This window comes from Zingiber officinale, chromosome 8A, assembly GCF_018446385.1.
Source record: "Zingiber officinale cultivar Zhangliang chromosome 8A, Zo_v1.1, whole genome shotgun sequence".
NCBI lineage: Eukaryota > Viridiplantae > Streptophyta > Magnoliopsida > Zingiberales > Zingiberaceae > Zingiber > Zingiber officinale.
In genome coordinates, this window is record NC_056000.1 from 65,336,009 (window position 1) to 65,408,097 (window position 72,089).

The following is a 72,089-nucleotide window of genomic DNA, read 5'->3' on the forward strand; positions in this document are numbered from 1 at the left end:
AATATGTACAATATATTTATCCTTTAATATACTAAAATTTTAATTTTTAATTGCAGAACAAATATACATGAGAGGATGGGCACGAGGTAGAATTTACAGTAACTTGGAATATTTATTGTGCCAAGTTGTACAAAGACCTATTATACTATGTGAGAAAGGATGACACACGGCCAGCTTATGTATCCGATGAGATCTGGAGTGCATGGACGACCACTTGGTTTGCAGAAAGATGGCAGACAAAGGCTCTAAAAGCTCAAGCGAATAGGAATACAGAGCCAGGTGACCCAAGTACCGGATCTGCTCAGCATATATCAGGATCTTGACCCATTATTGAGCACACTATGGATCTGGTGATTTTAATTTAAAGTTATATAAATCAATTTTTTATTTATTAATAAACTTGTATAATTTTAGTCAAACTTATTTGTGCATGCAGGAGCGTTCTTTAGAAAGACAACCCACTTGCCTGGAGATCTTTCTCAAGACTCACCAGAGAAAGGATGACACATATGTTGATCTTTGATCCAAGAACATTGGGGTTTGAATTATTAACTTACAATTTATATTTAATCTTTAATAATGATTAATTAGCTTTAATAATTATGTATAAGATATAAATTGTATATTTTTCTACACAGGAGGAAATGACAAGTAGGGTTGCTCAGGCATCTCAGCTACCGGTAGAGGGAGGGGAGTCACAGGATCTATCCACCCAGCAAATAAACGAAATTTATTATGATGTTGTGGGTGGAAGGATAAAGAAGTCCTCCCTCTACGGCCTTGGCTCCTAGGCCAAGGTGGTATTTGATCGCTTGAGGACTCCTAGGGGTCGTGCGATTTCTTCTTCTTCTTCTTCTTCTTCTTCTTCTGAGGTGGAGTCATTAAGAAAAGAAAACCAAGAATTGAAGACTCAAATGATTGCAATGGATCAGAGGTGGGATAAGAAGTGAGCTGCTCAGGAGCAGACATTGGCCCAGATGCAAGCAATCTTTGCTAGATAGGACCCATCACAGCAGCCCCATTCACAGCAGCCACAGTCAAAAGAGACCCGAGACCCATCAGACCTTGCTGATGATTAGATTTTTTTTAGGTATATTCAACTATAACTTTGTTTTATTAGAATTTATTAGAAATTAATTAAGTCAAATGTATTTATTCTATTGGGATATTATTAGATGTTTATCTTAAAGTGTTTTATATTTTTCAGGAGTTCATATTGATACATTCACCATCACCACTATTATTAGTTATCCAAAATATAATTCAGGTATTTTTTGTGCATATAAAATTAGTTATATATTACAATGTTTGAGTTATATTACATTTGCATCAATTTATTCTAATCATTATCTCTTGTATTTGACTTTTACAGGATTATATTTGGATATATGTATATGTGATGTATCATGGTAAGTATTTTTGATATTTTGTATTTGCCGTTCACTTATATACTTTTAAATACTTATGATTGTGAGCATTTGACACTTGGATATTATTGTATTTTGGAGATTTTACATTTGTCGTTAACTTATGTCTATGTATTATATTGTATGTTGTATTTTGGAGATTGTGGATTGATTTATATTGTGATCTTGTTGTTGTATGTTATGATTTATATTGTGTGGATTGTTATATGTATGAATTGTGTTTGTAATGTCATCACTTGTGATGACTTGTATTTATATTAAAATTGTATATGGGAAATGAGTAAAACAAGAGTAGGTTTTTAATTTTTTTTTTTATTTTTTACCTACGGAATTATGGTTTCCGTCGGTAAAATATTGGCAGCACAGTAATTTTTTGCGATATATTCCCGACGGAAATATATTGGATCAAGATGCGCTAGAGGGGGGGGGGGTGAATAGCGCTCGTGGCTTTCACGCGTTTCGGATTCGAAAAACTCGACGAGTATGCAGCGGAATAGAAAGAAATAACAAACACACACAAATACACCAAGGGTTTACTTGGTTCGGAGCCTAGGGAGACTCTTACTCCAAGGCCCGCGATCGTTGATCGCTTTTCGGTGGGCAACAACTATAAAATCGATAAGAGTACAATAAGTGTTTACAGTTAAATGTACTGAAAAGAAAACTTATACCGGCAACTAGAGATGAAGAAAACGAAGCTTCGGGTTGTCGGGTACTTGCAACAACACTTCTGGGACGTCTTGTTAGCAGCACACGAGAGAAGGTCACTTTAGAATTGATAATCAAACCTGCTGCTCGAAACCACCATTTATACACTGCTTGAGGTGCCTCAAACACCATCCAAGGCGCCTCCAACATGCTGAGTCAGGCGCGTGGATCAGAACTGAACTGGTCGAACTCATCCTCTTGAAGGCGTCTCCACTCCCTAGTCCAAGGCGCCTCCAACTCCCTTTGAGGCGCCTCTAGCTCCTCTTTGCAGCCAACTTCTGCTTTGCACCTGAGGCACCTCCAAGCTCCATAGAGACGCCTCGGACACTGTCATCCGAGGCTAGACTTGCTCCTTTGTCCATGCAAGACATGTCAATCCACAAAACACACACATACCTTGCAAGACAAAGTTAGCGCACATAAAATATAGTAAAAAACAAAGTGTTCGACAGTCTTCGGACTGTTCGGTTCTGGCTTCGGATTTCTAACCGGAAACCCTAGGTTGAACTGACGCCTACTGTTCCCTCTTCCGGAGAACGCGTCCTCACCTACTCCACTCAGGAGAGTTTATCTTTTGCCAGTTCGGTCCTCCAGACCGACTGGACTTTTGCTCAGCGTCCGATTCTTCCGGTCTTCATGCTGGACATCCGGTCCACGACCCGTCCAGACTTCTACCCGGTTCGCGACACCAGGATTTCAACCTAGGATTGCCGCCCCCTAGGATTTTCGCCCGAAGCTCCGATCCGCTAAGACTTTCCTCCTAGGGTTACCACCCCTTAGGATTTTCCACCTGCCTGACCGCAGTTAAGATTTTTGCCTAAGAAGCCTTAGGACTTTCCTGCAAACTCATTCGCACATATTAGATAACAAATAATCTTAACTTTGAATCTCTTTGCCATTATCAAAATTAGAGTTCGATCGTCGGATGCTTTCTGCACCAACAGAATCTAGATTCTATCGGGAATTCCTGACGGAAATACTAATTTTCCGTCGAAAATTTACCGACGGTATGAAGTTTCCGTCGAGAAATTACCTACTAGAATTTATTCAATCGTAAATTTTCGTTACCTACCGTTTACTTTTTTACGGATGGGAGAAGTTTTCAGTCGTTAAATATACCGACGAAAAATGGAATTCTGTCGGAACTTACCGATTGAATTGTATTTCCATCGGTAAGTTGAATCACCGACCAAATGACTCCCGATACCGTAAATTCCATTGATATTCTATCAGTAATGTCATATACCGATGGAATATTTAGTCGTTATTAATTATTATTTTTGTAGTGATTGAATCAACATCTAATAATAATATAAAAATATTATCGAAAGTCATAATAGATATAGATAAAGATAAATTGGAAGAAGAAAATAAAAAGATAATAAATTAAATAACACATAAGGTAAGACATCAAAATCCAAAAGCCAATGTCATGCCAAACGGCAATTTACCAAAAAGCGCAGGTATAGATTTAAATTTACCAAAAGGCGTACGCTACTTTGGTATTTACCAAAGAACACACTTTTTAAAGTGCATTTCCTATTTTACCCTCCTGACAATTTGACTTTTTCTACCGTTTTCTTTTCTTCACTATATTTCTCTCTCTTCTCTTTTTTTATCAGTAGAACATATGGATAACATTATTCGATTTTTTCATAACATTTTAATACATTTGAAGAAGCAAAAATAAACAACGAATAGCATATTTGAACTCCTTGCAATTTCAGAAATCCACTGGAACTAAAATGAGTGCAATCAGAGCTCTTTAGGTCGATCAGTGGGTTTCGGTCAAAACCCACTGATGGACCTAGAGAGTTCCGATTGCACCCATTTCAATTTTTATGGATTTCTAAAATTGCAAGGAGTTCAAATATGATATCCATTATTTATTTCGACTTCTTATAGATGTTAGCATGCAAAATTAAAGAATCGGCAAAAACGCTCACATTGGGCCTGATATGGAATCATATCAGGCCCACGCTAGGCCTGATATGAGTCCATATCAGGCCCAACGTGAGATTTTTTCTCCGGTTCTTTGATTTTGCATGTTAACAGCTATGAAAATCTGAAATAAATAATAGACACCATATTTGAACTCCTTGAGACATCAGAAATCCATATGAACTGAAATGAGTTCAATCGGAGCTCTCTAGGTCCATCAGTGAGTTTTGGTCAAAACTCACTTATGGACCTAAAGAGCTCCGATTGAACTCATTTTAGTTCCTATGAATTTCTGATGTTGCAAGGAGTTTAAATTTGGTGTCTCTTATTTATTTCAATTTTTCATAACTGTTAACATGCAAAATCAAAGAATCGACAAAAAACTACACGTTGGGCTTGAATGGACTCATATCAGGCCCAACGTGGGCCTGATATGATTCCATATCAGGTCCAACGTGGGCCTGATATGATTCCATATCAGGCCTAACTTTCATGTTGCAAAAATTTAATCTTTTTATTGTTGTAGATTTCAGTTTCTAGTATGTTGCCTTTCGCACAGGAAAATATTGGTATGTAAGATTCATATGTTTCATTCTGAATGAATTAGTAAGTTCTTGTTAAAGATTAACTAAATTGGTTACATCCTAAACTTTAAAAATGCACTTTGTTGGCCATTCTAAATAGTAATACCTTCAATTTTGGTAACAAAAAAAGAGAGGGAAAATAAAGCAGAGCTTTGAAAATTTGTGAAAGGCGGTTACTTGAATGATGTAAGGATCTGACTAACATACAAGTTTAAACTAATTTACTATCCTCTTGTTTTGTTGGATTAAGCACAGCTAAAATCTCGAATGATTAAATTGCACCTGAACGATTAATCATCTAGTCATAACCAAAGTTAGCTATCTGTTTTGCAGCTGTCACAGTCAGAGAAAGTACCACAACGACAACCTTTTCTCATAATCAATCTTTTTATTATTTTTCATATACACAAAGCATGTATAATCTCTAAACTCAATTTGTAAAAGGTACATTGAGTATTACCGGGTCACATATAAACCACGACTATTAGAAAAAGCTGTTGAATTTTTGCAACATGGAAGTTGGGCCTGATATGGAATCATATTAGGTCCACGTTGGGCCTAATATGATTCCATATCAGGCCCAACATGAGCGTTTTTACCGATTCTTTGATTTTACATGTTAACATCTATAAAAAGTTGAAATAAATAATGGACATCATATTTGAATTCCTTGTAATTTTAAAAATCCATAGAAACTAAAATGAGCGCAATCGGGACTCTCTAGGTCTATCTGTGAGTTTTGACTGAAATCCACTGATCGGCCTAAGAGCTCCGATTACACTCATTTTAGTTTTAGTGGATTTTTTAAATTGCAGGGAGTTTAAATATGCTATTCGTTGTTTATTTTTGCTTCTTCAAATGTATTAAAATGTTATGAAAAAATTGATTAATATTATCCATATGTTCTGCTGATAAAAAAAGAGAAGAGGGAGAAATATAGTGAAAAAAAGAAAATGATAGAAAAAGTTAAATTGTCAGGATGGTAGAATAAAAAATACATTTTAAAAAGTACATTCTTTAATAAATATTAAAATAGTGTACGTCTTTTAATCAATTTAAATCTTTACTCACGCCTTAGGTAAATTGCCGCATGCCAAAAGAAGCAACTGAAAACTAATAAACTTCCTACCCTTTCATCTAATTTCTTTTTTTAAGAACTCATATTCTGTGGTTTTTCTTTAACACTTGGAACTTTTTTTAGTACTACATGGTCAAAGCAGCCCACAACTATATTCTTACCGTCGATCTCATATTCGTGACATGACTGCGATGTTGCTCCAAAATGACAGTATTTATCATTTATTATTTTATTTTTTAAAAAAATTGAAAATTTAAGAATGTAGATTTCTTTTTTAAAAAAAAGTCGTATTGTCTATCTATCCACTTAATCACAAAATTTATTTATTCCTCCGATATTAAAATTTTTTATTTCGTTTTTTAAAAATTATATTATTTTAATTATTTTTGTAATTTTAATTCAGTTATCAAATAATATTTGAGATTTAAATTGTCAGAAGTTGCTATGGAATGGATTTTCAATGGATATAGAATGTTCCACATATTACCTCAATACCTATTTGCATGCTTGTTGTTATTAAGATAAAATCCTCATATTATTTTCAGACGACATTAATTTTATGTGTTTGATAATAATTTTTATAATATATAATTTGATTATTAAATAAATTATATCTCGTGATAAATTTAAATTAATAAAATTAATGAGTAAAGATGTGCCACTTCCATAAAATAAAATAAATAAACTAATAAATTTCATGAGTAAAGATTCTTGTGAGATGCGATGAGTAGCGATGCGATGACAATGACCACCTGCTGGGAATTCGGTAACGTGTGATCCTTGGAGCTGTAGTGTGACGATAGGTATTTAAGTTGTCATCCAGATATTCACAGTTTGAATTCTAATTATGATGTATTTATAAGAATTTTTACTTCAAATGGATAGCATAATAAAAGGAAGTTAGACTTCTTGACTGGTCGCCGCGTGTGCTTCCCGATTTATCCTAGTGGTCGGTGAAAAACTTCAGTGGAACTGAGTCAGTTATCCATAGAAATAGTCAATGAAGCTAATTGAAATTATCATATGACAATATTAACGTGTGGCAAAAAGTGTAACCCTCTATTTGGATGGGGTGAGCGAATTATTCATTAACGGAAGGAGAAGGGAGGGGGAAGGGAGGGGAGGTAAAGTATTTATATTCTTCTTGTTTGGGAAGAAGAGAATGTTCATTAATGTCACATATGTTATCATGTTTGGGAGGAAAGTAAGGATAATGAAGGTTAAATATATAAAGTTACAAAATTATCTTCATTTTTGTTAAAAATTTATGTGTTCAAAAACATAGTGCATATTGCGTATATTTATTAGCTAACACTTATGCATTCAAATATTTATAGTTCATTTGTTAAAGTTGGTGTCGACATAGAAATGAACGTCGAAGTCGGTGTCGACATCAAAGTCAAAGTCGACATCGGAATCGAAGTCGGCCATCAAAGTTAGTATTGGTATCAAAATCAGCATCAACATCGACGGAATACGAGCGTCGGACGATGCGAGTTGAGCGGTGTGAATATTTTTCGTCGCGATATAAATTTTTTTTTTAAATAATAATTTTTAAAATTAATATAATAAAATAAAAATATAATTAAAATATAATTTTTTAAAATTCCCTTATCCACCCTTACAGTTGAAACCGCTAGATTCAAGAAAAATATAATAATTTTTCTTTCCTTCCATTCCTGGCATGATTCAAGAACTGTCACTTCATTCTTTACTTGTTTCCTTCCATAGAATTTGAGGGGCTGCTTGTTTAGGATAAGAGAATGGGATAAATAATAGGAATAATTATATATATATTAATGAAATAAGAATGATTCGACATCCAAAAGTTTTTGACATCCAAAAGTTTTTCCCAAACTAAGAAAACAAGCAGCCCCTGAGCTCGTATTCGCTAATATTAACACGGTATATACGTCAGAGATTGAATCTGGTATTCGTACCTTACACTGGAGTTTATCGTGCACCACGGCATTAGCCCCAATGAGACGATGCCAGATGATTTTGTCCTCTAATGGATACACTGGAGTCTATCGTGCACCTCAGTAAAAGGCTGGATTATTTATACACGTTCCCTACCCTTCCCTCCGCCGCACCGCCCAGTTCCCCTCCCTTCCAGTAGCTCTTCTTTTTTCTTCCAGAAGGCGATCTCCTGAATCCCGTCCGCAATCATTTGAGGTAATTCGGCTGCACATTCTTCTTCTTCTTCTCCAACCAACAACTGCAGATTTGGATTTTCAGTAGTTTGAAGATTCGTTGCTCTTTTTTCTTATCTTTTTGAATTTGTTTCTTCCGCCTGGCTCCGATGCTTGGGAGTTGATCTAGGATTTGTTTTTTTTTTTCTTTTAAATCAGAGATGTGTGATGGATCTCTTGGTCGAAATGGGTAGTTCCGTGGAGACGATCGAGGAGTTTGACAAATAATCGGTTTTTCGTCGTTTCCCCTTCCGCTTGTGTGATTACCTTCTCTCTTTTACCCACCCTGTTTTGTTCTGCTTTCACAGAAGTTTGATCTGCGTTTGTGACGGAAATGATTTTAATTAAACAATACGGAAACTTGTTTCTTAAGTGGACCATGCTTCTTAGCTCGTTGCTGTTCCTATTGGGGTAATTAACTCTTTTAATAGACCAGATGTATATATATGTATGCAGCAGCATAAGACAGACAAGTTCAAACCGGGCTGAATCGCCACACACGAGCTTCTTTAGCTCAGCGAGGCCAGTATTGTTTCTCCTGATGCATTTTTTCACGTTTTGGAATTTGGACGGAATAATTTCAATATATTCATGTGCTTTTTCACTTGCCACAATCTCCTCAATTGCAAAACAATTTCATTCCTAACTTAATGAAGGTTCATGTAGCCATCTGATTCAAAACCAATATGATTCTTCAATAGCTGATCAGCAAATTGAACAATCCAGTCATCAATATAATGTTTACTGAAGATGCCTTGTGATCCTCACATTTGATGCTCCCAGTTCCATGGATACAAGTATCATCCCTATTTGACGTCCTCCCACATGATATGGTTCTTGACTCTTCAAACAAAGGCTCAAATTTAGGTTAAACTTCTACAATATAGAGCTCCATAAACCCCTGTGATTCTGCAGATTCTTCTGTCCATCTCAGTTCCTCAGTTGTAGTGATTGTCCACAAGTCCCCTTCTTTAATTTATTCTTATACTTGATCAGAACAGCCTTTAAGCCTGGAAATTTGTTGCCAACAATCTTATGTCTTCTCCAAAAAACTAAATTCACATTATCTATAGGTTCTTCCTAGACAACATCATGTTTTTCCTTTACAAACAAAACCATGTCTTCAGACTTGTAGCTCGTTTTCTTCTCCTGACTTGGCATTGTTTTTTGAATTTTTTTTTCTTTTTTTTAATGAATTAATATTTAACTAGATATATATCTTAATTTGGTTTAATCTCAACGCTGACATTTTTTTAAAAACTTTCCTCGGATTTTATTTCTTACTCTCCAGCTCTATACATTGCACGATGGGCTCCGATTCTGCAGTGTCCGTCCTTGTGATCTCGTCGTCCGACGCCGAGACCGATTCTACCAGCTCCTCGATCAACTTCAATTTCAAAAGAGAGATTGAGCAAAACCTAAATCTGAAGGCCATAGCGGAGAACTGCTTTGTCCTCATCCCGGACTCAAAGGCCAAAGTCGACGCCGTCGTCCCGAATATCGATCGCCTTCTCTCCACCGTCGACGTCACCCGTCACTTCATTATCCATAATTTCGATCTCAAGGAGTTAGATAATGATTGCCTCAAGATCAAGATTATCCCTGACGACCTCGACTCCGTCCTATTGAACAAGACTACGGAACTGATCCAAGGAGAGCAGGACCGGATCTCGGACTGGAAGCCGTCGTTTGAGCGGCGGCGCAAATCCTACACCTTCACTATCATGATCGTCGTCATCATCATGCTGGCTGTCTCCTCCGGATTTGCACTCGCCATGAAGTGGCTGGCCGCCGTCGTGATCATCAAATTGGCAATGGCGATCAAAGCGACGGAGACGTACTTGAATGTGATGTTGAGCGAGGAGGAGAAGATGTTGGAGGAAGAGGAAAAGGTTGTAAAGATGATGCGGGGCGGGAAGGGGCTGATGGTGAATAAATTCAATAACATCAAGCAGAAGGCGAAAACGCTGAAGGAAAAATTTGTGACTGAGTATTCGAAGTTGGAGGGACATACACAGCGCATGGAGAAATCGGAGATGATGGAGACGATTAACGAGATAGAATGCGACTTGACGGCCTTGAAGTGCATAATCGACGGTTACCGCAACGAGGTGCAGAAGTTCATTGACGAATTTACAGAGATGGTGTATTAAGAAGATGAGTAAAATATTAAGGACGAAGAAGATCCCATTGATCTATCAACTATGATTTGACTGCTTATAATGAAGATCGTATCTTTACAATGTCCTCATTCTATCGTTAACTTCTAGAGGAAGTACTGATCTTGATATGCCCATATTAATATGATTATTGATGCACTGATAAGGAAAAGTCCACTTATCACGAGTCAATTGATATAGTATCGATCAAAATTAAGATTAAGATTATTCTGGTCAATAAAAGAGTAGTCAAGTGGACATCATCCGGTCGGTCGGGACATCATAAATCGATCGACAGGAAAACGAGCCGGTCGACAAGAAAACGAGCCGGTCGGCAAGAAAACGAGCCATTCGAACCGCCCGTCTGACGCAAGGAATAACATTACATAAGAGAAGACAAGAAAGCAAACAAGAATACGTCGTTTATCATTAAATATGAAGAAGTCAAGATAAAGAAAAATACTATATTTATCATCAATGCACGAAAGTCAAGATAAAGAAGTCTTCCTCTGACAATTAATATCATTAAATAAGGACAGATGAACGATCAGAGAGAAAGGAATAAAAGGGTACGCTAGGTATGAGGAAGGCAAGATTTCTCATTTTTACTGATTACTCATTCTCTCTTTCTGATTTTGACTTGAGTGTCGGAGGGCCAACGCCAAGGACCCCTTTCCCGGTTTGATTTTGTTTTGTAGAATTGAAGTCTTCATCTCGTCAGTGGTCACCCCATCCCCGGCTTTCCAACTTCCTTCATTTAGATAGGATCATTTTGGCGCCGTCTGTAGGAACGTAACCTGCATCCGAATAAGAAGATGGAAGACATTGGTGTTAGAGGGTATACTAAAAGCCTATCTTTTTGTAAACATTTATTTTGAAATAAAAGAATCACATTGGTCAAATGTCTACATTTACATGCTAAGTGTAGTTGTTCAATTAATTTATATTGTAGATAACATGATGTGTGGTATCACACACAGAAGATCATGTTATTAGTTCCTTATAAATTATAAACAGTAGCTCACGACTAAGATGGATAGGAACAAACCATTGAAATAGTCGTAGTGTAATTTGGTATTTGTTTATCTTAACTATAAAATTACACTAGTACACTCTGAGTGTATTGAGCAGGACCATTTAAGGTAAGTTCTTTTTATACAGACTGCATAAAAGAACAAGACCTTTGTTATTATGGAAGTGTGTGCTCTTAATCCCGATATAATAACAAGTACGTGTACTTAGTATTTATTTCTTTAACTTATCAATGGGTGAGATTTAGCTCGTTAAATCAAGAGACCCGATAAGTTGGGAAATGATATTATTTATAGTATGTGTTGTTGATTATAGAAGAAAACTGTGTCTTAGGAATCTAGGTTGATAATGTCCCCAAGAGGAGCTCATAAGGATTGTCATGTAAACCCTGCAGGTGGACTTAGCCCGACATGATAATAAGGTTGAGTGGTACTACTCTTGGAGTTAGATATTAATTAAGTGAGTTGTCAGTAACTCATTTAATTAGTAGACATTCGATATCTTAAATACAGGGAGATTAACACACTCATGATAAGAAGGAGCCCATATAGTAATATGTGATTGGTGCGGTATTTCAATAATAACTCTTTAGTGGTATGAGTTATTATTGATGAACTCAAGTTGGGTGTTCGGGGCAAACACGAGAAGCTCAAGTTCATCGGGAGACCAAAACAAATTCCTCCTCTTGGTCCCTGTCGTAGTCTCTTATTTATAAAGTATTATATCCACTCATACCCACTTTCTTACCCATCCTAAGGTGGTCGGCCAAGCCAAGCTTAGGGCCCAAGCAAGGGGTCAGCCAAGATCAAGCCTTGATGGAGCAAGTAGGTGGCCGACCTTAACTTGGAGCCCAAGTTGGTGGCCGGCCACAATAAAATAAAAAGGATTTTTATTTTTAAAATCTTTCATTATGTGGAAGCCATAATTTAAAAGAGAGTTTAAAAATTAAATATTCCTTTTATAGTTTCTACAAAAGATTAAGAGAAAGGTTTGATATCTTTCCTTATTTGTAGTTAAAAGGAAGATTTTAATTTTTGATAAAACTTTCCTTTTTGTAATCATCCACATATTTTAAAAGAGAGATTTTAATTTATAAAACTTTCCTTTTACAATCAACCATGAAGGGAATTTTAAAAGAGAAATTTTTATTTTAAAAATTTTCGGAAACAAATTAGGAAGTTTTAATTTTGTGTTTAAAACTTTCCTTAATTGGAGGACTTGTAGGTGGCCGACCATTAAGGGATTAAAAGGAAATTTTTAATTAAATTTTCTTTCTTAAACATTGGCAAGAAATATAAGGAAGTTTTATTTATAAAACTTTCCTTATTTGCCAAGACCAAGGAATATAAAAGAGAGGGTAGAGGTGCCTCACCTCATAACATATCATCTAGTATTCCTCTCTTCTCTTCCTTGGTGGTAGTCGACCCTCTCTTCCTCCTTTTCTCCTATTCTTCTTCCTTGTGTGGCCGACGACATCTTCATCTCTAGGAGCTTGGTGGTGGTCGGATCTTGTTAAAGGAAGAATGAGACATAGGAGGCTTTGTTTCTTAGCATCCCTTGGAGCTTGGTTGGTGGCCGGAAGTTCTTCATCTCTTGAAGATTGGTGGTGGCCAAAACTTGCTTGGAGAAGAAGGAAGCTTGGGTGAATTCTCATCTCGGTAGATCATCGGCCACATGACGTCCGAGATAAGAAGAGGAATACGACAGAAGATCGTGAGGTCTATAAGCTATAAAAGGTATAACTAATGATTAGTTTCCTCATCATAACTAGTTCATCCTTTTGTTTAGTTCTTGAAATACCAAACACAAGAGGCTAATGAATCTAGGCTATTGAATTTATGATTTCGATTTTGTGTTTCTTTTGTTTTTTGAATTTGTGATTCGATTATTCTTTTTGGTTAAACTTAGGGTTACTATAAGGAAATTAAATATTGAATTTCGTTGAAAGGCTTTGTCTAGGAAGTGGTGGATGCTCCCATACCCAAGAAGGCCTAGTACCTCACCATGTTTAACCTGGAAGCCGATCTCTGAAATTAATATTTAATTGAATTTGTAATATGGGTGGATTTGGATCAATAATGTTAAGCATCGTTTGTGATCCAAGTCTAAACCTCTAAGAACATATAAGTTGAATTTGGAATCAATAATGTTAAGTTCTGTTTGCGATTTCAAATTTAATTTCTAAAGAACACAATAAGTTGTTAGGAATGGTTCAGGACTTGTACAAAATTTTTGTACAGGGGAACTGGTACGATATTCCCAATAGCAACCAACAGTTGGATGACTCACAACGGTAACACTGACGTAAGAAGATCTTGATGCACTAATACAAGCTCGAGTAACGAAGATATTGGAGCAACAACAACAGGCGTTGGCCGATTGGCCAATACATGAGTCGCTGCCTCTGCAGTAGGTCGACGGGCTGAAAGAGGAGATCGAGCGGATCAACTTTCTGCTCTGGAGCCTAATAGGAGACCGATCGACTCCTATGGGGATGCCCGTAATACACCAATCCCCTTCAACCGAGCACTATTGTGGGCTCCCCCAGAAGAAAGGGGTCAAGTGGATGAGGCGCCCGTACGGGACGCACGAAAGGGAAAAACGCCGAGGGAAGACAACTCGCCCAAGCGGATCAATCAACAATTTCGGAGGGGATCCTAAATGACCCTCTGCTGAAGCATTATACCCCGCTGACGATTGGAGAGTACAATGGAACAACCGATCCTGACCACCATTTGGCCAAGTTTGACAACGCGACCACCCTTCACCAATACATGGACGAGATGAAATGCCGAGTCTTCCTTACTACTCTCTCGGGATCGGCGCAACGGTAGTTCAAACGGTTGCCGAACATCTCGATCTACAACTTCAAAGACTTCCGAGTGACATTCTTACACCACTTTGCTAGTAATCGCCGCCGCCAGAAGATGAGCGTGAACTTGTTATTGTTGAAACAAGGGTTCCTAAGGGCCTATATCTAGCACTTTAATCAAGTGGTGATGAACATTTCAGCAGTCTCCTCAGATGTGCTGGTGAACACCTTCACCTAAGGGTTCACCGAGGGAGAGTTCTTCCGATCGCTCATCCGGCAGCTGCCGAAGCACTTTGGTCATCTCCAAAAGAAGGTCAATGAATACATTAATGTGGAAGAAGCCCAGTTAGCAAGGAAGAAGGAGACGACCGCCGAGCCTGCAGGAGCATCTGAGCGATGTTAATTGAGCAGTCATCAACCACCTAAAGGGCCATGGTCGGGAGCCTCTTCATACCAAGAGACTAAGTCACATGTCGTACAGCAGGTGGTGGCTACTCGTCCAAGAGGCAAGAGGGGGGCACCGATGTTTTCCACTTACCACCACTCAACAACGCACAACACCAGGGACTGCTATGACCTGACAGCTAGTAGGTCAGTTCCACGCGAATATCGCCGCCATTCGTGACTTCCGGATTGGTGTCACCGAAGGCGATCTGCAAAACGAAGGAGGAGAGGATGACTAAGCCACGCCACCACCAACTACAAAGGGACCGAATCCCTGCCTGAGCCTCTTCTTAACGGACCAGACCTTCCACAAGGGAAGAAGAGAACCGGAACAATGCCCGAGGGGAGATAGGAATGATCGTTGGAGGGCCGACCAACGGAGATTTTAACATAGCAAGGAAGTTGCATGCTCAATGCGGCTCAAGATCCATGCTATTGGTTGCAGTAAGGAAAAAGCTGAGGGACTCGAAATTAGCTTCAGCTCTAAGAATTTGGAGGGAGTGGAGGTCCCCTATGATGATGCATTAATCATCAGAGCGATAATTGCCAATTATACAGTCCATAGAACTTTTATTGATACAGGGAGCTCGGTGAATATCGTATACAGGAAGGCCTTCGATCAATTACAAATTGACTAGAGTGAACTGCTGCCAATGTCGACTCCACTCTACAATTTCACAGGCAACGAAGTGTTGCCGATCGGCCAGATCAAGTTGGCCATCTCACTCGAAGAAGAACCCCTAAGGCGGACAAGGACTACAAATTTCATAGTGGTAGATACGCCCTTGGCCTACAACGTCATTTTGAGCCAATCGATACTCAATGAGTTACGAGCGGTGGTGTCCACCTATTGCCAAAATATCAAATTTCTGATGGACGGGAGGGTAGAAGAAGTCAAAGGAGATCAGTTGACCGCTTGACGTTGTTATATCGAGATGGTCAGAACGGAAGCATGAGCTGTTTGGAAGGTACCTCGTCTAGAGATGAACGTCATCACTAAAAAACCCTCCACGTTGGTTTACTAAGAAAAAGAAGAAGTTCAGATTCATCCTAATCGCCCGAAAGTAATTACCTTCATTGATGACGATCTAGAGGACGAGAAAAAGATAGAACTGGTAGCTTGTCTCAGACATAATCATGATGTGCTCGCTTGGACGACACACGAGCTTTCCGGTATTTCGTCGAGTGTGGCTCAACATGAGCTATATGTCCGACCGGACGCTCGGCTAGTAAAACAAAAGAAAAAGGACTTCAGCGTGGAGCAGAACTTGGTCATCCGAGCGGAGATAGAGAAATTGATACAGGCTGGTCACATATGGGAGGTACAATTTCCGAGCTTGCTTGCTAACATTGTGCTGGTCTGCAAGCTGGACAACAAATGGAGGGTTTGCATAGATTTCCGCGACCTGAATAAAGCATGTTTGAAGGATTTCTATCCACTGCCCTAGATAGACCAGATGGTGGACTTTACAGCATACTACGAGCTGATCTGCATGCTCGACACATATCAAGGTTATCACCAAGTGCCGCTCGCTCGAGAAGATGAAGAAAAGGTCAGCTTTATCATGGCCAATGGAACATTCCACTGCAACATAATGCCGTTAGGACTAAAGAACGTCGGCGCCACCTACTAGAGGCTCATGAACAAGGTGTTCCAGCGACAGATCAGCTGAAATATAGAGGTATATGTCGACCATATATTAATAAAATCTTTAAGAGCTGTTGATCTTTGCAGAGACATCAAGGAGACCTGCCAAACTCTGAGGGCTTATGGAATAAAGCTGAATCTGAATAAGTGCATGTTTGGTGCCAAGAGCCGTCGATTCCTAGGATACATCATCACCGAGCGGGGGATTGAGGCGAATCCTAGTAAGGTCAAGGCTCTGCAAGATATGCCTGTTGGAACTCCAAGGTTGTTTTGGTGTGATCAACAAGTTAAGTTAGGTCCTGTGTGCTTTTAACTTTGTGTCTAAGTGTGTAGGAGCTTAGGAGCACAGGTAGTCGTGCGGAAGACGCAGCTAGCGAGAAGGACGGCACGCGGTGCGTCTGAGGGACAAGGCGCTGCAGAAGAGTACACCAGCGGATGAGAAGGAAGCGTGCGGTGGTTCCGAGGGACGAGAAGCTGGAGCGGAAGACTGCTCGAGGAGCAAGAGATGCAGCTAGCGAGAAGGTCGGCATGAGGTGCGACCGAGGGACGAAGACTGCGAATGAGTACGCTGGCGGACGAGAAGGAACCACGCGGTGATTCCGAGGGACGAGAAGTCTGCGCGGAAGCCTGCTCGAGAAGACTGGAAGTTGGGTTCGGGTGAACCCTATTCCGGATGACAGAGATCACCCAAGCGAGCGAAAGACTCGGTCTAAAGCGAACGGAGCCGAAGCAAAAGACCTGGGCTAGATAAAGTCAATAGGGTTGACTTTCCCTCCTGAGCACCCAGAGCTGTTCGGGGCGCCCGAAATAGTCCGGGGCGCCCGGAGCTGTCTAGGGCGCCCGGAGTTGACTTTTTGATCGGATCGAATTTTGACTCGATCTGAATGTTGGGCGATAAAGTTTATCCCCCCCAGAACGCTTGAAACCCTCAGGGCGCTCCGACCAAGGCTATAAATATAGCTTTGGTCCAGAAGCTTTTCAACAACTCAAGCAATTCATTCTTTCTACACTTGTACGCTTTCTCTGTAGTTAAGCTTCTGTTTTCTGCGCTTCATCGTTGTAAGAGGCTTCTCCGCCTGAAGGAGTTCTTAGTACGATCATTTTTCTTGGATTAACAACCTCCCCGGTTGTAACCAAGTCAAATCTTGTGAGTCTCGTCTTTTTGTTTGTTTTGTTAATTATTTATGCAAATGTTAATTTAAGAGTTCGAGAAGGGTTTGATTTTTATTTTCAGGCTATTCAACCCCCCTTCTAGCCAGCCGCTGTGATCCAACAAGTGGTATCAGAGCCAAGGCGCTTCAGGAGGACTAACCGCCAATCGAAGCAAAGATAATGGTCGGACCAAGCATCTACCCGCCGAAATTCGAAAGGGATTTCGCTACCTGGAAAAAGCGAATGCAGATATTCTTTACAGCTGATTTTGAATTAATTTTAATAATGGAATTTGGCTTTGTAGCTCCAGAGGGCAAAGAAAATATCATTGGATGAAAAAGGAACTGGCCGACTACGTGGCGAATGACAATGCAGAATACCATCTACTAAGCGTTCTTCCGCCACAAGAAGTCAACCGGATCGGGAACTACGACTCGGCAAAGGAACTTTGGGAAAAGTTCCTTGAGCTGCACGAAGGAATGTCCGAAGCCAAGCTCGCTAGACGGAATCTACTTCGCAATCAGCTCACCAGCCTGCAACTTGGGGAAGACGAGACAGTTGCACATCTGCACTCGAGAATCAAAGAGATCATCACCGAACTGCCGAATCTCGGAGAAAAGGTAAGTAACCGAGATTCGCTAAGGAACGCTTTAAATTCTCTTCCGAGAAATTCAAAATGGGCATCACTAGTAGATGCCTTTTACATTTCGAAAGATTTAGAAAAAAATTACACTAGAAGAATTTTTCTCGACATTTGAAGTGCACGAATCAAGATGTGTAGGTACGAAGGAGCCCAAGAACAACGTCGCCCTCAAAGCATCGAGAGACGAACCTGAGTCGGAATCTTCTCTCGACGATGAGGAAATGGTAATGATGGTAAGATGATTTAAAAAATTTTGTAAATCTAGAACTGCTAACCATCCGCAGGGAAGAAAGAAAAGGACCATCCACTGCTACCACTGCAACGAAGAAGGGCACGTCAAGGACAACTACCCCAAGTTAAGGAACAAGGACAAGGATAAAGGTAAGAAGCCTGTCCAAAAGCGCAAGGTCCTAAAAGCGACGTGGGACGATACATCGTCCGAATCGGAAGTCGAGGCATTCTCCGGACTCGCATTAATGGCGAGTCATCAAGACAACGACTGCGATTCAAGCTCTTCCGAAATGAGTATCGAGAGCATCGAAGAAGGGGGAGCTACGTCGGAAGAAAGCAACAGTTCAGGGGGAGACACAGACAACGAGATCGACAAGGTAAGTGAGGTACGATCTCTTCCTCCCGATAAACTTTTTAAGTTTGTTAAGTTGCTAACTAAAGACTGCTGTAAGTTAGAAAAAAAAAATTAAGAACTTAAAAATAATATTAGCTAAATCTTGCCCTTTAGAAGAATTAGATAAAGTTAAATTAGAAAATGAGAAATTGAAATCAGAAAATAAAAATATGAAAATTCAAGTAGATAACTTGAAAAATCGTGCATGCCTATCTAATACAAATTTTAGAAAGTTTAATAATTTAAATTGGTATTATAGATATCACCGGGGACAAATTAAGAATATTTCAAGAAAATATGTCCCTAATAAATTTTTGATTAATCCAGTAGGCTGGAACCTATATTGGGTTCCTAAATCTTGCTTAGCCTAAATTTTAATCGAAATTAGCGCTTTCAGCGAGAAAATTAAACAGTAAATTTCTTTATGAGACTTTGTCTAAGGAAGTGGTTGTTGCTCCAATAACCAAGAAGGCCTAGTGTCTCGCCATGACTTGGAAGCCAAAATACTGAAATTAAATGTTTAATTAACTTTCTGGTAAAGCATTAAAATTAGAATTTAATAATGCTTTAAAATGTCTATTAAACATTTAAAAAAAAGGAAAAAAATTTTAAAAATTTTTTTACTTAGAAATTATTTTTTATGTAAAACTTTTACTTAGAAAAATTCTAAATTGCCTAAGTTAAAATTTCTAAATTAGAAATTTCTACTTAAAGCCTTACTTAGAAATTTTTTATACTTAAAGTTTTTCCATAGAAAATTTTCTTACCTAAAGTTTTACTTAGAAATTTTTGTTGCAAAATTTCCTAAGTCAGAATTTCTTAAAATTTTTTTAGAGTGTTTTCCTTAAGAAAATTTTCTTACCTAAAGTTTTTTAAACTTAGAATATTTTTTGTTGAAAATTATTGCAAATTCTTAAACTTAGAATTCTTTTTAAGAAAGTTAGAAAAATTTTATAAAACCCTTAGATTTTTTTCGGAACCCCAATTTTTTATGTGATCAAAGAGGGAAAAGAAAAAGTATAAGTCTAGGGGGAGGTAGACCCAAAAATTTTAATTTTCTATATTTTTGCACTTTATTACAAAATTAGTTAGTTTAATTTTTATGTCTATTTTTACCCTAGCTTAACTTGGATTTCTCACATTAAAAAGGGGGATATTGTTGAAACCTCAAGGTTGTTTTCGTGTGATCAACAAGTTAAGTTAGGTCCTGTGTGCTTTTAACCTTGTGTCTAAATGTGCAGGAGCTTAGGAGCACACGCAGTCGAGCAAAAGACGCGGCTAGCGAGAAGGATGGCACGCGGTGCGCCTGAGGGATGAGGCGCTGCGAAGAGTACATTGGCGGACGAGAAGGAAGCGTGCGGTGGTTCCGAGGGATGAGAAGCCGGAGCGAAAGATTGCTAGAGGAGCAAGAGATGCAGCTAGCGAGAAGGTCGGCACGGGGTGCGACCGAGGGACGAAGACTGCGAATGAGTACGCTGGTGGACAAGAAGGAAGCACGCGGCGATTCCGAGGGACGAGAAGCCGGAGCGGAAGCCTGCTCGAGAAGACCGGAAGTTGTTCGGGTGAGCCCTATTCCAGATGATAGAGATCACCCAAGCGAGCGGAAGACTCGGTTTAAAGCGAACAGAGCCGGAGCAGAAGACCCGGTCTAGAAAAAGTCAACAGGATTGACTTTTCCCTTCGGGGCGCCCGGAGCTGTCCGAGGCGCCCGAAGCTGTCTTTTTGACCGGATCGAGTTTTGACTCGATCTGAACATTGGGGTATAAAGTTTATCCCCTCCAGGGCGCCCCGACCAAGGCTATAAATATAGCCTTGGTCCATAAGCTTTTCAACAACTCAAGCAATTCATTATTTCTGCACTTGTATGCTTTCTCTGTAGTTAAGCTTCTGATTTCTGCGCTTCATCGTTGTAAGAGGCTTCTCCACCTGAAGGAGTTCTTAGTATTGGTTGCTACTCGGAAAACCCAATGGCTCCACTGTACAAAAATTTTGTACATGATCTGAACCTTTTCTAGCTACCATGTGTTCTTTTAAGTTAAACTTGTATCTCCTGCGGAACTTAACACGTTTGATTCCAAGTTTAACATATATGTTCTTTTAGGTTTAGATTTGGATCTCCTGCGGAACTTAACACGTTTGATCCAACTCACCTAGGTTATAAATTCAATTAAATATTAGTTTCCAAAATTGGCTTCCAGTGCTGTATGGCGAGGCACTTGGCCTTCTTGGATATGGGAGCAACCACCACCGACTAGACAAAGCCTTTTAAGGAAAGTTAATATTTAATTGCCTTATATAACTCTAGGTTAACCAAAAGGAACAATCAAATCACAAGGAAAAAAGAAAAAGAACACAACATCGAAATTAAATTCAAAAAACAAGAATCGAATGCCTCTTGTATTTGGTATTTATACAAAGAAAAATTAACTAGTATGATGCGAAAATTAAATACTAGTTATACTTCTTCCTTGTATCCTAAAAACCTCGAGATCTTCTGCCGTATCCCTCGCCTCCTCTTAGACGTCGTGTGGGCGACGATCCTCCAAGACGAACACCACCCGGAAAGCTTCTCCTCCTTCTCTAGAATTCGGCCACCACCACCACAAAGGAGCTGTTGTCTCCGGGTAGCTTCTGGAGTATGCAAACTGATCGTCGAGGCTAGTATTCGACACTATCTCCGTAAACGATATTGCTCCGCTACGGTGCTTAACTGATTGTTGCAATTCGTTCCCAAGATACAACTACGACGAACGTCTCGGAATCGCAGCACTCCGACTTCCGAGACCAGCGAACCTTTTAGTAGACTTCTTGGACTCTTGAATGCACAAGATGAGATGAATGCTTGAGGAAGAGAAGAGAAGATTGAGTGAGTATTCCATCATCTGGAGGGTTCTATTTATACTGAACGAAGAGGTTGAGTGTCCTTTGGGTGAGTGGATGTGTTCCTTGGGCTGGATCGATCTAGATCATCTATTCTGAAGGGTTGTAACCCTTCACCAAGCCCACTTCAATCTCATCCATCAGATCTGAGGAGTTGCGACCCTCAGATCCCGCCTATTGTCATCAGCCATTGGATCTGGATCCATTGATTCGATGCTTCAGATCAAGCCTCATCCCAGGCCGTCAGATCGTTACTCTTTGCAATCCAACGCTCTAGATCGCATCACAAGCGATCCATCATATCTATTTGATCAAAGTTGATCAACGGTAGCCATCCATTCCCTAAGTCAACTGTCCAGTCATCTCCCTTTGCCCACGAGGATGCCGCATAGGCACTGCCACGTCAGGTAAGAGCCTGACACGTCACCCGAGTGCCACGCAGGCACTGCAATGTCACCTGGAGCATAAATTTAAGCTCCTCAATGCTCCTCGCAACGATGCGTACGTGCGAAGTGCAAAGTGCGCCTACAAAGCGCCCATTGCGCACGTGCGCACGTGGCGGGTGGTGGGCTCACAGGTGCGAGCACCTGCTCGCCCTGGGCTAAGGGGTCACCTGTCCTTTTATTTTTTTGTGTTAACTCCATTAACACATCTTCATTAATAAGTAGAGAATACATATCGAGAATTTTCGATGTGGGACTATTCTCCTATGCACTTTATTAATGAATAACAAATGTTATTTTGGGTTGACTTTAAACATTAATTTCTCATTCACCCTTAATCGGTTTTGAGCAAATTAATAGTCTAAATCTATCTACGCGAATCGTAGATTTCAATTTTGAAGTCAATTACGACTTTCAACAATTGATGGCTTCCTTCCTCTAAATCGTTTTGGTCCATTTAAGGCCCCAATATCCAACAATCCCCCACATGAATGGAAATTAATGCAATGCGTGTATGCATGCTGACATTTTACAAGACTCCAATCGATAAGTCACTGCATCGGGAGAGGTAGCTTGTGGCTTTGAACCTTCCGTAGTGAAATGCTATCGAGTATACTAGGCTGCGCAGTGAACGTGATGTCTTGAACTGCTCAGTTGTTGGTGTATACTTAGACAATAACACCCACACAGAGATCTATCTCACCTACTTTAGGTTCTCATGGTTGGTTCCGTTTCGGCCATGGATACCATCTTGGATTCATGAGTGTTTCATTGAAGCGACCTGTTTTCACACTCACATAGGTGACACTTCTATCAAGAGTATCCTACCATACTCCACCTTATCAGGTATAGAAGTCACTAAAAGCATAAGCTTAACCTCACTACATGAGGTAGGACAGCACAAATTCATCCTAGGATTGAGATAGAGATAAACTATCTAATGTGCTGGACCACAACTTCTGTAACTTCGTTGTCCCATTGAACCAAGATCTTGGGATCTCCAGTCAACAAGGTTGGGTTACCGCTACAGTCGTTTTTAGTTGTAGATTTTTAATCTCATTCCTCTTGATGAGCAGTATACTTGATCTCGACTCAACCCCTTCGTTAGAGGATCTGCCAAATTATCTTTGGACTTAACATAGTCGATTGCAATCACTCCATTCGAGATCAACTGCCTAATGGTATTATGTCTACGACGTATATGTCGTGACTTCTCATTATACATATTACTCTGTGCCCTTCCAATCGCCGATTGACTATCACAATGGATTAGCATGCACAGGTTTCACCCAACTAGGAATATCTTCCAAGAAATTCCACAGCCATTCAACTTCCTCACCGCTTTGTCTAGTGCTATAAACTCGGATTCCATAGTTGACCGAGCAATGCAAGTCGCTTAGTGGATTTCCAAGATATCGCTCCCCACCGATCATGAATACATATCCACTAGTGGATTTGGAGTCTTTGTATCCGATATCCAATTAGCATCACAATATCCTTCCAATACAGCGGGATATTTTCCATAATGTAATCCATAGTTCATAGTATATTTCAAATATCTGAGAACTCGCATCAATGCTTTCCAATGGGTGTCGTTTGGATTACTCGTAAAACGACTCAGTTTGTTGACCGTACAGGCAATATCCGGACGTGTGCAGTTTGTGAGATACATCAAACTGCCTATTATCCGAGAATATTCCAACTGCGATATGGTCTCACCATGGTTTTTCGCTAAGTGTTGACTTAGATCCATAGGTGTTTTCACTGTAGAGAGATCGTACGCATTGAATTTTTTCAATACAGATTCTACATAATGGGATTGTGTTAAAACTATCCCTTCTGATGTCCTGAGAATTTTAATTCCTAATATAACATCTGCTTGACCCATATCTTTCATATCAAAATTTCTGGTCAACATTTTCTTTGTAGTCATGATTACATCATGATTACTGCCCATTATTAGCATGTCGTCTACGTATAGACAGACAATTACATAGCCTTCAGGTGTGTTTTTGACATAAATGTATTTGTCACATTCATTTATTCTGAATTCGTTTGACAACATTACTTTGTCAAATTTTTCGTGCCATTGTTTAGGTGCTTGCTTAAGTCCGTACAACGACTTAACAAGTCGACACACCTTTTTCTCATTTCCAGGAGCCATGAACCCTTCGGGTTGCTCCATATAAATTTCTTCTTCTAACTCACCATTTAAGAATGCAGTCTTAACATCCATTTGATGTATTTCAAGGTCATACAGTGCTGCAATGGCTATTAGCACTCGTATGGACGTAATCCTTGTCACCGGTGAGTATGTATCGAAGTAATTAAGGCCTTCCTCTTGCTTGTACCCCTTGGCTACAAGTCTGGCCTTATACTTGTCAATTGATCCATCAGCTTTATACTTACGTTTTAGTATCCACTTACAACCTAATGGTTTATTACCAGAAGGAAGGTCTACTAATTCCCAAGTATGATTATTCATGATAGACTCAATTTCACTATTGACAGCTTCTTTCCACATTGGAGCATCGGGTCTAGAGAGAGCTTCACTTAATGTTCTTGGTTCCATTTCTGACATGAAAGTCATGAAATCTGGCCCGAACGATTTCTCAACTCTAGCCCGTTTGCTACGACGTGGCTCTTCACTTTGATCGTCAATAGTCCTTTTATAACAGCTAAGTTCGGTAACGTCATTTTTGTTTGAACTTCCGTTGTTATCACTTTCAACGTTTCCCTTTTTATTTGGGAATACGTTTTCAAAGAATATCGCATTTCGAGATTCTATGGTTGTTCCCACATGTATATCAGGAATATCTGATTTGTGAACTAGGAAACGATATGCACTACTATTATGGGCATATCCGACAAATATCGCATCGAACGTTTTAGGTCCGATCTTTACTTGCTTTGGTTTAGGTACTTCGACTTTTGCCAAGCACCCCCACACTTTCAGGTATTTGTACGATGGCTCGCGGCCTTTGCATAGTTCATATGGAGTTTTATCATTTTTCTTATGAGGGATTCTGTTGAGAATGTGATTTGCCGATAATATTGCTTCCCCCCACAAGTTTTGAGGTAAGCCTGAATTTATCAACAAGGCATTCATCATTTCTTTTAGTGTCCGATTTTTACGTTCGGCAACACCGTTTGATTGAAGTGAGTAAGGTGCCGTTGTTTGATGGATAATGCCATATTCTGTACAAAATTCATCAAACGGTGCACCATATTATCCACCTCTATCGCTTCGAATTATTTTAATTCGTTTGTCAAGTTGGTTTTCAACTTCTGTTTTATAGGTTCTGAACGCCTCTAGGGCTTCGTCTTTACTTCTTAAAAGAAAGACATAACAGAACTTTGTGCAGTCATCGATAAAACTAATAAAATATTTTTTACCTCCTCTAGTTTGCACAAATTTCAAGTCACATAGATCACTATGTATTAACTCTAGAGGAGTTGTCGTCCTTTCCACCGAATGAAAAGGTAGTTTCGTCATTTTCGCTTCCACGCACACTTCACATTTGAGTGTTCCGTCAACATTGACGTTTGGTAATAAATTTAATTTGACGAGACGTTTGAGAGTATTATTATTCACATGTCCGAGTCGATCATGCTATAAATTAAAACACTCAACAACATAACTGGAAGCATTTATTTTATTACCATCAAAATTTCGGAGTACAGGCATTACAACCATTTTGAATAGACCCTTTTCTAGGTACCCCCTTTCCTACGAAGACACCATTCTTCGTAAGTACAAAGTTGTCTGACTGGAACACTAGCCTAAATCCGGCCTTGACCAATGCCGCTCCAGAAACTAGGTTCTTACTGATGTCGGGAACATGGAGTACATCAATGAGTGTTAGCTCCTTTCCGGACGTCATCTTCAGAACAACTTTTCCGAGTCCAATAATTGGCGACGTCGTGGAATTACCCATATAGAGCTTCCTGCCATTTATCGGAGTATACTTGGAGAACATCGCTTTATCGGAACAGATATGACGAGTTGCTCCAGTATCAATGAACCACTGCTTCGGGTTGGTATCCACCAAGTTGGCTTCAAATACAACCGCAGTGAGATCCAAGTCCTCAAGAGAGGTTGCGACATGATTCGCAACATCCTTTGGCCCTTGGTTGGCTTCTTTGGGCGTCTGCAGTCCTTGGATAGGTGTCCTGCCTTTCCACAGTTGTAGCAGGAGCCTTTGAACTTCTTTGCTTGAGCCTTCCTTTTGAACGCTTCGGCTTTTGGCGTTCGGCTCGACCAGGTTGGACATTTCGTCTATAGTCCGCTTGGTTCCTCTGGAGTCGGATAACTTTCGATTATCCTCTTCTATTCGTAGCCTCAGGATCAGGTCTTGCAGCCCTATTTCCTTTTGCTTGTGCTTTAGGTAATTCTTGAAATCCTTCCATGACGGAGGGAGCTTCTCAATTACCGCAGCAACTGCGAATGTCTCGTTCAGCTTCATGCCTTCGGCGTCCAGATCATGCAGTATTAATTGCATATCTTGGACTTGAGATGAGACGCTTTTTGAGTCCACCATCTTGAAATCCAGAAATCGACCGACGATGAATTTCTTCAATCCAGCATTTTCGGTCTTGTATTTCTTCTCAAGGGATTCCCACAAAGATTTTGCCGTCTCCAGAGAACAATATACGTTATATAACGTGTTGTCCAAGGCGTTGAGTATATAATTGCGGCACAGAAAATCTCCATGAGGCCACGCATCGCTAGCAGCCTTACTTCCTTCCGTAGCGGCTGGCGTGTCTTCGTGCAAAAACCGTACAAGGTTTAGCATTGTTAGATAAAATAACATCTTCTGTTGCCATCTTTTGAAGTCGGTTCCGGTGAATTTCTCCGGCTTTTCTCCGTGCGGAATGGTTGTCGGAATGGCGGTCGGAACGGCCGTCGGAATGTCGTTGGTAGCCATATCAGTTTGCAGGAAATATCGTTTACGACTGTTGTCTCCGGGTAGCTTCTGGAGTATGCAAACTGATCGTCGAGGCTAGTATTCGACACTATCTCCGTAAACGATATTGCTCCGCTACGGTGCTTAACGGATTGTTGCAATTCGTTCCCAAGATACAACGATGACGAACGTCTCAGAATCGTAGCACTCCGACTTCCGAGACCAGCGAACCTTTTAGTAGACTTCTTGGACTCTTGAATGCACAAGATGAGATGAATGCTTGAGGAAGAGAAGAGAAGATTGAGTGAGTATTCCATCATCTGGAGGGTTCTATTTATACTGAACGAAGAGGTTGAGTGTCCTTTGAGTGAGTGGATGTGTTCCTTGGGCTGGATCGATCTAGATCATCTATTCTGAAGGGTTGTAACCCTTCACCAAGCCCACTTCAATCTCATCCATCAGATCTGAGGAGTTGCGACCCTCAGATCCCGCCTATTGTCATCAGCCATCGGATCTGGATCCATTGATTCGATGCTTCAGATCAAGCCTCATCCCAGGCCGTCAGATCGTTACTCTTTGCGATCCAACGCTCTAGATCGCATCACAAGCGATCCATCATATCTATTTGATCAACGTTGATCAACGGTAGCCATCCATTCCCTAAGTCAACTGTCCAGTCATCTCCCTTTGCCCACGAGGATGCCGCATAGGCACTGCCATGTCAGGTAAGAGCCTGACACGTCACCCGAGTGCCACGCAGGCACTGCAATGTCACCTGGAGCATAAATTTAAGCTCCTCAATGTGTACGTGCGAAGTGCAAAGTGCGCCTACAAAGCGCCCATTGCGCACGTGGCGGGTGGCGGGCTCACAGGTGCAAGCACCTGCTCGCCCTGGGCTAAGGTGTCACCTGTCCTTTTAATTTTTTGTGTTAACTCCATTAACACATCTTCATTAATAAGTAGAGAATACACATCGAGAATTTTCGATGTGGGACTATTCTCCTATGCACTTTATTAATGAATAACAAATGTTATTTTGGGTTGACTTTAAACATTAATTTCTCATTCACCCTTAATCGGTTTTGAGCAAATTAATAGTCTAAATCTATCTACGCGAATCGTAGATTTCAATTTTGAAGTCAATTACGACTTTCAACAATTGATGGCTTCCTTCCTCTAAATCGTTTTGGTCCATTTAAGGCCCCAATATCCAACAGGAGTAAAAGAGAGCAAAGGGAAGAGAGGGAGAGGGGCCGGCCACTTGATGCTCTCCAACAACACAATATCAATTGTTATATTATTCAAGGCCTCCCCTTCCCCCCTTTTTATATTAGTTTCCCAACGGAAAATTATGGAAAGAGTTTTATAAAAAATTAGACTCATTCCTATTTCCTTTTAATTTTTTCTTTTTCTTTCCTTTTAATTAATCAATCCTAGATTGATTTATTAATTAAACAACTATTTGTTGATGTTTAATTATTTGACCGGCCCCTTGCTTGGGCACCAAGCAAGATGGCCGACCACTTATTAAAAGGGAAAGAAAGAAATTTTTTTTATAACATTTAAAAGAAGAAAACTTCTAATAAAATTTTACAAACTCTTTTTTTTTCTAATGTGGATATTAAAAGGAAAGTTTTAAAATTTAAAACAAAGTTTTAAAATTTTAAAAAATCTCTAATAATATTTCCTTTTTAAAAGAAAGTTTTATAAATTTTACAACTCTCTTTTAAAACCTTGTGGCCTAATTTAAATTAGGAAAATTTTATAAATTTTTAAAATCTCTCTTTTGACAAATTGTAAATATCTGAGGAAATTTAAAAATTCAAAAACGACCTTCCTAATTTAAATATTGTGACTGGCCCCCTTGCCCAAGGCAAGGGTCGGCTACTTCTAGAGAATATGTGGCCGGCCATTGCTTGGTCACCAAGCAATGAACCGACCCCTTCTTGGACACCAAGATAGGCTTTTATTTGGATGGACTTGAGGCTTTATTGAGGCTACAACAGGGACCTAGAGGAGAAATTGGTTTTGGCCTTCCGATGAGCTTAAGTATCCCGTGCTCACACCGAACACACAACTCAAGTTCATCAATAATAACTCATTCTACTAGAGAGTTATTACCGCACTACCGCACCAATGCCAAATTATATTATGGGCTCCTTCTTATCATGAGTGTGTTAGTCTCCCTGTGTTTAAGATTACGAATGTCCACTAATTAAGTGAGTTACTGACAACTCATTTAATTAATATCCAGCTCCAAGAGTAGTACCACTCAACTTTATTGTCATATTGGACTAGGTCCACCTGCAGGGTTTAACATGGCAATCCTTATGAGCTCCTCTTGGGGACATTCTCAACCTAGATAACTAAGACACAGATTTCTTCTATAATCAACAACACATACTATAAGTAATATCATTTCCCAACTTATCGGGCATATTGATTTATCGAGCTAAACCTCACCCTTTGATAAGTCAAAGAAATAAATATTAAATATACATGCTTGTTATTATATTAGGATTAAGAGTACACACTTCCATAATAACTAAGGTCTAGTTCTTTTATTAAGTCAGTACAAAAAGAACTTACTTAAATGATCCTACTCAATACACTTAAAGTGTATCAGTGTAATTTATTAGTCAAGATAAACTAATACTTAATTACACTACGTCTATTCTGATGGTTTGTTCCTCTCCATCTTAGTCATGAGCAACTGTTTATAATTTATAGAGAACCGACAACATGATCTTCTAAGTGTGACTCCACACTCCATGTTATCTACTATATAAATTAATTGAACAATTACATTTAACAAATAAATGTAAACATTTGACCAATGTGATTCTTTATTTCAAAATAAATGTGTACAAAAGCTAAACTTTTAAGTATACACTCCAACACTTAGTACGATCATTTTCCTTGGATTAACAACCTCCCCAGTTGTAACCAAGTTAAATCTTATGAGCCTCATATTTTTGTTTGTTTAGTTAATTATTTATGCAAGTGTTAGTTCAAGAGTTCGAGAAGGGTTTGATTTTTATTTTCAGGCTATTCAACCCCCCTTCTAGCCGACCGCCGCGATCCAACAATGCCACTGCCACGCAACTTGAAGGATGCCCAACGGTTGATCGGGCATATTACCGCTCTGTCTAGATTCATATCTAAATCATTTGATCGGATCCTATCATTCTTCAAGGCACTGTGTCCGACGATAAAATTCTAGTGAGTGCGACCGAGCATTTGAAGAGCTCAAAGATTATCTCAACTCCTTGCCTATATTGGCTAAGCCGAGCGCAGGAGAGCCGCTCTGGATCTATCTGTCATCCACCGAGAATGCGATCGACTCGACATTAGTTAAGAAAAATGGGCAAGAGCAACAGCCTGTGTATTTTTTGAGTCATATATTGAAAGATGCCAAATCTCGCTACATTGGTCTGGAAAAGTTAGCTTACACTTTGGTACTAGCCGCTCGGAGACTCCACCCATACTTCCTCTCTCATCCTATCGTCGTGATAACCAACAATACCTTGGGAAGAGTCCTCCTCAACCCAGAAGCATCCGGTCGGTTGATCAAGTGGACAACTGAACTAAGTGAGTTCGACATCCAATACCAGCCTTGAACGGCGATAAAAGCACAGGCCTTGGCTAACTTTATCACAGAAATCCAGAATGACAAGCCAGAAGCAACTTGGAGAATATATGTTGATGACTCTTCCACCAGACAAGGTAGCGGGATTGGCATCCAGCTCATTTCTCCAAGGGAAGACCGAATGTAACTTTCCGTTCGGTTGAATTCAATGGCGGATCTAGGAATTCAATCATGGAGGGGCGACCGCGATTTGAGCGTGGCGATTTTTTTTTGAATAGTTAATAACTTCTATGTAATTAAAAAATATTTTTTAAATAACTTGCATACAAGAGAAAAAGGTACAATATTATGAAAAGAAACTCGTACAATAATATTAAAATATTAAAGCAATCTACTCATGAATACGTGACAATTGCATTCTTCGAGACTCCATGTTCTGAAAACGCTGTAAAATTGGCTCATTGTCGACAGTATTAAAAACATCTTTCTCAATATAGACTACCAAACTATCATTCGTCCATTCATCTCCAATCCTGTTTCGCAAATTTGTTTTGACAATATTCATTGTTGAAAACACTCTTTTAACGGTTGTAGTAGCAACTGGAAGAAGTAAGGCTAGCTCAATCATCCGATAAACTAAAGGAAATACACGGTTCTTCATTGTTTCAATCATTTTCTTTGCAAGAGCTCCCAAATCTGAAATGCCTTCAAATCGTTCATCTGATCTGACGTCATCAATATATGTTTCAAGCTCTTGTTCAACCAACATACGCTCATTCCAAGAAAAATCATCCTCATAAAAATGAGCTAGACGCACTAACTTCTGTACATCAAATCTAGAGAACGAGTTCCTAGGATCAAGGCATGACATATAAATCAACAAATCTGTAGTTGTTTCAGAGAAACGACTATCCATCTCCTGTAGAATAATATCGATAACCTACAATTTAAAAATCAAACAACAAAAGTAAAAATTAATAAATATGTTACTGTTTAAAAGAATTTAATTGACGGTAAACAAAAAAAGAATTATGAAGTTACCTCACAAAAGATTTCAACATGGAAGTAGTGATAAAAATTAACATTTTTTCCATCTCTCTTCAAACGACTACGGTTGTTGATGTTATCTGTCATATTAATTATTTCAATGGAATGAGTGTTACAAAACTTCTTCACATCCTCAAGTAAAATATCCCATCCAGAATCTCTCAACTTTTGCAATTTGCATTTCACATTATTGATTAAATGCATCGCATTCACAATATTTTGATCTTTCTCTTGTAGAACGGTTGACAAATGATTTGTGATTGCCAATATATGTTTCATCAATAGTAGAATAAACATAAATTCATACCTCTCCATTCTTTCAACCAAAGTTCTACTTAAACCCTTAGAAGAACGATCACCATCATCAATCAAATTTTGAAGAACCTCTATAACAGATGACCACATTTGTTCAATATGACATAAAGTAGAATGATGAGACCTCCATCGTGTATCTCTAGGTCTAGCTAGACTAGTTTCTTGGTTTAGTCCTCTACCAGAACTAATCTCTCCTCTTTCAAGAAGTTTAACTTTTCTGTCATGTTCAAGTTGTCGAAGTTTGTCGGCCCTTTTGCAAGATGATGCAGATGTGTTCACAATTGAACCAACAATCCACATGAAATTACAAACATATTGATTTGCTTGAGCAACAACTACAACCACTAGCTGGAGTTGATGAGCAAAACAATGAACATACAATGCATACGGATTTTCTTTCATTATCAGTGACTTTAAGCCATTAAATTCTCCAAACATATTTGAAGCACCATCATATCCTTCACCCCTCAATCTCGCCACTGACAAACCATACTTAGCAAATAAAGAGTCGATTGCCTCCTTCAAACAAGCAGCTGTAGTTGTTGCAATATGAACTACAGTCATAAATCGTTCAATCACCTCTCTATGTTTATTCACATATCTAATAAACTGTCATTTGCTCTTTCACTGAACAGTCACGAGCCTCATCAAGTAGTAAAGTGAACCACCTATCTCCAAGATAAGTTAGAATAGCATTTGTGATCTTAACTACACAAGCATTCACCAATTGCTTTTGAATTTTTGGGACAATCATTTGATTATTTCCAGGTGCATTCATTCCAACAATTGTCGCAACTTCTGGACACTCTGAGCTATACCATTTGAGAAATTCTAAAAAATTGCCTCTATTGGATGATGTCGAAGACTCATCATGTCCCCGAAAAGGCAATCCTTGTAACAACAAAAATTGAATTACTTTTAAAATGGAATTCAAGCGTTTGCGATAAGCAACTTCAAGCTCATGTTTCCCCGATGAAAATGAATACTCCACACTTTGTCTTTGATTCTTGAAACCCTCAAACTGTATTCTTGGCTCATTGTGCGCACTACCAACTCCACCTACATGCTCATTGAATTTTTCAATTGCTTTTTTCCAATTTATGAAACCAGATCTCATAAATACATCATCTCCTCCAAACCCTATATTACTAGGTCTAAAAAGATAACACCAGAAACAAAAGGCTGCATCCTTTGAAACACTATACTCCAACCAATCACGGTCTTTAAACCAAACCTCTCTGAAACATCTATTGTCTTTACCCATTTTTTTTCTTGGAAAATTATGGCCTCGAGGTTGACAAGGGCCCATAACAACATATTCTTTTCGAATACGATCTCTAGCACCAACAGCATACTCTTCAATCAATTTTCGTAAACCAGGATCAGCAACAATTTCTACTTCACTACTCAGATTTTCAATAATTTCAAATAAAATTTGTGGAGGACGAGGAGGTGGTGGTGGTTGTGGTGCAGGAGTAGACTCTTCATCCGGAACACTAGACGATTCAATTGAACTCTTAGGCCTCTTTGCAAAATATTTCAATATTTTCTACAAATTATAATGTATGGGAAAAAATTATCAACATAAAGTAATGTGAACAATTTAACAATAACACAATTAAATTATTTAACATCATTCATCAACACAATTCTTTTAAAAAAATAAAATTAATTTAGCATAAATTATCAATATTCACAAATTACAATTAACTAACAGCTAATAAAAAAAACTAATTACATATTCAGAGTTTATAAAAAACTAAATTACAAATTATCCAACCATTAAATATACAAAATCTAAATTTTTAATTATCCAACAATCAAATATAAAAAACAACTAAACATTTAAACAATTAAAATTTTAAATTATTACTTGTATCATACATTGTAATCAAGAAATAATCAAACAATTATTAAAGAAATAAAATAAAATAAAATAAAATAAAATCTACTTACTTGAAGGTCGAAGGCTGAAGGCCGAAGGCAGAACCTTTGCTGCTTTGATCGGCACTCAGAAGAGAGGGAAAAACAGCCTTTGGGCGCAGGACTTTACGGCTTTGCCACTTTGGTCGGCGCTCGGGAGAGAGAGAGAAGAAACAAAGGGCAAGATGCCAATATCACAAGGGTAAAGCCGTAAAGGTTTTGTGAGCGGCGCCGCGGCGGAAACAAAAAAATCGAGTAGAGATAAATAAAAATATAAAAAATAAAGCTTTATATAATTATATATGGAATGAAAACGTGTCAAAAAAAATCAAGAGATAAATAAAAATATAAAAAACTAAATCTTGATATAATTATATATGGAATGAAAACGCAATGTGAATACGTATATATGGAATGAAAACGCAATGTGAACACGTATATATGGAATGAAAACACAATGTGAACACGCGGTTGTACAAAGGGGACACCTGGTTGAATTATCACGCTACCAACAAATGAGGCTGAGTATGAAGCCTTGATAGCTGGCTTGCAAGCAGCGCAGCATGTCAAAGCTACAAAGGTCCTTATTCACTCAGACTCTCAGTTGGTCGCTCAACAACTGGTGGGGCATTCGAGATTAGCAATCTTCGACTCAAGCTATATACAGAAGCCTTTGAGAAGCTAAAGACAAACTTTCAAGAAGTCACGACACAAAAGATCCTTCGATTGGACAATCAAGCAGCAGATGAACTAGCCAAGATAGCTAGTTCATTATCACCAGTCATGATCAACCAACCGATCGAACATGTTTCTTTGGTGGCGCATATTGACCAGATGGAGGGAGTTGTCTTTCCAAGTGACTGGAGAACATCCTTAATCGAATTTCTCTGATTGGGTAGTACGTCGGCCGACCAGGAGGCCATGCATCTATTAAAGAAGAGGGTTGGACGGTTCACCTTGGTCGGAGATTAGCTGTACAAAAGAGCCTTCTCTAGGCCCTTACTTAAGTGTGTTGGACCAGAGGACGCAGCGTACATCTTGCAAGAGGTACACCAAGACTCCTGTGGAAGCCATCCAGGTGGTCGATCGCTAGCTCGAAAAATTCTCCTGGTCGGATAATTCTGGCTAGCTCTCCAAGAGAATGCCTCTCGGACGACAGCCACATGCCTGTCCTGCCAAAAGTATCACAATATTTCACATCGACCGGCCGAAGAGATGAAGTCATCCACGGTATCTTGCCCGTTCGACCAATGGGGCATGGAGATCATGTGACCATTTCCCATAGCGACCGGTCAGCGAATGTTCCTGCTCGTTGTTGTGGACTACTTTTCAAAATGGGTAAAGGTTGAACCCCTTGCAAAGATAAGTGAGCAGATGGTTATCAAGTTCATCTGGCAGAACATCCTCTATCGGTTCGGCATCCGTCGTTGACTCATCTCGGATAATGGGAGGCAATTTGCGGGTCAGAAGTTCAGGGAGTGGTGCGAAGGCCATGACATCCAGCAGACCTTCACCTTAGTCTCCTACCCCCAGAGCAACGGTCAAGCGGAGTTCTAAAATTGGGAGATCCTCAAAGGCTTATGAACTCGGCTCGACCACGCAGGAGGTAGTTGGATCGACGAGCTCTCAAGTGTCTTGTGGGCACTCTGTACGACTCCAAAGGAGGCCACTGGCGTAACGTCATTCCAGCTGGTGTACGGAGGAGAAGCAGTAATTCCTGTAGAGGTTGGAATAGAATTCGACCAAGTGCGACTCTACGATGAGGAGGGAAGTAGCGAGTGAAGGTTACTGGAGCTCGACTGGTTGGATGAAACGTGGGATAAAGCGGTCGTTCAGCTAATGGCTTACTGACAGTGGATGAGGCAGAACTGCAACAGGGGGTGATCCCGAGGTCCTTCCAGGTCGGTGATCTAGTGTGGAAGAAAGTTAAGCCGGTCGGCGACGCCACCAAACTCGATGCACCATAGATGGGACCTTATAATGTCGTACAGAAACTCCTCTCGGGGGCCTATTACTTGGAAGATGAAAATGGGAGACGATTCGAGCGACCGTGGAGCGCGAATCATCTCCAATCCTACAGGCTCGGGTGAGGTGCGTGAGCAAATATAAATGTACTTGTGTATATGCCTCCTGGATGCAGGTTCAACATGATAAAAACCAAGCTTTCAAGACTGTTATGCTGACCAGGCCAAGTTAAAAGTTGAGCGATGATTATAAACCCCTGACGTCATCAGCAGTCGAGCGGTGACCTTAGACCCCTGTCTCCATCAACAGTTGAACGGCGACCTTAAACCCCTGTCGTCATCAGCGGTCAAGCGGTGACCTTAAACCCCTATCTCCATCAACGGTCGAGCGGCGACCTTAAACCCCGGTCGTCATCAGCAGTCGAGCGGTGACCTTAAACCTCTGTCTTCGTTAGTAGTTAAGCGGCGATCTTAAACCCCTATTTTCGTCAGCGGTCGAGCGGCGACCTTAAACCCCTGTCTTCGTTAGTGGTCGAGCGACGACCTTAAACCCCTGTCTTTGTCAGTGGTCGAGCGGCGACCTTAAACCCCTGTCTCCATCAATAGTCAAGCGGCGACCTTAAAGCCCTGTTGTCATTAGCAGTCGAGCGGCGACCTTAAACCCCGTCTCCATCAACGGTCAAGCGGCGACCTTAAACCCTTGTCTCCGTCAACGGTTGAGCAACGACCTTAAACTCATGTTAAACGGTCAATCGACGACTTTGAAAACAAAATGCATTGATCAGCTAAGTAGATAAGATGTTGCCAATTGGAAGAATCACAAGGCCATGAGTTTACGCGGCGCTTGAAAAATGAGTTGAAAAACTAAAATACTAGAAGAAATTAAATCTTAGCCGGACGGACAAGCATTCATTGAAACTTCAAAATTTTTACAGAGGCAGAACTCTCAACAGGCTCATTCCAGATAATCTAAGACATCATCAGGTAGCGACTTAGTCAGCTTATCCCGACTGATGACCTTACTTGTTAAAGCAGCGGGAAGGTAGCCGCCTTCTCTGAGTTGGTTGAGCATCCCGTCGATCGCAAGGTCGAACAAATGAAGAGCTTGATCAATGACTTTGTCATTAAAAGCATCCGAGCAGATGTATGCTTGCTTCATGAGATCGAACCTACTCAACTCAGCTCTCTGATAAGTCTCTATGGCCGCTCGGGAGGCCTCCAACTCTTTCTTCAACTTGGTCAGCTCTTCATCTTTGGCGTCGAGCTGGGCCTTCATTGCAGTCTGCTTGGCTGACCGTCCATCCCGCTCTGCCTTCAAGGCAGCCTCAGCATCCTTCAAGTTTTGGGCCAACACCTGAAACTCTTTATTTTTGATCTCCAGATCTTTAATGGCCAAGAGTTTCCTAGTGTTGGCTGAATGAAGTTTAGATTCAAAGGTGTTGGCATGTTTATTGAGCCGAGCTAATTGGGTGGCTTGTTCAGCATTTTTTCCTTCTCCGCCTCTAGCTGCTCGGCGCTCTTAACCAGATCGACTCTTAGTTGAATCATCTCAGCATTCATCTGCTCCAGCTGTGTCTTAGAAGTAGATGATTGGCCGCTCGGCGCCTTTAGCTGCTTAACCTCCTACTCCAAAAAGGCAAGCCTTTGGTACATGATCAGGCTCTCTACCCAATACTGCGAGGAACTAGAAACATAAAGAGTCGATCGGAGATAAATTAAGAACATACAAAACTTACCCCAGTAGACATCTGGGTATGACTGCCTGCGAGCGCCCCCGAACGCATGACCGCTGCACGAGCTCGGGTGTCAGCCCATATCTGTGCGAGCAGCCCCTGAATGATTATTTGGTGCTCTGGGCCTCGGGATTCAGCGTTGTCCGACTCACGCCACTCCTCAGTCGGAAGATGGATAACCGCCGTTATGTGACACCGGCTGCTCGGGGCTAATTGGGCCGAGGTCGCTCTGTCGAACGGCCGAGAGTTGACGCTGGCTGGATGCTCAACTTTTGAATCTTCGGGGGCAGCGACATGAAAGAAACTGAGGAGGGAAGGCGCGATCAGATGGTGTACGATCAGATGATGTAGGGGGAACGATCGCCATGGCGGGAGCTGGCATCGAAGTTTCAACCCGCTCAGCGGAGGGAAGGCGCGGGCTAGTTCTAGTGGGGGTCCGCACAACGGAGGAAGCGGCTCAAGGTGTAGCCTCCGCCCGGCGCCTCTTGCGGCTTATCAGTGGCTCGCCAGAAGAGGCCGAGTATGACACCCCCTCAACCGGAATCACCGGCAGTCGTGCGTGGGAGGAGGGATTCAATGCACCAACCGCTCAACATCAATGCCATCTCCGCCAACTTTCGTTTACCTCAGATTCCGGACAGGATCAGCTATCTACCATGATAATTTTAATAAATGTCATTGTTATTAATATAGATCAATTAATTTTCTAAAGGTATTAACCTTGTTAACTTATTTAATTTTTTTTCTTAACCAATTTTTTTCCCCTTTTCCCTGCAATCCCTAACAACTTTTCCCTTCCTCTTCTTCCCAGCAAATTAACCCTAACAAGAAAAGTTGCAAATAATCTTATTGTCCGTTAATTTGTTTCTTTGAGATTTTCTCGCACTATTAGCAAGCGACATCGTGGCCTCGCAGATCCAGCCGCACGCAAGGTGGCTGCTAGTAGCAGTGATCGCAAGGAGGCCGCTAAAGCAGTGCTCACGAGGTGGCTCTCGCGGCCTCGGAGATCCACAGGAGGCAACTACACCTACTGCGGAATATGACTCTTCCTATGTACGTAGTTGCAGTTCCATGAATTAAGATCCACAATTAGGCAGTGGCGGATCTAGACAAAAAAAAAAGGGTGCTCAAAGAAGGGAGCTGGAGCTTGTCTTCCTTCTCGCTGCCTCTCAAAATGCAGCATACTAGTGGAATTTTCTAGGAGCAAGGGGGTGCTCAAGCACACCCCCGCTCCCTCCTAGATCCGCCACTGCAATTAGGGGTATAAATGAACCAAACCGCTCATGAGCTATTCGAAGTTCGATTCGATAAAAGTTCGTTTGAGATCATTTAATGAGGTTCGTTAAGATAAACAAACCAAACTCAAACTTCACAATATTTGGTTCATTAATTCATGAACATATTCGTTAAGCTCATAAATTAACTTTTTAAATAAAAAAAATAATAGTTTTGATATTAAATTTATAGATTTTACACTCTACTTATGAAACATATAGATAAATATATTAAATTTATTTATTAGAATAAAATTATAAATTTTAATAAGAATATTATAATTTTTTCTAAATATATAATTTAGTTTTTAATGAATATTTAAATTTATAATTTATATTTGTTAAGTTTGTTTAGATTTGATAAAAGTTCGAATAAACTCATGAGTTATGAATATATTTGTTAAATAAAACTCGAGTTCAGCTCGATTATAAACGAACCAAACTCAAATATTGAAAAGTTGGACTCAACTTGACTCAATTACACCCCTATCCATAATTGTGCTACATGTTTCCTTTCCAAATTTATGCTTCCCAACGACGATATGTTATACTTTGCCCGTCCAAGATTTAAACGTGTTGATTGGACTTAATGTTACGTACGTTCGATCTAAGCATGGTCCATTGACAATATTCCTACCAAGTCTTTGCGCCACCGCATAGAAACTGACATCAAAAACCAACCTTCACGCACCGATTATGAATCGCATATAAAATTCGAATTTTCTTCAAACAAAGTAAAACGGAGATAGGGGAAAAAAAAACTCACCAGATATATAGCTCTCTCTTCGATCTGTCAAACCACAGACTGCGAGAAAAAACACCAACGGACTGCACAAGGAAATTAATACTTTAAAAGAAGCTAGCTACTTTCGGAAGTATAGAATATTCCAGCGCAAGGCTAGGCCTAGTTAGGAGGATCACCTCGGCGTTCAAGCCATGCGAAGACGTCCAAACCCCTCGCTTCGATGTCCCTGCCTTCTTTTCCCCTCCAACGCTATCAGGCAAAGAGCCCAGTGAAAAGCTCAGAGCCACCGAACCTTGGACGCAATTCGCCGGAAAGAGTAGCCCTAAGGAAGTGAAACCATGACCCGCGGCCGGAGCTGAACATTGAGGAGGGCGGTAGAGAGTTCGCGAAGGAGCAGACCGCGGTAGCAGCGGCAAGGGGGCCTTTGGGATGAATTTAGAGAATTAGAGTTGGTGGCAATTAAATAATAATAATAATTAATTTATATATATTTTGAGAAAGACGGAGTGGAAGACCACGAAGACGGAGACGGCGGTGCTGTGCCGTTACCGTTACTCATGACAAAAAATGAATATTAAGAAAATTTTCAAATTAATTAGTCAATGAAATTTAGTAAATTAACTTGAAGAAATTGTGCTGATATCTTTCAAATGTATTGATATCTCAACGAGATGGAAAACTAAGTGGTGGAACTCTTTCATCTTTCAAATGTATAGATATCTCAACAAGATGGTAAACTAACTATTTTTTGATTTATATATATATATATATATAATCCATTAATTTATAAATTTTTCTTCACTATGTTAAGTTCAATTATTCATTGGTTGCGAAAAGAATAAAATAGAGGGCTTAATAAAAAAAAATAGTTGAACAAGGAATTTTATAAGAATCTCCCTGAAATATGTAAAAATAAAAAAAAGCACCCTCACATCTCCCTCCTGTTCGAAGATCCAATCTTTCCCCATCGACCATTTCAATTTGAATCTTCGGGAGCTTCAAATTCCCATCTTGTTTGATCTCCAACTGATTCCGAAACCGATCAGACTTTGCGTTCCCTCAATTAACCAACGATGTTGCTCGCCTTCAGCATCCCCATCCTTGGGCGCATCTGCTACCTTGCGAGCGAAAGAGCTTGTATTTTTCATATATGTATCGAGGGTGAAAGAGCGTGTTAGATTGCACATAAAGCTTGAAAAACTCTTAATTCAATAGAGTCAGGTTGGAAGATTTGGACCAAGAGATCAAAATTGTACGAGAACTTAACTGGTTGCTCATAAAGCATGAAAGATCATGGCTTGAATTATGGGCTCCAGTCATGTCCAGGTGGTTGAATGATGGGGGAATGTAACAGCGAGACATTAAAGACTTAAAAATTTGTGTTATCAAAGATTATGCGGGAAGCATTTAATTGTATTTATCCGTAAAGTCTATCTACTGGTTTATATGACTAAGTCACTAAGGATAATGGATTTTGGGTTGTTGTCCATATTTAAGCTGGATCTCAAGTTACAATATCTTCAAGTAAAATCAGTTAATTCGAATTGGCTTTAACTGCAAGCCAGTTTCACGGTACAAAGGAAGAATAGTTTCAAAAAACCACTACTTACAAGATTCCAAGATTAGGAAGAGTATCCACTTCAGCAGGAATAAGACCATCAAACTTGTGGCCAATCATTCTCCTGAGAAATAATAAAAGCAACATCAAAGTCATGTCCATGCCATGGTGAGTATCACGATAGTTATTGATGTGGCGGCGGATTTCTATTGCCTCCACATGTCTCATGCAGTTAAAAGATATGTCAAAATCAAGATTAGTTAAATATGACCTAAAAGAAATCAGACTCAGCCTAGGTAAGCAGGTCTGGTGGAATCGACTCAACATATTCAGTCCCAAAAATAGAGTTAGTCAAAAGACATGTCTCAATTTAGGATCCTGACATCTTATCTTGGTCTCAGTCGTTGACATCATGATTTAGTCTCGGTCTTGATGATAGGAATCCGAAGGCCTATTACGTGAAAAAATCGAAAGAGAAAAATGAAAAAGGAGATTGGTTGATCACTTCGAGGGGATCGACCTCCAATAATTAAATGAAATTGATTAACTAAAAAGAAAATTATTTGTCCTCCAAAATTACATAATGTTTCTTTAAATAGAGACATAAACTACCTTTTCAAAAGAAAAGGTTTAAAAAAAATAAAATAAAAATGTATTTTCAAGAAAAAATGTCTTATTAAAACTTATCTAGAAACAAAAAAAAGAAAAAGTTTAAGACTTATTTTAGATAAGGAAATAAAGTTGAAAGATTTATTTGAATAGATCCATTAAAATGATCTTATCATTCCATTGCTCTTTAAAACAACCTTGTCCTCAAGGTTGTTTATCAATAAACTCTGGAAACTTTTCTTGAATGGTATCATATAATTCTCATGTTGCATCATCGATAGATAAATTGTCCCATTCAATTAATAGCTCAACCGTCGGTTGATTGTTCTTCTTCACAAGTCTCCTTTCTAAAATAGCATAGGTTGAAATTTAACTTTACCATCTGAATTCACTTCAGGAAGGTTTTGTTGAAGGGTAAATTTATCGTCTAATTTCTTCTTTAAACAAGACACGTAAATACAGGGTATATTTTAGAATCTTGTGGAAGCTCCAAGCGATAAGCAACAGGTCCAATACGCTCTATCCTTTATATGGGCCATAAAATTTCGGTGACAACTTCATAGAGGTTGAAGGACGAATTGAAACTTGTTTGTATGGTTGAAGTTTTAGAAAAACCCAATCTCCTATTGCAAATTCTCTTTCCGAACAATGCTTGTCGGCCAGTTGCTTCATTCTTGCTTGTGCATTGCATAAGTTGTTTTTCAAAAGTTGCAATATTTGATCCCTTGTATGTAGGTTTTGGTCGACTTGATGCACATTTGTTGATCCATATGTGTATGAGCTAACTGAGGGTGGCATACATCCATAAACGACCTCAAATGGGGTAATCTTAGTAGCTGAGTGGTGGGTCATATTGTACCACCATTCTGCCCATGGAAGTCAACGAACCCACTTCTTGGGTCTATCACAAGTTAAGCAACGTAAATAATTCTCTAAACATCGATTAACCACCTCTGTTTGTCCATCAGACTGTGGGAGGTAGGATGTGCTAAAATTAAGTTTAGTGCCTTGCAATTAGAATAATTCTCTCAAAAATTTACTTGTGAAAACCGGATCTCTATCAGTGACAATAGATCTTGGTAGACCATGTACTTTGACTATATGGGCAACAAATGCTTGAGCAACACGGGCAGCTGTATAAGGATGCAATAATATGCACAAATGGGCATATTTTGTCAGACGATCAACGACCACCATGATAGTAGTTTGTCCTTGTGAAGTGGGTAACCCATCTACAAAATCCATGAAAATGTCGGTCATATTTGTTCAGGTATGGGAAGGGGTTGAAGAAGACCTGGTCTTGCTACATTTTCTCCTTTGTTTCTTTGACATATATCACATTCAGCAACAAAGTTTTTGGTATCTTTCTTCATTCCCTTCCAATAGAAAGCTCTTGAAATCCATTTATACGTACGTAGAAAGCCAGAATGCCCTGCAATTGGTGAACAATGAAATTCCTCCAGTATTATTTCCTTTTCAACTGAGTTTGTTGGAAGGAAGATTCTATTTTTATATCGTAAAATTTCTCCATCCCAAGAATAGTGGGATTCTGGTGATGAATTTTGTAATATGTTTTGGATGAGAGCCTGTGTCGCTGAATTTTCCTTTACTCTCTTTTTATGTTCTCCAAGTTTTTGCAAGTTACTAAAGATCTAGTAGCGAACTCTATTTGATTAGGAAGGCGAGATAAAACATCGGCTATTGTATTTTTCGTTCCCTTCTTGTAAACGATTTCATAATCATATCCTAAAAGTCTCTTGATCCATTTTTGTTGATCCATATTTGAGATACGTTGATCTAAGATAAACTTAAGACTCTTATGGTCAGTTCATATTTGAAAGCGTCGGCCAAGAAGATAGGGTCTCCATTTTGTAACGGCATGTATGATATCCAACATTTCCTTGTCATAAATTGACATCTATGGATGTAGAAGAGATAGTGCCTTGCTAGAAAAGCTAATGGTTGTCCTTCTTGCATAAGTACTACTCTGATTCCAACTCCGGATGCATCGGCTTTAATGACAAATTACTTATTGAAATTAGGTAGTGCAAGAACTGGTGTTGTCGTCATAGTCTCCTTTAAATTTTGAAATACATTTTCTACTTCAGAACACCATCTAAATGCATCTTTCTTTAACAAATATGTTAGTGGAGCTAATCTTTCCATAATTTTTTACAAATTTACGATAGTAACCTGTGAGACCCAGAAAACCACGTAATGCCTTAATATTTTTTTAGGGTGGGTCACTCCTTCATAACTAGCACATTTGAGGGATCAGTAGTTATTCCTTTTTGGCTTACAATATGATCAAGGTATTCCACCTTAGTTGTCCCAAATCTACACTTAGATCTTTTCACAAAAAGAGAATACTCACGTAAAAGAGTGAGTACTTTATAAAGGTGATGCAAATGATCTTCGAATGATGAACTATAAACAAGGATATCATCAAAGAAAATCAAAACAAACTTGCAGAGGTAAGTCCTGAAGATATCGTTCATCAAACTTTGGAATGTAGAAGTTGCATTAGTTAAATCGAAAGACATGACTAAAAATTCATAATGACCATCATCAGTCTGAAAGGCTGTTTTGGAATGTCTGGCTGATAGATCCTTATCTGATGAAAGCCCGAGCGAAGATCCAACTTTGAGAAGAATGAGGAACCTCCTAATTCATCAAGTAATTCATCAATGATGGGGATGAGGTACTTATCTTTCACTGTAATTTTATTGAGTGCCCAATAATCTACACACATTCGTCAACTTCCGTCTTTCTTTCGCACAAGCAGTACTGGAGAAGAATATGGACTTACACTTGGGCGAACAATACCAGCTTGAAACGTCTCTTGTACAATCTTCTCAATTACCTCCTTCTGTATGTATGTGTAACGCCCCAGCCCGGGCGGCCCCACCCAGACCGAACCGGGAACGCTACCCATAATTATCCATCAGGTTGACGACTAGCTCCACAGACCACCGGAGGTCCTCCACAGACCACCGGAGGTCCTTTCAGCATGCTTTGTCCTCACTTGCACGCACCCTGGAAAACTTCCCAGGAGGTCACCCATCCTTAGATTTCTCCAAGCCAAGCACGCTTAACTTTGGAGTTCTTAAGTTTGGGCTTCCGAAAAGGAAGGTGCACCTTGGTGATATGGATAGTACCATCTAACCTTTTAAGTCATATTTAACCAGAATCTCAGAACCGGGGTATTACAGTATGGGTAGCGATAAGGCTTAACATTTGGGGGTGCACTCCCAGTATTAGAGGTATACAATGATCATGTGAACGTGATGGAGGAAGTCCCTTTGGCTCAGCAAATATCATAGAAAATTTTGTAAGAAGTTCCTCTAATTCTTGAGGGGTATGCGAGGTACCTTTAGGATCCTCTTTGATGGAGAGTTGCATGAGAAAAATGGAGCAATCTTTCTTTAACAACCGCTCTGCCTGATAACTACCGATTGATGTGATAGTATCTTGTCTCTTGCCTATGATGCAAACTTCTTTTCCTTAATCTTGGAAGCACATTGTTAGTTGAGAGAAATTTCTTATTATGTCTCCTAATGTTTTCAACCACTGTGCTCCAAGTACATCACAACCATCTAGGGATAGAAGAAAGAGATATGTGATTAATTCATAATTTGGTAAGAAAATTTTAATACCATCGCACTTTCCTGGACTTGTAAGTGATCTTCCATCTGCCACCTTAACATCAAATGTAGATGCTCACTCTATTTTTTGTTTAAACCTTCTTGCTAAGGTTGAGTCTAGAAAATTATTGGTGCTTCCTGAATCTATAAGTATCATTACTGGTTGCTTTTTAATGAATCTTTTTACCTTCATTGTTTGTGGAGTTTGTAGTCCTTTTAAGGCATGTACTGATATCGTCATAGAGTCATCTTGTACTTAGTTGATATTATCTTGTGTTTCACCGTCATCGAAATCATCTTCTTCCTCAGAGTTCTCTATTGGTTCAATCATCAGTATCCTCTTTTGCTTGCATTGATGACCACGGTGCCACTTTTCATCGCAATGCCAGCATAATCCCTTTGTCATCCTTTCCTTGATCTCTTCTTTTGTCAATCTACGGTGTGTTAAATAATGTGATGGGTTTTCACGAATTACCTTGTTATTTCTTCTTCCTTCCTCATTGATCTTCTCTTCTTGTAGTCATGCAAAGGATAAGGCAGCCTTCATGGTGAGGGGTTGATTTATTTTTACTTCTCGTCGTATATCAAGGCAAAGTCCTTCAATAAAAGTGCCTAGTAGTTGTTTTTCTGACCAATCATCGTCCTTGGTACTCTAGTATAGTTGAAGTCTGTCGAATTTTGGCCAATTCTCCATCAACATTTTCATAACTGGAGGGACCAAATCGATTGATGAGTTTTTCTTTGAAATCCTCCCATGTTGGAGGCCCATGGCATGCTTCAAGCCAGTCATACGGTATTGCCTTTGAGGTTTATAGATGCTAGTTCTACCTTTGCATTGTCCGATGTGTTGTGGAAGCGAAATTTTTTTCAGCCCTTGAAATCCATCCAATTGGATCGTTGTTCTCCCAGCGAGAAAATTCCACTTTTATACGTGGAAGGTTGTGCTCTCGATCTTCATTTGAGTTCACTCCATGGTTATATTGTTGTTATCGAGATTGTTGATTTATTCCCCTTTTGATTAGTATGCTTGAGCTGGAATCTACTTCTAAACGATCCTTCAATTCTTGCACTATTGTGACCAACGATGCCATAGTTTTTTTGAGTTTACCCATCCTTGTCTGGTGCTTAGCTTCAAATTCTAGAGCCCATTTAGCGTCAGGATGAGATCCTCCAGTCGTCATGTCAGAGTGAATTTTCTTCTCTTGAAGTTGGGTTAAGACCATGCTCTTGTTGAAGTTTCTACGAGATACTATAGGATGATGATGAAGTGAACGACTCTGATACCAAGTTGATAGGAACCCGGGGGCCTATCACGTAAAAAAATCGAAAGAGAAAAATGAAAAAGGGAATAGGGTGATCACTTCAAGGGATCGACCTCCAATAATTAAATGAAATTGATTAATTAAAAGGAAAATTACTTGTCCTCCAAAATTACATAACGTCTCTTTAAATAGAGACCTAAACTACCTTTTCAAAAGAAAAGGTCTAAAAGAAAAATAAAATAAAAAAATATATTCAAGAGAAAATGTCTTATTAAAACTTATCTAGAAAAAAAAAGAAAAAGTTTAAAACTTATTTTAGAAAAGGAAATAAAGTTAAAAGATTTATTTGAATAGATTCATTAAAGGATCTTATCACTTGAATCTCGGCATCTTGTCTCAGTTTAAAATCTCAACATCCTGTCTCAGCCTCAGTTACTAACATCCTTCATGACTTAGTCTCAGTCTTGGATCCCAGCATCCTATTTTGGCCTCAACTGCCAACATCTTCCAAGACTCAGTCTTAGGCTCGGATCCCACTATTTTGTCTTAGCCTCGACTGTCGACATCCTCCATTATTTAGTCTTAGTCTCATATCCCAATATTTTGTCCCAACCTCAGATGTTGATATCCTCCATGATTCAATCTTGGATCCCAACATCTTATCTCAGCCTCAGTCTTCGACTTCGTCTATCCTTAAGGTCACTCAATATCGACCTCATTCCCTCATTTTTCAAATAAGGTCCATACCCTGCGGTGGCCTACAACCACCTCATCAACAAGACTGCCTCTCTGCAAATATTCCATAACACGTGACATTGAATGAATAGAGACAATTACAAGATTTTCATATCTGATCTCCTAAATACTCTCCGGTCTCCTAGATACTCTACTAGAAACACATGGCGCTTGGTGAATGGAGAGGAAACTACTGCCAGATCTGCTCCTCTCATTGGTACACATGAGAGTGGTAGAGGAGCATACGACCTCTATAGTGTCCGACATAGAGATGCTCTTTTAACAGTATATAAACCTTAGACCTTAGAGAAGGCAAATGTTGAAATATATAATACAAGAGCACATAGACATAGGAAAGAAAGAATAGAGAGACAACTAAAGATAAGACAATTGGTTCTTTATTATTGATTGATAATTGTCATAGGCTAACAAAATTATTTTACATATTGCTAAAGTAATATATGGAAAATATAAAGACAACATATGATAAATATAGAAATAATCCAAACATGGTAAATCATCAGTAATTCAAACCAATTTCTGAATCTCCTAAACTGTTATCTTTGTCGTTATTACCCCCCTCCCTCATCCCTCAACAAACTCAATGAAAGATATTGAATGTCGAGTTTGGTTGCCAATAATCAATCAAATCTTCTAAAGCAAAGAACGCCAATACAATCAACGATACAACAGATATGTTGAACTTTGCCTTTAATGAAAAAAAACAAATAGGAGATGAGGAATTGTTATTTCAAGGTTGGAATATGATCTGTCATCGTAAAAAGAGCAGCAAAGAAAGAAGGTTATCTTTTGATGGTTGAATATGCTGGAGCATAGGAAGAAAATCTGTTATTGGGTGCTGAGCAAAATCTGGAAAAAAATATGATATTTGGCCTATCAAAAGACGGCTAAAAATAAACAATACTCATGGAGGAAAGACGGCTGCAAAGCGGCCGTTGTTGAAGAATGTGAAATTAAAATCAATGAATGTGATAAATGTATCTATATAAAAATCATAGAAAATGATCATATACTCTTGTATTTATATGTAGATGACATATCTATCATTGGGATCAATCATAAGATAATTAAGTCCATTAAAAATATGTTGAACTCAATATTTGACATGCAGAACATGAGTCTAACTGATGTAAGTCTAGAAATCAAAATTCTTAGAAAAGCAGTACTTCTCTTAGTCAGTTTCATTATATGAACATGATTCTTGAGAAATTCACCAAGTATCATACTATGGTGGCATGGACTCTAATAGATACGAGTCAACATCTATCGAAGAATCAAGGAGAAAGTATTTATTAAAAAATGTACTTTCAAGTGATTTGAAGTCTGATATACTTAATGTTATATACACGATCAAACTTAGCCTATAGTGAGTAAATTGAGTAGATACACGAGTAATCCCGGTGTTAACATTGGAAAGGGATAATAAAAGTACTTATATACTTGATCATGTGTTCTTCAAATGTTATTCGATCAGACAACTTTAGGATAGGGTCAGAGCATGGCTACAAATGCGACTTGAGATGGCCATATATCGACGCATGCTATGGATATTCAAACTTCAGTATCGAGGGGCCTCTGCCCTAACTAGGGCATGCTACGTTGCCATGTCAACATTAGTGCATCATATTTAGAGGGCAAGGAACCGCAACATGTTTGAGAAAATGAGATTTGATGCAGAGTTGATTTTCAGGAAGATACAGATCCATATCTACAAGACGCTTGATGTTCACTAGGATTATGTACTTTGGCAAGGATGAATTTTGAGGGCATGTATTTTTTTATAATTCCCAATTACACACTCATCATATTCGATGCCTTATTGGATATGATCCTTTTGCACACTGATAGTTCCCTTTGGGAGGTTATTAAAATTGAATAAATATACCATAAATATCTATCAAATATAATCCTAAAGTGTGTTGACAAAAAATATATTTAATAAACTTCTCCCAAAGCGTGTCCATAAATCTCCAATCTAAAAAATTATCACCCAAAAGTGTATCCAAATGCAATTCAGTAAATCTCTTATGGTAGCAGGAGAAGTAGAAAATAATTAATCTAGTAACTTTCAGTAAATTTAAAGGGCATAGGTGACAATAAGAGATGGACAAGGTGACAGTGGTGCATCGCCTAGCTTCTTCCATTTCTATGCCTCAAATTCAGGAGAAGATTCCCAAAGACGATGCTAAATTTGATTCTGTTTGAAAGCTAAAGAGATGACGCGCTGGATAGGTGACTCGGTTGTTAATGGAAAGAAGACTTTTAATCAAGGAAAAAGGCTATGAACTGGAGCGAGAATTCTCTTTGCACACACTCAAGAGAGTACACAAAATGTCAGCGCCCAAAACCAGGGAAGGGGTCCCTCGCGAAGGCTCTTCGACACTCAAGTCAGTACAGTGGCCTAGCAGAAATTAGAAAGATGAACCGTAGATGCATGCAATATGTAAAATATATTGCGTTGCACACGTACTTGTCAATGAAGAGGACTCCCCTTTATATACCACCTCTCATAACCTTCGCAATCATTAGGTGGCAGAATGTCAGTGTATGTTTTTGTCGTGTAAAGGAAGGAAGATATACAGCCTGGGAGGCATACAGTCACCGTCCAAGGAATCTTCCATTACACATGTGCACCTCTATTGTAACTTACGCCATTAATGAGGTGGTTAAGGGAATATTCTGCAAGCTGATGGAAGACGTATAATCACCTTCGAAGAAGATTTCATTGAATGCATTTGTTATAATAAACAAATATTCTCTAACAGGTGGTTATTATTCTCTGACAGACTATTGTGATTCTTTGACAATGTTGTTCCTTGCAGATATCTCGGTCGGATCTTTATCCAACTGATTGTATATTGTATTGGCAAATCAATATCTAAGTAGAGTGGCAAGTAGAGTAGGGAGGTCCAGTCTATGAGTTGAGCGGCTATATATTGTGTCATGTTGGATCTCTGATATTGAAGCAATGTGAAGTTAAGTCCCCTAGGTCTGATCGATTCTATGATCGACCAGCCATATGCTGGGATACTTGTTTGAGGAAAGGGAAATCTAGTCCCAAGAGATCCGATTGGTATTTTATCCCGGGGGGGGGGGGGGGGGGGGGGTGTAATAAGAATTGTCGAGCGTCTGTCTTGTGTATATACATGTATACACCTTATCGGAGTTGTGATCAACTAACTGCATGGTGATAATCAAGTTGTTGCAACAACGAACTGTATCTCGTATGATCAACAGGCACGTTAAGGCAGGTCAAATTTGTTATGTGTATTCTGGCAATGATTGGAGCTACCCCTCTTCACAATTGGACCAGCTTTAGGGTCAACCAACCATATACTGAGGGTTGTGCTCCCTGAACGAGAAGATAGATCCATGGATTAAGCCAAATGTAAGTATGACCGGCACATTAAACCTGACTGGTTTATGACTGGCCGGATATATATTAGGGGTCTTAACACGAGTAAAGTACTAGGTACCTCGAGTCCGACCGACTCTTGTGTTAGTTGTTCCCTTATAGAAGGCCTTCGCACTAAGTGAGGAGCAAGATCCCGTCGGGAGTGACATGTTGGCTGTCACCTCCCATTGACTTTGACTGTTACATCACTTTGACTTTGATTGCTACGTTATACTAGGTTCTCTTGTAACATCCCGTATTAGTATCTAAAAATCTAATTTTACTGAAGAGACAAAAAATTGAGTGTGTGCAAACTATGCCAACAAAAATTTTGGGGGTAATAAATACCAAGTGAAACTAATAGACCCTAAATCCTAGACTGGGAAAATAAAGAGGGTTAAAGTTTACAATCACTTGTAATGTATGCTCCACTATTTCCAACAGAAATATCAAAGGATTTAGAATTGAAATACTAACATGTCTTAAAGAGATAGAAAATAACTTATTCTTCACAAAATGAGTATAATTATCAGCAATATTGCTGATGGCATTGGACAGAGCAAGAGCTGATGAAACTCCTTTTCCACCAATTGGCATATCTTCATAGAGCAATAGCTTTGTAAATCTATCATCATCAGTTCCATGTCTGAAGGGGAAGATATGGCCAAAGAAGAGACAATGCATTAACTTTTATTCTTGTTCATCCAATTTTATCTAAGCTCGTGAGCTTACCAGTGGGCGGTGGACCAACGGCACTGCTACCACCATGATTCTGATGTGAACTCAGTTCGACGCCCATGAAATGATTGATCTGCGCGGCGTCCCACTGGTCATGGAAGAAGGCATCTTCATCGTGGGTTGGGCTGTTCCAATTCACGCACTGCCGTATTTGACCCATAACGTAGAGTCGTATGCCTCGTCGCCCTCCTCATCCCTATACTCTCGCTTGAGCAACTGCACCATCAGCAGGATCAGCACCCGGACCTTGGCCCGTAGCCTGCGGGGTTGCACCCGGCCATCTTCCCTATGGCTCGGGGAGATGAGGAGATAGGTGGAACTCGTCGTTTGCCTCCAGAGCTGAATTTTGATAGATTGCTAATAAACCCCAAATCAATCACCAGGAACCAACTCCGAACCCTAAATCTGGCAACTTTCCGGCTCAAAACATGGAAGACGGGAACTTTGATCTTGAAACTCGATCAAGGCTGACAAAGGCCCCAATCTTTAATTTGCCAGCGCCAAGGAGGGTGGAAGATGGCAATCCCACCTCTTAACCTGGAAAACTAAAGTTTGGAACTTTATCGGCAGAATCGAACTGGATAACTACTTGGAAGATGAATTAGCTTCATATTGAGGAAAACAGGGAGAAAGCGACGGGGGGATTTCAAGTGTTGCCAATTTCTGCGAAGGGAAGGAACATGAGGTGCACATTGAAGGTGATGGCTGGAAGGAGTGGTGGTGGATTTGGAATTAAAATAGGAAAAAGGAGGAGTCGACTGGAAGGAATGCGACAAGGTTGTGAGCATTGCTCAAACTAGAGAGGATCTGGTGCGCAATGATGCCTGGTAGCGAATCCATGGTGGATGTGGAAGAAGAGCAAGTAAGCAAATTAGTCAATGGAATGTCTAGAGGAAGGAGGGCCTTGACGTTGGCGTGGAGGCCCTTCTTCATGATCCAAATGATGTTGGCGATATGGAGGAAGCCATACAGCTCCCGCACGTTGCCATCGCTTTCGTGGCTTCCGACTCCATCTATCATGTTGGATGAAGATGCCTCCGCCATCCACCTCTGCCACCATCCTACTGTAGTAGAACTAATTACACTAATACAGTAATCTATAATTGCACCAATAAATGACGAGCATGCAATAAACGTTAATAACAGTAAGGGTTAAGAAATTGTGTATCTCTGGTCGAAGCGTCGGACGTGCCGACTGTCTTTAGAGAATTTATTACCGCCTACGGTGCAGAGGCTCTCCGGCAAAATCCTCCCAAGATCCGACAATCGCTCGCATCGCTCGTAGGTGCACTCCAAAACGAGCACCGCAATCGGACTCAACCTCAGATCGCGAACCAAGCCTCAGAACAACTCGGAAAGAAGGAAGAAGAAGTAGAAAGCAAGGAAGAAGGAATGCTTTGCTTTCTGGAGTGAGTTGAGAAGGAAGTGAGGAAGTGTATTTATACACTTGAAGCAGTGCAGAGGAAGAGACACACACTTTGCTTATGCTTCTTCTTCTCACGCGCGGATGCGTTGCTTCGCATCCTCACGCGACGCGGACAGAACCGAAGCGCTGCTTCGCTTCCTCACGCGGACCAAACCAGGTGTGAACCAAACCGGACTGGCAAAAATGAGTCGGGCCGCCCGTAAGCGCGAGGCCCACGAGCTGGGGATTTGCACCCCCCTGCGCGCGATGATCGCGTGCGTCGCGCCCGGTTTATGGATTTCCGGTTCGAACCACCTGATTTGGGCTTAGCCCGCGCATGCGTGTAGGTCCTCCTTAACTTGACTAAGCTAGCATGGAAGCCTTCCATATATAAAGGCTTCTAAGCTTCTTTAGCTTAGCAATGTGGGACTAAAGGGAATTGAATTAAAAATCCCAACAATCCCCCACTAATTCAAATTATTTTAGTCAAAAACAAAGATATGTTCTGAGGCTTGGTTGCAATGAGCTTTCAGTGAAAATACCTTCCGGTTTGAATTTTCACCTAAGTACACCAATCTTATTCACATAGGTTTGAAGAGAACAGAGTCTTGATCTTAAACCTTTTATATGTGAAGATCAATTGGTAACAACTCATCACTGGCGACGGTTGAATCCTTCTGGGTTGGTGCATTACGGCCATGCCACCGAATCTTGTTTCATAAGTGCTAAGGAGAGTTGCCTAGACCCCCTACACTGCGGCCTCACAGTTACACTTACATAGGTGAGTTCTCCAAGGATGTACTGCAAGCATCCTGTCATTAAGACCTTGAACTCATTAAGAGCTCCTAAGCTCATCCTTACTAGTAGTCAAGCATCTATCCAGGGAAGAGACTATGAGATTACATCTCAATCAATTTGATGCTTACGTTTCACCCTTATAGCTTGTTTGTACTACATTGAACCTATTTTTTGGGATCTCCAATCAGATAGGTTGGGTTGCCGCTATAGATGAAACCAAGACAGGCCTCAGTCCCATTCCCTTACTGGATCTCTTTATTTTCTCAGAATCAAGTCCTTTAGTGAGTGGATCAGCAATATTGTCTTTTGAACTTATAAAGTCCAATGACACCACTCCAAGAGACACTAGCTCACGAATAGACTTCAATCTTATTCGTACATGTCTCTTCTGTTTCTGGTTATACTTGGAGCTTCTAATCTGAGCTATTGTTGTTTGATTATCACAGTGCACTGAAATAGAAGGTATTGACTTCATCATCAAGGGAATTTCAGAAAGAAGACCCTTAAGCCAATCAGCTTCAGTTACTGTGGTATCCAAAGCACACAATTCTGCCTCAGATGTAGACCGGGTTATAATTGTCTGTTTAACAGACCTCCAAGCAACTGCACCGCCTCCAAGTGTAAAGACATAACCAGTAACGCCTTTATACTCAGCAGTGTCAGCTATCCAACTAGTATCACTATATCCCTCCAGGACTGCAGGAAATCTCCCATACCACAAGCCCAAGGATATAGTGCCTTTCAGATATCTGAGTACTCTGTCTAATGCATCCCAATGCATTCTATCCGGACAGCTGGTAAACCTGCTCAATTTCGTTATAGCAAAAGAAATATAAGGTCTAGAACAATTAGCTAAATACATTAGACTACCTATTATTTGTGAGTATCTTAATTGAGACACTGCCACACCACTATTATTCTTGTGGAGAGTTTTTGAAGGGTCATATGGTGTGACAACAGATTTAACTTGGCTATAGCCATATTTCTCTAATACTTTCTCAACATAGAGTGACTGAGAAATTACTATTCCATCAGTTGATCGAGTCAACTTCAGCCCTAAAATCATATCAGCACAACCCATATCCTTCATATCAAACTTACCACTTAAGAGGGCCTCAGTCTCTTTTATAATAGAAAGATTAGTTCCAAACAGTAGAATATCATCTACATATAAGCATAGGATAATACAATTATCACCTTTCATTTTAGCATATACACATTTATCAGAGTCATTCACTTCAAAGCCAAATGATAGCATAGCTCTATCAAATTTTTCATGCCACTGCTTTGGAGTTTGCTTCAAACCATAAAGAAATTTGACTAATTGACCTACAGACTTTATTCTCATTTCCTGAAACTACATATCCCTCAGGCTGATCCATATATATCTCTTCTTCAAGATCTCCATTAAGGAATGTCGTTTTGACATTCATTTGATGGACCTCAAGATGATATATGGATGTCAATGCTATTAACACTCGGATTGTAGTAATTCTGGTAACAAGAGAATAAGTGTCAAAATAGTCAATCCCTTCTTTTTGTTTGAATCTCTTAGCAACTAGGCGGCCTGTGAATTTATCTACTGACACATCAGATTTTAGTTTTCTCTTAACACCCATTTACATCCTATAGTGGTGCACTCATGAGGTAAATCTACCAACTCCCAAGTGACATTAGAGATAATAGAGTCCATTTCACTTTTAATGGCCTCTTTCCAGTGCTTAGCTTCAGGAGAAGTCATAGCATCTCTATATGTTACAGGGTCACCTTCTATATTATAGGTGATAAAGTCATGGCCTAAATCCGTAGACACACGTTGCCTCTTGCTCCTTCTCGGTTCTGTATACTCACTAGATTCATCTAGCCTAGAGTGACTTGAGGAAGGTGTACCCACTACGGATAATGGGACCTCTACGGAAGAAGGCTCATTTCTAGTAGGAATACTAGATTGAGGTGTTCTCGTCTTCATAGGAAATATATCCTCAAAAAATGTAGCATCGCGAAGTTCTACAATAGTATTTGCATCTATTCCAAGAATTTCTGATTTAATAATCAGGAACCTATATGCAATACTATTTTGAGCATAACCCAAGAAGATATCATCTACGGTCTTTGGACCAAGTTTTTTCCTTCTGTGTTCAGGTACTAGTACCTTTGCCAGACACCCCCACACTTTAAGGTATTTCAAACTTGTCCTTCGGCCTTTCCAAAGCTCATATAGGGTTTTATCCCTTGACTTCATTGGGACTCTATTTAGCACATAGCATACAGTGTATAGAGCCTCCCCCCACATAAAGTTGGGTAACCCAGAACTGCCTAACATGGAATTAATCATATCTTCAAGGGTTCGATTTTTCATTCTGCTATACCGTTGGATTGAGGACTATATGGAGCAGTTGCCTCATGGATTATACCTGTATCTTGACAAAATTTTTGAAACAGGTTCGAGGTAAATTCTCCACCCCTATCAGACCTTAACCTCTTAATAGTTTTATCGGTTTGATTCTCAGCTTCAGATTTAAAAATCATAAATTTATCTAAAGCTTCATCCTTGGTTTTTAGCAAATAAACATAACAATAACGATAGTGATCATCAATGAAGGTAATGAAATACCTTTTATAGTCTCTCGTTATTACACCGTTAAACTCACAACAGTCAGTATGAATCAATTCTAAAATATCAGAATTTCTATCAACTGATTTGAAGGGTTTACGGGGTTGTTTATATTGCACACAAATTTCACATTTTTTCTTATCATTTATAGCATGCTTAGGGATCATGTCAAGATTCATCATCCTTTTTACGGTATTAAAATTGGCATGTCCTAATCTGTCATGCCACATATCATAAGACTCAATGTTATATGAGCAACCAATATCAGAAGTTTTATTTAAAGTAGCATTTTCTACATTGAGTTTAAATAAACCTTCATTAAGGTAACATTTTCCAATAAAGGTTCCTAAATGTAATATTACAACTTTATTACATTTGAAGTTCAACTCATAACCAGCACGGACTAACTTTGATCCGCTAATCAAATTCCGATGGACCACTGGAACATGATGCACCTCATGCAGTGACAAGACTTTTCCAGAGGTGACCCTCAGGTCAACTTGTCCTATCCCAAACACCCTGGCTGTAGAATGGTTCCCCATGGTCACGGAAGTGCCTTCAATTACTTGATAAGTAAGGAAGGCAGAGTGATCAGCACAACAGTGTACATTAGCACCTGTATCAACTAACCATTCATTGGGTTGATAGATCAAGTTTAGTTCGAGTTTGAAGGTAACAAACCTATCGCTGGTGTCGTCACTAGCAGTCACGACATTTACTTATGCCTTGGTGTTGGACGTATTGCTTTGGTTTTTCTCCTTGTCCTTTCGCTTAGGGCAGAATTTGGAATAATGTCCAACCTGTCCACATGCCCAGCAAGGCTTAGGTTTGGTTCCAGTTTTCTTTTGAACCTTTGGGTTGGGTTTCATCTTGTTTTTCATTTTCTGTTTTTTGAATTTCTTCTTGTCATATGAGACTACTACATTCGCCTTTGGAATAAAATCCATAGGCATTCTTGTATCATCATTTTTATGTTGCTTCCGATGTTCTTCTTCGATATTTAAGGCAATCATCAAATCTTCGAGAGAGATTTTACCTCTTCGATGTTTAAGAGTCATGCCAAAATCTTCCCAACTCGGAGGCAATATTTTGATGATTGACAAGACCTGAAATTTTTCAGGTAATGGCATATCTCCTTCAGCAAGACCATGAATTTGGACTTGGAATTCATGTGTCTGCTCTATCACAGATTTGCCTTCAACCATTTTGAAGTTTAGAAATTTTGCCACAGTGTACTTTTCTAAACCAGAATCTTCAGAGTTGTATTTTTTATCCAAAGATTTCCACAGCTCTTTAGCTGAAGCGGTTGAACAGTACACATCAAATAGTGCGTTTGAGAGGGCAGATAGGATTCTCCCATGGCAGAGATAATCCCTTTGCTTAAACCTCTCTAAGGCAGCACTACAGGTAGGTTCCTCTTCATTGGGTGAAGGAGGGTCTGTTTCTATAACGGAGAATAGCCCTAGCGTAGTAAGCCAAAATTTCATTCGTTGTTGCCAACGTCTGAAGTTTTGCCCGAAAAAACTTTCGGGTCGGGCGCTAGCCTCATCAGACCCCGTTACCCTATCGTTCATCATGTTTATTGATGCTACATAAATTCTCTAAATTTGTAGTAGAACTAATTACGCTAATACAGTAATCTATAATTGCACCAGTAAATGACGAGCATGCAATAAACGTTAATAACAGTAAGGGTTAAGAAATTGTGTATCTCCGGTCGAAGCGTCGGACGTGCCGACTGTCTTTAGAGAATTTATTGTCGCCCACGGTGCAGAGGCTCTCCAGCAAAATCCTCCCAAGATCCGACAACCGCTCACGTCGCTCGTAGGTGCACTCCAAAACGAGCACCGCACTCGGACTCAACCTCAGATCGCGAACCAAGTCTCAGAACAACTCGGAAAGAAGGAAGAAGAAGTAGAAAGCAAGGAAGAAGGAATGCTTTGCTTTCTGGAGTGAGTTGAGAAGGAAGTGAGGAAGTGTATTTATACACTTGAAGCAGTGCAGAGGAAGAGACGCACACTTTGCTTATGCTTCTTCTTCTCACGCGCGGGTGCGCTGGATGCGTTGCTTCGCATCCTCTGCTTCGCTTCCTCACGCGGACCAAACCAGGTGTGAACCAAACCGGCTAACAAAAATGAACCGGGTGAACCAAATCGGACTGGCGAAAACGAGCCGGGCCGCCCGTAAGCGCGAGGCCCACGAGCTGGGGATTTGCACCCCCCCTTGCGCGCGATCATCGTGCGCGTCGCGCCCGGTTTATGGATTTCCGGTTCGAACCCCCTGAAACCACCTGATTTGGACTTAGTCCGCGCATGCGTGTAGGTCCTCCTTAACTTGACTAAGCTAGCATAGAAGCCTTCCATATATAAAGGCTTCTAAGCTTCTTTAGCTTAGCAATGTGGGACTAAAGGGAATTGAATTAAAAATCCCAACACCTACTACCGGAACCTAGAAATATTGAGAAGATCACGTAAGGCAAACCCTAGATTGTGAGAGAAGAACGAAGGAAGTGCGACGGATCGGGTGAACAAATATTAACCAGTTCATTTAGTACTTAAATAAAAAGTATTTTAATCGATTCAAATTTATAACTTCAGTATTTAAAAATTATAAATTTTATTTTAGAAAGAAAATACTTCTTTCCAAAATTCATAAATTTTATTAAACTATTCATATTTTTCATATCCATCAAATTATTGACATAATTCATACCATTAAATAATTCATATAGTCCATATTCACTAAATTATCCATATAATCTATATCCATAAATTATCCATCTAATCCATATACAAACGGTATGCATTTTACATCTACGATAGAAAATGAACCGTTTACTCTAACTTTTATTTCAGAGACTCAATTGTTTGATCGTGAATTCCCAATTAAACTCGTAAATTTGCAGAAGGTGGATTCTGTCGCTATCGGTAGAAGAAAGCGATCAACATGGAGTAAAGTTGAAGATGAAGTTTTAATCAGATCGTTTGTCACTATTAGCGATGATCCAATCATGGACAATGATCAGAAGGTGGATACTTTTTGGAGATGTGTTGCAACCTACTATAATGAAAATCGTCCTCCAGGTACACTCAGTAGAATTGCAAGTGTCATACGATCGCACTGGCACAATACAATATAAAAAAGGGTATATCGTTTTAACATAAATTACAATTGTATTTATAGTGCGTATCGTAATGACCCATAATGATGAGGATATATTGCGGCTTGCGTGTGAAAAATATTGCGAGGAAAATAATGATATTGCATTTAATCTCGAGTATGTATGGAGAATCGTAAAAGACCGTCCAATGTTTACTCTATGGTCCATTGATCACCTTGTTGGCACAAAGAATGCAAGGACCTTGGAGTTGAGGGCAAACAACACCTCATCTAAACAAGATGTGAGTCTACATATAGTTCTAAAGAAGAAGAAACTCATTAAATGGGTCAGAAAGCAGCAAAAAGAAAGGGAAAAGGAAAAATGAAATTGGACATTGAAGATATGTAACAAATTTGGACAATATGTTTGTAAAGTTTACTACGTATACAAGTATAAAAATTATTGAAGTTGAAATGAAACAAAAATAACTTGAAGTTGAGGAGATAAAAGCAAAAGTTGTTGAGATGAAAGCAAAAGTTACCTTAGCTAAAGTTCAATTAGAGGAATATGTAATCCTTTCAAAAGACAATTTGCAAATGACAAAGGAGCAACTTCTCATCCATGAACATCTATGTCAAAAGATTAGGGGGAGATGAAATATGTAATTTTCATTTATTGTAATTTTCAATTATTATACTTTTCAATTAATATAATTTTTTATTATTATACTTTTCAATTAATGTAATTTTCTATTATTTTAGTTTTTCAATTAATGTACAAATCCTAATCAATTAATATAGTCATTACAAAGTAACCGTTGGAATGTAATCGCTATTGTTGGTGTAATATCCCCTGAGTCAGGTTGACCAGGTTAACTAAGCTTGAGTTGGCTCAAGTTTGAGTCTTGATGTTTGAGTTTCGATGTTTGACAATATATGGAGATTGCAGGAGCAATCGTCCAATTGGGGAGAATATTAGTACAATTCCCCTTTGGTCAAGGGTTGACCAGTTAGATGTGAAGAAGAGTCAAGTAGGTCAAAGGGTTGACTGGATACTTGACTGGGAAAGTCCTAACTAGAGGTTAGGCAGTTGGAAAATCTTGGTGAGTGAAGCCAACTAAAAATCCTAGTGAGTGAAGCTAGGTGAAAACCCTGGTGAGTGAAGCTAGGTAGAGTAAAAGTCCTAGTGAGTGAAGTCAGGCAGTGGAAAAATCCCAGTGAGTGAAGCTAGGTGAAAGCCCGAGTGAGTGAAATCTTGGTGAGTGAAACCAGTTGAAAGTCCTAGTGAGTGAAGCTAAGCAGATGGAAAGTCCCGGTGAGTGAAACTAGGCAGATGGAAAGTCCTAGTGAATAAAGCTAGGTATAAGAAAAGACCTGGTTAGTGAAACCAAGCATGTGGAAATCCAAGTGGGTCAAGGTTAATCGGACACCTAGTGTTGGGAAGTCCAAGTAGGTCAAAGGAGTGATCGGATACTTAGCACAAGAAAATCTAGATGGGTCAAGGGTGACCGGACATCTGGTGGAAGGAAGTCCAAGTGGGTCATGGAGGACTAGACACTTAGCACGAGATAGTAAGTCCAAGTGGGTCAAGGATGACCGGATACTTCGCACGAGGAGAGAAATCCAGGTGGGTCAAAGGATTGACCGAACACTTGGTGAAGAAGTCCCAACAGGTCAAGACTGACCAGATGCTAAGCATAAGGAGTTCCAACAGGTCATGGTTGACCAGATGTTGAATTTGGGGACCCTTGAGCTTGAGTTAAGAAAGTCAAGGGTGGTCAATCGATCAACTGATCAATTTGACCAAGCCCAATTAATCATCCGATCGATTGAGAGAGAGCTGCGATACACAGCAGCCCAATCGATCGATCGATCGATTGAGGGTGTTTATCTCGTAAACAGAACGATCCCCAATCGATCAGTCGATCGATTGGGCACCACCAATCGATCAGTCAATCGATTGGGGTTGGTTTTCTCGTGTAGACACGAGGAAGCTTGAATCGATCGGTCAATCGATTCAAGCAGTTTCTAGCAGAGCACAGAGGCGTTTTGAATCGATCAACCGACCGATTCAAGCCTCTGTAATCGATTGATCAATCGATTGGGATATGACCGTTGTGTAGGTAGCTAGCGATGGACGGCTGCAATTGTGTGGATGTGACGTGGCAATCGATTGGGAGTAAGCCCAATCGATTGGGAGCCCTAGAAACGTCGAGTATAAAATTGTGGTGAGCTTCTTCTCCATAGTTCTTCGACTCGAGCCTTCTCTTATCACACGATCTTCTCTGACACTCTCTACCAGTTCTTGGAAGCTCTTAGGGACAAGTGCTATTGCACTTCCAAGGTTCAAGAGGTGATCTACATCAACAAGGTCAGGCAAGAAGAGGTTTTTACTTTGTATTCTTGTATTTTCTTCTTGTGTGTGTTGTATCGTGTTGTGTGAGTTTGTACAAGGCTTCCGTCTTCGGTAGTTATCGAAAAGGAGTGTTTTTCTTAGTGGAAAGTGTGTCGTGTGTGAATCCTTAGATTAGTCACCTCTTCTTGAGGTGGATACCAAGTAAATCTATGTGTTAGCATTGTGAGTCTTGTTTCGAGTCTTTCTGTTGCATATCAACAACACTGAAGCAAGCAAACAAAGCACGATGAGCTATTCATCCCCCCCTCTAGCTACAAATTGACCCTAACAAGTGGTATCAGAACGATGTCACTCTTAACCGGAATCACTGTCGCAAAGGGCTACAAGCTAGAGGGAGAAAAAGTTGAAGAAAGTTCATCAAAGTCAAAGACTTCAAAAGTGCTCAACTCCAAATGGAATTCCGAGATGGACTCAGATTCGACACAAGGGTGCCTCCACCATTCACAATGACAAGCTTCTATTCTTAGAAATCAAGAATCAAAAATTTCTTCATGATGGAGATAGAGCAATGGTTTGCTCTAATGGAAGGCTTTGAAGCTCCAAAGAATTCAAAAGGCAAAATTCTCAAGAAGAGCAAATGGAGTCAAGAGCAAATTCAAAGGAGCGAGGCAAATGACAAAGTGACCAAGCTATTGGTCAATTTATTGCCAAGCAATATTTTGACTCAAATTGGAGAATATAAGGATGCCAAGGAGTTATGGAGTAAATTGGCTAAAATCCATGAAATCCCCTCCACTGTACCAAATCAAGAGAAATCCAAAGAGGGCGACTCATTGGAGCAAGACCAAGAGGAAGAAGACTCTGAAGTTGAGAGATGCTAAACTTCTGAAGAAGAAGTCCAAGAAGCTTCATCCTCAAAGGAGTGCAACGAAAAGGGCAAAGAGGAAGCATACTTTTTGTTTCATATACAAGAGGATGAAGATGGAGAAGCCTCCACCTCTAGGATTGAGAGGGAGTGTCATTCAATGACACTGGAGCAAGAAGATGCTTCCACCTCCGGGTCAAGTAAAGAAGAAGATGGTGTTGGAACCCCAAGGTTGTTTTGGTGTGATCAACAAGTTAAGTTAGGTCCTGTGTGTTTCTAACCTTGTGTCTAAGTGTGCAGGAACTTAGGAATACAGGTAGTCGAGCGAAAGACGCAGCTAGTGAGAAGGACGACAGTCCGAGGGATGAGGTGCTGCCGGACAAGAAGCCGGAGTGGAAGACTGCTCGAGGAGCGAGAGACGCAGCTAGCGAGAAGGTCGGCACGGGGTGCGACCGAGGGACGAAGACTGCGGATGAGTGCGCTAGCGGACGAGAAGGAAGCATGCGACGATTCCGAGGGATGAGAAGTCGGAGCAGAAGCCTACTGGAGAAGACCAGAAGTTAGGTTCGGGTGAGCCATATTCCGGATGGCAGAGATCACCCAAGCAAGTAGAAGACTCGGTCTGAGGCGAACGGAGCCGGAGCAGAAGACCCCGGTTGGAAAAAGTCAACGGAGTTGACTTTTCCAGTCGGGGCGCCCGAAACCCTTCCGGGCATCCGGAGTTGACTTTTTCACAGGATCGAGTTTTGACTCAATATGAACATTGCGGGATAAAGTTTATCTCCCCTAGGGCACCCGGAACCCTCAGGGTGCCCCGACCAAGGCTATAGTCCAGAAGCTTTTCAACAATTAGAACTCAAGAAATTCTTTCAACACTTGTGTACTTCGTCTGTAGTTTAGCTTATTTTTGTGCACTTCATCGTTGTACGAGGCTTCTCCGCCCGAAGGAGTTTTTAGTGCGATCATCTTCCTTGGATTAATAACCTTCCCGGTTGTAACCAAGTCAATTCCGGTGTGCCTTGTCTTTTCTGATTTATTTTCTTTTAGCTAATTTATGTAAGTGTTAGTTTAAGAGTTTAAGAAGGGTTTGCGTTTTTATTTTCAGGCTATTCAACCCCCCTTCTAGCCGGCCACCGCGGTCCAACAAGTGGTATCAGAGCCAAGGCGCTTCAGGAGGACTAACCGTCAATCGAAGCAAAGATAATGGTCGGACCAAGCATTTACCCGCCGAAATTCGAAGGGGATTTCGCTACCTGGAATTAAAAAGTGAATGTAGGTATTCTTTACAACTGATTTTGAATTAATTTTAATAATGAAATTTGGCTTTGTAGCTCCAGAGGGCAAAGAAAAAAAATCAATGGACGAAAAAGGAACAGGGCGACTACGTGGCGAACGACAAAGCAGAATACTATCTGTTAAGCGTTCTTCCGCCACAAGAAGTCAACCGGATCGGGAACTACAACTTGGCAAAGGAACTTTGGGAGAAGTTCCGTGAGCTGTACGAAGGAACGTCCGAAGCCAAGCTCGCTAGACGGGATCTACTTCGCAATCAGCTCACCAGCCTGCGACTTGGGGAAGACGAGACAGTTGCGCATCTGCACTCGAGAATCAAAGAGATCATCACTGGACTGACGAATCTCGGAGAAAAGGTAGGTAACCGAGATTCGCTAAGGTATGCTTTAAATTCTTTTTTGAGAAATTCAAAATGGGCAGCACTAGTAGATGCCTTTTATATTTCGAAAGATTTAGAAAAAATTACACTAGAAGAATTTTTCTCGACATTTGAAGTGCACGAATCAAGATGTGCAGGTACGAAGGAGCCCAAGAACAACGTCGCCCTCAAAGCATCGAGAGACGAACCTGAGTCGGAATCTTCTCTCGACGACGAGGAAATGGTAATGATGGTTTAAAAAGCTTTGTAAATCTAGAACTACTAACTATCCGCAGGGCAAAAAGAAAAGGACCATCCGCTGCTACCACTGCGACGAAGAAGGACACGTCAAGGACAACTGCCCCAAGCTGAGGAACAAGGATAAGGATAAAGATAAAAAGTCTGTCCAAAAGCGCAATGTCCTAAAGGCGACGTGGGACGATACGTCATCCGAATCGGAAGTCAAGGCATTCTTCAGACTTGCATTAATAGCGAGTCATCAAGACGACGACTGCGATTCAAGCTCTTCTGAGATGAGCATCGAGAGCATCGATGAAGGGGGAGCTACGTCGGAAGAAAACAGCAGTTCAGGGGGAGACACGGACAACGAGATCGACAAGTTAAGTGAGGTACGATCTCTTCCTCCCGATAAACTTTTTAAGTTTGTTAAGTTGCTAACTAAAGACTGCTGCAAGTTAGAAAGAGAAATTAAGAATTTAAAAATAATATTAGCTAAATCTTGTCCTTTAGATGAATTAGATAAAGTTAAATTAGAAAATGAGAAATTGAAATCAGAAAATGAAAATCTGAAAATTCAAGTAGATAACTTGAAAAATCGTGTATGCTTATCTAATACAAATTTTAGAAAATTTAATAATTTAAATTGGTATTATAGATATCACCAGGGACAAATTAGGAATATTTCAAGAAAATATGTCCTTAAGAAATTTTTGGTTAATCCAGTAGACTGGAACCTATATTGGGTTCCTAAATCTTGCTTAGCCTAAATTTTAATCGAAATTAGCGCTTTCAGTGAGAAAATTAAACAATGAATTTCTTTATGAGACTTTGTCTAAGGAAGTGGTTGTTGCTCCAATAACCAAGAAGACCTAGTGCCTCGCCACGACCTGTAAGCCAAAATATTCAAATAAAAATATTTAATTAACTTTCTAATAAAAGCATTAATAATACTTTAAAAAGTTTTCTTTAACATTTTTAAAAAAATTTTCAAAATTTTTTTAGAAATTTTTTTGCATAAAACCTTTTACATAAAAGTTAAAAGTATTTCTAAAATTTCTGCTTAAAATCTTTACTTAGAAACATTTTCAAAAAAAATTTTTACAAAATTTCTTAAAGTCAGAATTTTTTTACTTAAAAATTTTACTTAAATTTTTTTTTAGAATTTTTTTTTTCAAAAAATATTTTTTTTTTGTAAATTCTCTAACTTAGAGTTTATTCAAACTTAAAATTTTTTTTAAGAAAGTTAGAAATTTTTTTTACCCTTAAATTCTTTTCGGACCCCATTTATTTTATGTGATCAAAGGGGGAGAGGAAAAGTATAAGTCTAGGGGGAGGTAGACCAAAAATAATTTTTCTATCTGTTTACACTTAATTGCAAAAATTAGTTGACACTTGGCGGTGGATGACACTTGGCATCCTCTTATAGGTCGGAGGAAGGTTCTGTTATCAGCTGGTTATAGAACACTAGAATATACCCTGACACACATCAGATATTCTCTGATAGGTGGTTACGATTCTCTGACCCTGTTGTCGTTTTCGCTGATCGGGCAAGAACAAAAGAACTCCTGCTAACCAACACTCGGCGAGCCTAACCGGGGTGCATCTGAGTAGTCCGTTATACTCCAACCGGGCGCATCAAGTTTTTATACATAAGTCGGCTATGAGAAAATCTGGCCGGTAGAGATGGTTCCTTCTCCTTCTTTGTGGTTTCTTGTATTACTAGTCTGACTTCTCAACCTGGGCATCCCGACGGGGCTTCTTGCCTGAGTAACCTGTCTGAATTTCTGACTTGGACCTCTCACCCGAGTAATCTGTCTGGATTCCCGACCTGGGCCTCTTGCCTGAGTAACCTATTTGAATTCCTAACCTGGGCCTCTAGCCCAAGTAACCTGTCTGAATTCTTGACCTGGGCCGCTCGTCCGAGTAACCGGTCTGGATTCCCGACCTAGGCATCTTGCTCGAGTAACCTGTCTGAATTCCTGACCTGGGCTTCCCGACCGGTCCACCTGTCTAAATTCCCGACCTGGGCTTCTTGCCCGAGTAACCTGTCTCTGACTGCCACATCTCCTTGACTTCTGACCACCACGTCCCCTTGAGTTATGATTGTCACGTCTCCTTGACTTGTGACCACCACATCCCCTTGACTTCTGACTACCACGTCCCCTTAACTTCTGACCACCACGTATCCTTGACTTATGACTGCCACACCCTCCTGACCAGACTCTACCATTATACACCGTATCACCTTTAAAACAGCCTCGATTATCATTGCTCGCCTTCAACAATCCTCATCCTTGGGTGCATTTGCTACCTCGCGAGCGAAAGAGCTTGTATTTTCATATATGTATCGAGGGTGAAAGAGCTTGTTAGATTGCCCATAAAGCTTGAAAAACTCTTAATTCAATAGAGTCCAGTTGGAAGATTTGGACCAAGAGATCAAAATTGTACAAGCACTTCATTGGTTGCTCATAAAGCATGAAAGATCTTGACTTTAATTATGGGGTCCAGTCAGGTCCAGGTGGTTGAATGGAGAATGTGACAGCGACATTAAAGACTTAAAAATTTGTGTTCCGCGGGAATCATTTAATTGTATTTATCTGTCAAGTATATATAGTAATTTCGACTTATTTAAAAATTTTATTTTAATTTTTAGATAAGGTAATTAAATTTTTTTTATATTTATCCTATTAATTTTTTAAATTTAAATTTAATAAATAATAATCCTCTAAATTTAAAGATTAAAATTTCTACTCTAAAAATAAAATAATATTCCTTTCAATCATTCTCCTTCTCATTTTTTTCAATCTTTCCTTCCAATTATTCCATAAATATAATAATAAAAAATAAAAAAACATGAAAATTTTAAGATAGTTGATATAATGTATAGTGAAAATGATTATCTAAATTTAATAAAATAAATTATTTATCTTAAATTTTAGATATAGTGACAAGAAAATTAACTAAGTCACTTAGGATAATGGATTTTGGGTGGTTGTCCATATTTAAGCTGGATCTCAAGTTACAATATCTTCAAGTAAAATCAGTTAATTTGAATTGGCTTTAACTGTAAGCCAGTTTCTAAGATTAGGTAGAGTATCCACTTCAGCAGGAATAAGACCATCAAAATTGATCCCGTCCGGAAGTTGAGTCGGATGAATGCTGACCACGATATATCGGGGGTTGACGGAAAGTCGTTGGGGGGTCCGATCTATCTGGCACTCAGCGGAAGGGTTCACAAGGGCGAGTGACGAAGGAGGACGATCAGGATGATGACGCGAAGACTCTACTCACACTCAAACGAGCTCACGAGTCATCAGAGATCAGAAACCAGGGAAAAAGTCCCCGGGTCAGGCCCTCCGACGCTCAAGTCAAGTACTTTTTCCCCAGAAGCACAGAAAAAGGACGAAAAGTAAAGACGAGTAAGAAATGACCAGTGAGCGTACCTGCATAAGGGACAAAGCATCCCTTTTTATACTGCAATGGATGTTTCTGGGGTCTGGCGGGTGTCAGGGAATGTCGGCTGTCAGGCTTTGTCTGGCGATGAATGGCACGCGACATCTTCTCATAGGCCGGCGGCAGAACCAAAGGGGTAATGAGCCCCAACTGTTAGCATATTCCCTGACACTCTGATTATTCTCTGACAGACAGTTACGATTCCCTTGCTTGCTTGTCCTGTAGTGCCTGGTATCCTCCGTTCGTGATTGCTACGCTAGGTCTTTGCACTTGCTAACCCCGATCTGATATCTTGCTAACCTCAATCTGATATCGCCTCTAGACCTGTGTTTCTAACCTTGTCCTATGCATCTCATATTGCAGACCCCGACCGGTCTTGCCTCTTATTGGCATTAAGTATCGCACCCTGTATACCTTAGTTCGGTTCTGTTTATCTCGACTCTCAAGTTGTACGTCTGACTTCATCTAACCGGACCTGTATGCCTGCCTCCAACTTTGCTTGCCTGCCTCCAACTTTGCTTATCTTGGACCATGAGGATATAAATCCTGACCTGTATCCTTGGCTAACACATCCCGACCTGTATGTTTTATCGATCCAAGTATCCTAAGCCATAAGAGCCATAAGACTATAAATCCCAACCTGTGTGCCTCGGTCTGCTTCCGCTTATCTTGAGTTCCGACTTGTACTCTTTGATTCCTCTATCCACTATCTTGAGGATATGAGTCCTGACCTGTATCCTTAGTAAGCACACTCCTGACTTGTACGTTTGTCGAGGCATCTTGTTCCGCAAGGGTAGAAGTATCGACCTGTACGCCCGGTCTGTAGAGCGACCTGCTTCTGTACTTTGTTATCCATGGTTTGTACGTCCCGACCTATACGCCATGTCTGTATGTCGACCTGCTTCTATCCTTTGTTATCCATGGTTTGTACGTCCCGACCTGTATGCCAGATCTGTATACCGACCTACTTCTATCCTTTGTTATCCATGGTTTGTATGTCCCGACTTGTACGCCAGGTCTGTATACATACCTGCTTCTATCCTTTGTTATCCATGGTTTGTATGTCCCGACCTGTACGCCAGGTCTGTATACCAACCTGCTTCTATCCTTTATTATCTACGGTTTGTATGTCCCGACCTGTATGCTAGGTCTGTAGACCGACCTGCTTCTGTATTTTGTTATCCATGGTTTGTACGTCCTGACCTGTATGCCAGGTCTGTAGACTGACCTGCTTCTGTATTTTGTTATCCATGGTTTGTACGTCCCGACCTGTACGTCAGGTCTGTATACCGACATGCTTCTATCCTTTGTTATCCATGGTTTGTACGTCCCGACCTGTATGCCAGTTCTGTATACCGACCTATTTCTATCCTCCGTAATCCCTGATTTGTACCTCTCAACCTGTAAACCAGGTCTGTATACCAACCTTCTTCTATCCTTTGTTATCCATGGTTTATACGTCCTGGCATGTATGTCAGGTCTATATTCTGACCTGCTTCTATCCTCTGTTATCCATGGTTTGTACTTCCCGACCTGTACGCCAGGTCTGTTCTACGCCGGAGGCCCTTCCTTCCGCGCCTTTGCCTGACCTGTGGGTCCAACCCTTCCTTGCCATCGAGAGAGAGACAACATGTACTCTTGACCTTTGACTGCCCCGTCAACAAAAACTTTGACCATTGCCACGTAAGCTTGACTTCTGACTTCCACGGGGGCTAGACTTCTGACCTCCACGTAAGCTTGACTTCTGACTTCCACGGCGGCTGGACTTCTGACCTTCACATAAGCTTGACTTCTGACCATCCTGTGGTCTTGACTCCTACCCACATCATCTTACTGACCCCACGATCATGCACCATATCACAAGTCTCCCCCTCAAGTCTAGTCGAAGGAGGCTCTAGTCCGACTGACTAGACCCAAGCCCCTTTGTTACCCAACCTGGTTCTCGCATCTTCTGCTAGCCTGCTTTCCGTCTATCTCCTTTAGAATTTCTCGCTGTCCTAGGAGATAAACGGGATTATTCTGTGTGTATGTTGATTCTTCAATTTCCGAGCATACTCTTTTCCTATAAATGTTACACTGTTTTCCAAGCGTCAACTCAAGTTCCGAGGAAATCCCTTCACCTTCTCCTTCCTTATAAAAGGTCCGAGTATACCTTTATCATCTTTTCTTCAAGCTATCCTCTTGTTAATAGAATATCAAACATTCATGGAACCTGCCACGGAATCCAGCGAACTTGTTTCTTTGCTTCAACAAATTGCCCATCTGACGGAGTTATTGGCTCAGAAAGAGGAAGCCTTGCTGGAGATGACTGCGAGCAGAGATCTTCAAGTGTCCCTTACTCATGAAATGGAAAACCACTGGCTAGCCGCCAAATCCAGAACCCGGGCCGAGATTGCTCTCAAGCTTAAAGCTCAATCAGACTTCCAGAGCCAGGTTCACTATATTATCTATTTGAAGATGAAACATGAGTACGAGCTGGCCCTCCTGAATGAGGAAGGATAGATCAAAGATGAGACTATTGGCCAACTGAAGCGTGCCATCGATCTCATTAAGGAAGATCTAACTAGAGCTCAAGCTCATCTGGCCAGGAAGGATCAAGCCTCTGAAGCTGGTAGCCATGTAAACCCTTAAAAAATATTCACCTTGTTAATGAAATAAAACATGTTTCTTGGATTCCGTTCATGGTGTAGCCCCATGCCCTCTTGCTCTGGTATCGTTGTGTTTCTATAAAACACCTGCGTTCTTCTAACATTTCTAGCAAAAAGTAATACGGATAACCTGCTTACCCCACCTTCCTCCTACCTCACACCAGAAGATCCCAAGGCTTGAGCAGCTAATACACTTGAGAATATGCCTGTGAATTTTCATATTTAGCAGAAACAATGAAAATATGGCTTACTAATCGGTTAGGCACGAGAACTTGGCTTATTGTATTTTGCTCCGGTGAATATAAGGGGTGCTGACCGAAAAAAGTCCTTGGGCGTGAGAGCTTAGCTCACTTATAACTCGCACTGGGGCAAGAGTCTGGAATAACCGACCGGGAAGGTCGTTGGGCGTGAGAGTCGTGCTCGCTTATAACTCGCACTGGGGCGAGAGTCTGACACAACCGATCAGGAAGGTCGTTGGGCGTGAGAGCCGTGCTCACTTATAACTCGCACTGGGGCGAGAGTCTGGGACAACCGACCGGGAAGGTCTCACACTGGGGCAAGAGTCTGAAACAATCGTCCGGGAAGGTCGTTGGGCGTGAGAGCCGTGTTCACTTATAACTCGCATTGGGGCGAGAGTCTGGGACAACCGTCCGGGAAGGTCGTTGGGCGTGAGAGCCGTGTTCACTTATAACTCGCACTGGGGCGAGAGTCTGGGACAACCGACCGAGAAGGTCGTTGGGCGTGAGAGACGTGCTCACTTATAACTCGCACTGGGGCGAGAGTCTGGGACAACTGACCGGGAAGATCGTTGGGCGTGAGAGCCGTGCTCGCTTATAACTCACACTGGAACGAGAGTCTGGGACAACCGACCGGGAAGGTCGTTGGGCGTGAGAGTCATGCTCACTTATAACTCGCTCTGGGGCGAGAGTCTAGGACAATCGACCGGGAAGGTCGTTGGGCATGAGAGTCATGCTCACTTATAACTCGCACTGGGGTGAGAGTTTGGGACAACCGACAGGGAAGGTCGTTGGGCGTGAAAGTCGTGCTCACTTATAACTCGCACTGGGGCGAGAGTCTGGGACAACCGACCGGGAAGGTCGTTGGGCGTGAGAGTCGTTCTCACTTATAACTCGCACTGGGGCGAGAGTCTGGAACAACCGACCGGGAAGGTCGTTGGGCGTGACAGCCGTGCTCACTTATAACTCGCACTGGGGCGAGAGTCTGGAACAATTGGCCTAGATTTCTTAGGAAAGCCCGCTCGGGGAAGGATGCTGCCGACCTGGGGCGTGAGTTCTCGACCATGAATTGTTTGAAGGGAATACTTTGACCTCGTCTGTAGTTAAGAAATATACCGTGTCAGACGTAAGTGAAAATAAAAAATATTAAAACCTTACTCAACCCTCGAAAAAATGACGCGATGTAACAGTGCAACATTTGAATTTATCTCCCGCCATTTCCTTCGCCACTTCCTGAGGAGATCTCGCGGCATGCGCTTCTGTACACCTATCTCTTCTCATGATTTCCTTATCACGTCCATCATTAATACGCTTCCTAGGAGGGTGACACCTGTCTCACGCCTTTACTGCTTACGCCGTATGACGCCGCCTCTTAACTCTTTTTTATACACGACTTCCCATAAGGGCTTGTCGTTCCTTGATCAAACGGCGCTGAGCGCTTTACCCAAAAAGATACCCGGCTCATCTTCGATATTCTCCAAGAAAGCCCGCTTTATAA

General features: G+C 40.3%; 1 protein-coding gene across 1 annotated transcript; it reads right to left on the minus strand.

Moving 5' to 3' along the window:
* Positions 1-30,655: 30,655 nt before the first annotated feature.
* On the minus strand, positions 30,656-32,190 carry LOC122010923 (zinc finger MYM-type protein 1-like). Its single transcript, XM_042567388.1, has 2 exons — positions 31,348-32,190; positions 30,656-31,204 (listed from the first exon to the last, which is right to left on the minus strand). Exons 1-2 carry the CDS (start codon positions 32,188-32,190, stop codon positions 30,656-30,658), a joined length of 1,392 nt encoding a protein of 463 aa, XP_042423322.1.
* Positions 32,191-72,089: the final 39,899 nt, after the last annotated feature.

Coding starts and splice junctions, on each gene's coding strand:
- LOC122010923 (XM_042567388.1), bottom strand. CDS start 32,190: ATGACTGTAGTTCATATTGCAACAACTACAGCTGCTTGTTTGAAGGAG. Junction 31,205..31,347: donor TGAAGAGAGATGGAAAAAAT/GTTAATTTTTAT, acceptor TTTAAATTGTAG/GTTATCGATATTATTCTACA.